The sequence below is a fragment of the Jaculus jaculus genome, unplaced genomic scaffold, assembly GCF_020740685.1.
Source record: "Jaculus jaculus isolate mJacJac1 unplaced genomic scaffold, mJacJac1.mat.Y.cur mat_scaffold_34_1_3701052_arrow_ctg1, whole genome shotgun sequence".
Classification (NCBI taxonomy): domain Eukaryota; kingdom Metazoa; phylum Chordata; class Mammalia; order Rodentia; family Dipodidae; genus Jaculus; species Jaculus jaculus.
Window position 1 is genome coordinate 681,651 of NW_025423490.1, and position 72,089 is coordinate 753,739.

General features: G+C 41.5%; 1 protein-coding gene and 1 long non-coding RNA gene across 4 annotated transcripts; one reads left to right on the plus strand and one right to left on the minus strand.

Annotated features, from left to right (window-relative positions):
* Nucleotides 1-257: 257 nt before the first annotated feature.
* On the minus strand, nt 258-18,150 carry LOC123457268. The gene is made up of 3 exons (XR_006634960.1): nt 18,097-18,150; nt 9,738-9,784; nt 258-314 (listed from the first exon to the last, which is right to left on the minus strand). It is a non-coding gene; the product is annotated as an uncharacterized LOC123457268 (long non-coding RNA).
* Nucleotides 18,151-18,371: 221 nt separating this feature from the next.
* On the plus strand, nt 18,372-59,853 carry LOC123457284 (GDNF family receptor alpha-4-like). Of its 3 annotated transcripts, XM_045141247.1 has the most exons (6): nt 18,372-18,505; nt 27,352-27,687; nt 34,659-34,720; nt 37,982-38,053; nt 45,198-45,328; nt 45,789-46,339. In XM_045141247.1, the coding sequence occupies exons 2-6, from the start codon at nt 27,548-27,550 to the stop codon at nt 45,795-45,797; spliced, it is 414 nt and encodes a 137-aa protein (XP_044997182.1). In that variant the 5' UTR covers nt 18,372-18,505; nt 27,352-27,547; the 3' UTR covers nt 45,798-46,339. The 3 variants fall into 3 exon arrangements, 1 of the variants encoding a protein (XP_044997182.1); XR_006634962.1 differs by lacking the exons at nt 34,659-34,720; nt 37,982-38,053; nt 45,198-45,328; nt 45,789-46,339 and adding an exon at nt 59,490-59,853; XR_006634961.1 differs by lacking the exons at nt 34,659-34,720; nt 37,982-38,053; nt 45,198-45,328; nt 45,789-46,339 and adding an exon at nt 31,101-31,188.
* Nucleotides 59,854-72,089: the final 12,236 nt, after the last annotated feature.

Here is a 72,089-nt window from a genome sequence, read left to right on the forward strand (position 1 = left end):
TAAATGTCTCTGTATATCATGACCCAACATGTGGCTCTGAGTTTCTTTCCACCCCTCTTCCGCAAAATTACCCTGAGCCATGTTGAGTTCATTTTTCTTCTGCTTTAGTGATGAGGTGTTGGGGATCACTGGGGCTCTGGCTGTCTGATTTGGTAGGCATTGATTTTCTCTGTGTTGGTCTCCTTCCCCCTTGTGCTGGTATCCGGTTCATCAGGAAAACAGCACCCTTGCTTGTTTTGCCGATTTTCCTTAGTTGCAGCTGGGGCCCTTTTGAGGTATGATGGGGTGGCTCTCTCCTTAGGATCTGCATCTATCTGAAAAAGAGAAGCAGATTCTCCAACAGAGAGTAAGTTAGCGCCAGGACAAATGAAATAGCCCTTACTTGTGTTTTAGAGAGTTTACTAGGTGTAGGTCCTCTTGTAGCCCATGATTGATGGTATCTTGATTTTGGAGAGTGGTCTTATGTTTGGATATGGTTTTGACTTGTTTCCCAGCTCCAGCTATGGGTCTTGTACCACTGAGGGGATCAGTTAGCCAAATCAAGAGAAGTTGGTTTCCCACCATGGTTGTGTGCCACTTTTACACTTGTGTGGGCATCACAACAGGTTATTTGCTGCTAAGTAGGTTGGACCATGAGTTGCTTGGACAGATATTGGTCATTTCCCCCAGTTGCCCATGTAGCACCTTCTGGCACTAGACATGCTGACTGTCTAGGGACTGACTCTCTCCTGGCTTCCAGCCATGCTGTTCCATTTTACGTGTCAGCTGCATATGGTGTCTTCAGCAATAGGGTCTTACCACTAACCTTTGGTGGGTCATCAAGTACTCTGACAGAAATCTGTCATTCTTTTAGGAAACCTTGTAGGTTTCTCTGATCAAAAGCTCATTGTGGGTGATAGCCCCATCCTGGTACTGGGAGTTACATGTCAGTGTCCCCTAAGAAAATGAGGAAAAAAGTAACTAATATATAGGAGTTAGAGAGGAGAGAGAGAGGGAGAGAGGGAGGGAGGGAAGATGTAGAGGATTTAGGTTAGACTTGATCTTACCCTCTCCAGTGTCTTGTGGTTAAGGTGTTTCCTGTAAGGGCCTGGTGAAGGTTCAGCCATTTGGTCTGCCTTTTAGGAAGTAGAATTTTATGGTACCATTGCTGTTTGGGTCTAGATTGGTGTTTTCCACCCCTTCGATGCCCTCCCCTCCCTCCCCATCCCTCCTAGTGTCTAGCCCATGAGATGCTTGCTGGGTATGTAAGGTATCTTGGGTAGATTCAGGTTAGGTGCTGTAGATGAGTGAGAATATGTGGCGATTTTTTTTTTTTCTGTGATTGGGTAAGTTCACTGTTCCATGTTCAACCATTTTTCCTCAAATTTCATTGTGTCATTTTTTCTTCCTGCTGTACAGAATTCCATTGTGTAGATATACCCCATCTTAGTTATCCATTCTTCTAGTGATGGACATTTGGGTTGATTCCAGCTCTTAGCTGTTACGAATTGAGCTGCTATAAACATGGTTGAGCAAATATCCCTGGCCTGTGGCTTGAAGCTTTTAGGATAGATGGCCAGTAAGGGAATAACTGGGTCTGTTGGAAATGGCTTAGTGGTTAGGGTGTCGGACTCTGAATCCACTGATTTTCTAATATTTTTTAAATGTTTTGTTTACATTCAGTAAATTACACCCAGAAAATTTATTTCTAAGCCATGTATCCTATTTAAACATTAAAACTATGGCATCCATCAGAAGTATTTTAAGTATCTTCCAGGTTTTTGTATCACTATGAGAATTTGTTTATTTTTACTAGTCAAAAATCATCTTGTCTATTTGGCATGGAATACAGGTGTTAAGTCCTCTCATGAGATATGCTTATGAGTAAGTATCTTGCCTGAGAATGTGCATGCTCCAGGTTTATGTGATTAGTTTACAGGGTTAGTAGACAGATAAAAGGAAAATATTGGCTTGAACTGGAGATTATATAGAGTAGTTATTCACTGGTCTGAATTTTCAATATTCTCCTTTACCTTATGTACCATTGCTTTTAAAATTTATTTTATTTTATGTATTTGAAAGAGAGAAAAGGGCAGATAGAGAGACAATGGGTGCGCCATGGTCTCCAGCTGCTGCAAACCAACTACAGATGCATGAACCACCTTGTACATCTGGCTTATGTGTGTCCTGAGGAATCAAACTTTGGTTATTTGGCTTTGCAGCCAGGTTCCTTGACTGCTGAGTCGTCTCTCTGGCCTTTAAACAAGTCTTCTATAAAAGACATACGTAAATCATAATTTTAGCTTCTACTGCTTTTACTTCATGTTTATCTGCTTCATCTGCAGCCCTACATAAGTTACTGTATCCTCGGAGGAAGCACTCAGAGATCACCTACAAAACTTTATATAAAATACAGGTATTTAATGTGCCTCAATGTTATTAAAAGTGCATGTGCATTTTCCATTTAAAAAGCAATTGTGGGCTGTAGAGATGACTTAGCAGGTAAGGCATTTACCTGCAAAGCTGAAGGACCCAGGTTCAATTCCCCAGAACCAACATAAGCCAGATGCATAAAGTGTCTCATACATCTGGAGTTTGTTTTCAGTGGCCAAAGGCCTCAGTTTGCTCATTCTCACTCTCTGTCTATCTGCCTCTTTCTATTTAAAAAAAAAAGATAAAAGGAGTCTTTTTAAGACATGAGTAACAGTGGGGAATTTTATTTTTCATGGATATTTTAATGATGGAATGAAGTGAAATGCCAAATGTTACTATGTGTTACCAACCTTCAGCTGGAGGTGAAACTGAGAGTCACTAAATGAGCTGTTATGATTACCATGTGAAGATGTTCTTATATGCAAGAACCATAATAAGGAGAAAGAACTGAGAAAAGGAAATAATGAATGAGAAAGGGTGAATAGAGTGAAAGAAGGAGCAAAAACTCAAATGCATATTTTTGATGGTTAGAAAACCATGTAAGTTTCTAGAAAAAGGTCCAAAGTGGAGAGATGTGGAAGCAGACTTCCCAGAGAAGTTCCCTCTGAATAATTTTTAAAAAATTGTTTATTTTTGTTTATTTTAGAGCAACAGACAGACACAGAAAGAAAGAGGCAGACAGATAAAGAATCGGCACACCAGGGCCTATAGCTACTGCAAAGGAACTCCAGCTGCATGCGCTCCCTTGTGCATTTGGCTTACATGAATACTGGGGAATTGAGCCTTGAACCAAGGTCCTTAGGCTTCACAGGCAAGCACTTAACTGCTAAACCATCTCTCCAGCCCCTCCCTCTGAAAACTCACAGAAGTGTGGGGAGGGTGTTCACATACATAACATGATTCTTGAGCTGTGCACTTGCAGTAGTTATCAGGCAATTACAATCCCTCCACCACCCTCTGAGTAGCTAAATCCTATTTCCTGTTTGAGTAATAACAGATAAAAACGGCTCTTTGGGTCATCAGTCCTGACAAACAACATAGAGAAAGAAAGCATTCACTTCTGAGAATGTTTCTGGAGAGGATGGAAAGAAACAGTGAAAGAGACAGCAACCCTAACTGTGGACTGGGAGATGGCTCAGCAGGGAAAGGGGCTTGCTTGCAAGGCCTGCCATCCCTCCTCGTATGACTCACTCTCAAGCCAGGTGCACAAGCTGCTGCATCTCTGGATTTCCTTTGCAGTGACAAGAGGCCCTGGTGGTAGCATTTTCTTAACCTCTCTTTCTCTATTAAATGAATTAAAATTAAAGTTTTCATTTGCTTTTTCTTGCGGGGGGGCAGGCAGAAGATAGCCACACCATGGCCATCAGCATCTGTAAATGAATTCCAGATGCATGCACCATTTTGTGTACTTCATTTTCTGCGGGCACTGGGGAATTGAACCTGGGCTTTGCAATGAAGTGACTTCAACTACTAAGCTTTTTTCCCCAGTGACACAGAAACCTCCTTTCAAAACATATTATAGGTGTGAGATAATAAACTCAATAGTAAGAAATTCCGTATGGAAATAATCCATAAAGTCCACATAAATACGGAAACCACCAACATGGAGATTGCTTTTCTAAAGAAGAGGAATAGAGCAACTTTTAATTAAGAGAAGAGTCAGAAGAGGAATTATGATATACAGAAACTAGTCAAAAGGAAACTTCAGGGATCCCACTTTAGATGGCTTCAGTGAGCTTATACTTAAGTGAACATATATTTCATTTATATTGTCCTACAGATTAGTAAAACACCTGCAAACATTCTGACTAATAATTTTGTAAGCTGAGAATGAGAATTAATTCCATTGTAACAACTTTTCTCTGTATGGAGTATTGTATGGTGTGTGCAAGTGTGTATCTGGGTTCATGTATGTGAGGACACAGGCATATGGACATGCACATGGATTGTAGAGGTCAGTGTTGAATGGTTTCCCCACTAACTTTGCATGCTGTATTTTGAGACAGGAATCTGACACTCCCTGTAGCTCAGTGCTGCTTGGATTATCTATTGCTAGCACCACAATGCTGGGGCTAAAGCCCTGTGCCAGTCTATCTATATTTTGTGTGGGTGCTGAGAATCTGAACTCATGCCCTTATGTTTGTGAGGCCAGCCTTTACCACCCAATCCATCTGTCTCACTGGCCCCTATTATGATTTTTACAAGGAATTGCATGTTTAGTGTTGTATTTAGAAGGAAATTATAATGTTTTCTTTTGCTTTTGGGAACAAGTACAGAAATAAACTGATGCAAACGTAATAACTTTATCCTGAATTATTATGTATGCCTCGTGTGACATATGCAGCAAATAAGTGTCCTGCTACACAACCCATCCAGGCTGCCATTGAAGAGAAGGTACCTGTTTCAAGTGATGCACAAGAAAGGACTGAGGCACAAGAATTGGTAAAGTTTGCCTTAAAAATCTCTTTGAACAGAAATACAATAAAGTTTAAAATGATAGCTGTCATCCCATGCCGAATTCTGATTACCTCCAACCAAACATTATGGTCAAGGGTTGATGTATAAAACGCAAATAGCGCAGTTGGGATGTATCATATAAAATGCTATTATCCAACACACAATAATATTTTCCATCATGTAACATTCAAGCTAGGCATTTCTAATTTAATGTTTCAGTACCCAAACCAAACATTATAGAATATCAGTACTTGAGGATTTATGAAGTTCAACTGTAGAACTCATGTCATCTTTCCTAAGACTATAAAGAGGTTCTGGAAAGTTTGAGTCTAATGCAGCATGACGGTAATTCTCCACCCACTGAAACAAGCTACAGATTCATTTATAACAGCTTTGTTGTTGGTGTTATTTATTTAAGGTAGGGTCTCTTGGCAACGCTGAGCTGGGACTCGCTCTGTAGACTCCAGCTGTCCTAAAACTAACAGAAATTCTCTTATCTTAGTCTTCCAAGTGCTATGATTAAAGTCTGCACCACCTTGGCTGGCTGTTTCGGGGGGCAGGTGAGGAAGGGTCTCACTGTAAGACAGGATGACGTGTAACTTATACTGTAGCTCCAGACTAGTCTCTAACCCAGCTTTCCTTCTATCCCAGACTTCTGATTGATGAGACTAAAGGAATATACAACCAGGCCTTACCTCATTTAAAACCCTTGAAGCTGTTATCTGACCTTATTCTTGCTCCTGGGCACATTTCTTCACCATCCTCCATAGTGCCTCTTCTACTTCATACCTCTTATGCACATGTAAGTCTAGAATCCACATAAGGAAAACGAATGTTTGTGGTTTTGCTCAAGCTGACTTATTGTGCTTTATAAAAATTCTTCAAATAAAACAAGTTATGTGGGCTGGAGAGATGGCTTAGCAGTTAAAGCACTTTCTGCAAAGCATAAGGACCCAGGTTTCATTCCCCAGTACCCACATCAGCCAGATGTACAATGTGGCACATACATTTGGAGTTTGTTTGCAGGGGCTTGAGACCATGGCATGCCTATTCTCTCTCTCCTCCCCCCTCACACCTCTCTCTCTCTCTCTCCACATATATATAAAATCTTTCTCTTTAGAATAAATAAAATAAAATATTACAAAAAATTTTAGATGATGTACCAACCTAGTCTAAAATGGGAAACAACAAAGCATGCTTTATTTTATTGGTGCCAATATTCTTAATTCTAGTAATACTCCCATGATGTAAAAAATATTTTATATTTATTTATTTCTTTGTTTCAGAGAAAGGCAGGTAGAATGAGAGAAAATGGGCATGCCAAGGCCTATCGTCACTGCAAACAAACTCCAGACATATGCACCACCTTGTGCATCTGGCTTTCATGGGTCATGGGGAATTGAATCTGGGTCCCTTGGCTTTGCAGGCAAGCACCTTAACTGCTAAACCATCTCTTCAGCCGTACCCTGATTTTTTAAAAATACTTTATTTTATTTTACTTATTTATTTGAGAGAGAGATCGAGAGAGAGAGTGTGTGCATGCCTCTAGCCACTGCAATGAAACTTTAGATGCATGTGCCACTTTGAGCATCTGGCTTACATGGGTCCTGGGGGGAATCAAACATGGATCCTCTGGCTTTGTGGGCAAATGCTTTAAATATTAAGCCATATCTCTAGCTCTCTCCTTATTTTTCATCAGTATATTTTTCATCTGTGTAGTCATGTTGTTAGCCAGACCCATAAAAGCCTGCAAACATCTGAAACTGAAAGGAATAATGTTGTGAACTAATAAAAAGAACTAATTCCATCTGAACTTATATTGTGTTTGCCTGTGAGTGGATGATGTAATTCTGTTCATGCTCCAATGGCTGGGAAATATGCATATGAAACAGCATCTTCATGTCAATACGAATAACTTCTTCATCTACTTCCAAATTTACACTTAAGATATATTTGTGTCCCTATGCATGTGTGTGTGTGTGGGGGAGTATGTATCTTGAGAACTGACCATGGGCCAACAGATTTTACAAGAAAGCACACTTAAACTAAGCAATCTTCTGAGATGAGAAAGGTTTTCTCAGCTCTGAGAAAGGTTTACTTGATGGAGCTTCAGGCTCACTGATTTGATTGAGCTAGTTAGCCAGAAAGCAGATTTAAAGTACCTGCTTTCAAATCCCCAGGGTCATGGCTAAAGGCTTGTGCCATTCATCCTGACAATCACGTAGGGGCTGGGGAGCTAAACACAGGCCCTAATGCTTGATGACACTTTGCTGACTGAACCTCCTTTCTCACTAGAGCCAAGTTTAAGTCATGATTAGTGTAGTATTTTTATGGAAATGATTTTATTCTGCTTTGTTTTTTAGGACAGCATGAAAGACTGCTTACTGGAGAGGTAATACTTCTACATGTTTGCATTTAGTTATTAACTATGCCATGTGTATCATATGAGACTATCTTACTATATGCTTCAAAATCCATCCAGTCTGCCATTGAGGAGAATCACTTTTATATGAAGCAATAGGCAGGGCACAGGTAGCAGAATTCATCCTGGGTAGCTTTTGTGTACAAATCATATCGAATAGAAAACACAAGTCATGCTGTAACATTGTAACGTGTGAGATGTTTGCTGTCCTGCTACTCCTACCTTGCTTCTCCTACAGTTTGGTCAACACTGGGTCATAAGTAAATTACTTGTTAGAGATTATTTTGTTCCAGTGATTAAGAAAGTAAAGTTTGGCCTGGAGACATATCTTAGCATATAGGGTGCTTGCTTGCAAAGCCTAAGGACCCAGGTTCAATGCCCCAGCACCATGTAAGCCAAATGCACAGGGTGGTACATGCATCTGGAGTTTGTTTGCCATGGATAGAGGCCCTGGAATACCATTCTCTGTCTCTCTGTCTCTCTCTCTCCACCTCTTTCTCTCACTCTCTCAAATGAATAAATAATAAAAACATAAAGGAAGTCAGTTAAATGTACTTAACAGTTTGACAATATTTTTGAGATATTTCCTACAGCTTTGTGTAATTTCAGATGTACTTGAAAGTGTAAATTTATATTTTTACATTTAGAGCTCCCACAATACTGTTTTCAAAACTGACACTAGAGAATCACATAAGTTAATTAGCATGGCAGCTCTGAAACTTTCCATTACCAAAGTAAGCTCTAACAATGACCTCATATACCAATTCTGAGGGAAATGATAGGTTTCTATTTCCTCATTAGGCTTATAAAGTTATTTCTCTTTCCAGTTTTGTTTATTTTTGCCATTTTCTAGAAAGTCCCCATTGCAAATATTCTCACAGGCCATACATTTTAAAAGAAAACAGTTTTATATGAAAGTAATGGATATCAACAAAACGAGGTCATAGTTAGTACTTATATTTGATTCATCAAGTTGGTAAAGTTGGAAATATATGAGTTATTAATTTTCTTGTCAAAATCATGTAGGCAACCAAAGAGAAAGAACCTCCACTTCTGAGTGAAGTATCATCAGGGAAGAATATGAGATGACAGGAGAAAGGTATAGTAGTCACAACACTTTCACCTTCCCACTTAGGAATACATATGTGCATTTGTCAGGGCTTTTATTAATCATCATTTTTTATCCATTGCTGTATACACTGTGTGAGAACAGTAGTTATTGAAAATCACAAGTATTTTATACTCAAAGTTTGATGTTATGAAATCTAATAATATTGATATCAGATTTGAAAGTTACTATTAAAAATTAGGATACTTGAACTTTTCAATTTTTTTCATGCAGAGATATTTTATTCAAGTATGTGTATGTAATATGATAATCTCCACACTAAACCTAGAATTAACTCTGTGGTCAATAACATGTTATATTCTTATATATTAGAGATTATTTTTCCCCAATGATTAAGAATATCACAGTGGTATCTCCACTGCATACGTTACACAATCAAGTAAATCTGAAATCTTGATTCCACTTCAAGTATAAATTATTATTATTTGATATCCATCACTAGAGTCCAAAAACAAAAGTGGAAATTATTAAATATGTATAACAATGAAATAGTCTGTTTGCATTTCATTCAGGATTCTTACATGAAGTTATGATAGTAGCTCAATTTGACAATGATTACAAACAAACACACACACACACACACACACACACATATGTATATGTATATATATGAATATGTATATATATATGTTCTCACAGAATAGTTCAATGTAGTAATGTAGAATTTACATTATACATAGCTTTGGCTGTGTGCTCAATATCACTACTTCATTTTTTACTGGGAATTATATTTTATCAAAACTTAACTATAGGACAGTGTTGTGTATGAATCAAACTTGGTAATAATTGTGAGACAGTTGCTATTACTTTGAATTTCTGGAGTACTTGAAACTGTAGATTTATGTATTTCAGGAGCAGTTTACTATGAATTTTCTTAAAGCAGAAAATACAATCACATCAATTAGATAAAATAGCAGCACTGACATTTTCCATTACCAAAGTGAGGTAGGACCGTGACCATGATTACATATACCATTTCTGAGTGAGATGGCAAGAGATTGTTTCATCATTATGCATATTTATACATATCAACAACACAGGGTAATAATTTATACTCATCTTTGATTCATTGAGCTGATAAAGGTCATAAAACCACAAGGATTATTGTCTTTCTCAAAATCATATAGGCTACCCCAAAAAGATAGCATACTCTTGTGATGGAAGCATCATCCAATGTGGAATGCAAGACAACTCTAGACAGGTACAGTGGCCACAACAGTTTCAACTGCACCCTTAAGAATTCATATGGTAATTATTCAGTGATTTATTCTCATTTATCTATCCATGTATGTGAACAATGTGTGACAAAATGAATACCTCGGAACTTCTGCCCAAGATGGTGACCGCTTGGCTGTGCCACAGATCTGGGGAAAGAAAGGCAAGACATTAAGGGTTCACTGTGTCTTTCTGGGGAGAGCAATATCCAATAGACTGCCAGTGGGAGGGCACAGAGGGGGAAAAACAGGGAATCACTGATTCTCTCAGGGGTGGGCAACCCACACCTCCCCCCAAGTAGCCGCTGTATCCATGGCACCACACTGATCAATCCATGCCTCTGGAAGCTTAAATTGCGCTGCCCACTCACTCACTTACTGCTCTGGCCACCGCACGTTCAGCAAGCCCAGGCCCACAGCAACTGCCACACAAGCTCAGGATGTGTCTGTCGCTTGCGCCAGCTCAGGTGCCATCCCCTACCTGTCTGCTGCACTGGCAGTCCGCCATTGTCTTGTTGCAGGGGAGCACAGACTGCTTCTGGGTACCAGTGTTCTCCTGCCAGAATTTGGGCAGCTTTAGTGCTTTGTGCCTTACTGTCCCTCCTAGTGTGAGCACAGGCAGCTTTGGCGCATTACTGATTCAGAGCTCAGGCAACTTTGGTGACCCAGCCAGGCAGTAGATCAGACGGCTTTGGCAAGTGAGAGCCAAAGCCCAGGCTGTTTGGAAACTGCCTCGGGCTGCCTCAGATTCCCACTGTGCTTGAGCCCAGGCTGACCCACCCACCTACGTGCCCATACACTGTGATGGACAGACAAGAGTGCAAAAGAAAAATCAAATGCAAGAAAACTCAGTTAGATCTACCAGACCTATACTGAACATTTCTAATCAAAACATAGAAGAGTCATTAGGATCAGAACACCAAAATAAAGCTATGAGTGATGCAACCCTGACCAAGCTACTGGTATAACTTGCAGAAAAGCAACAAAGGACTGATCACCAGGTGAATGCTGCCATCACTAGACTAGACCTAATAGATAAGAAAATGGAAGGAGTTCAAAGACAGTTGAGAGATATGAAAGAGACTGAAAAAAAAAGTGGACCTCAAAAATCAGCTGGTGATGCTAAATGAAGACATAAAGGAATGCAAGGATGAATTCCAAGGATCAACAAGAAAATCAGAAAATGATGTGAAAAGGGAGCTTGACAGAGGGATAGAAATTATACATAGAAAAGTAGTAGAAAATGTAAACCTAAGTAAACAAGTCCAAAACTCTCTAGAAGCTCTCAAGACTAGTCAGCCATGTGGTGGATAGAAACTCTGATCTGGAAGACAAAATGGAAGAAACAGCTCAAGAGTTCAAAAATTTCAGTAAGTTCAAAAGTTTCTGTGAACAGAGTATGAGGGAATTGTGGGATACAAGAAGGGAACAGTATTCCAAACAGACTGGACCAAAGGAGAAACTCTTCAAGACCTATTGTCATTAAGACTCTAAACACTGACACCAAAGAGAAAATCCTAAAAGCAGCTAGGGAAAAACAGCACACCACTTTTAAAGGTAACCCCATTAGAATTACTCCAGACTTCTCAATGGAAACCCTGAAAGCTAAAAGGGCCTGGAATGAAACACTGCAAAGCAAGAAAAATCCAACCCAAAGAGCTCCAGAAGGAAAGAAATAATTAAAGTCACAGCAGAAATTAATGAACTGGAAACCAATGAAACAATTAAGACAATTAACAAAACAAAGAGATGGTATTTTGGAAAAAATAAACAAGATTGACAAACCCCTGGCCAATTTGATCAAGCAAAAAAAAAAAAAAAAAAAAAAAAAAAAGAGATGCTTCAAATTAACAAAATTCAAAATGAAAAAAAGATCACAACAGACATAAGTGAAATTGGGAGAATCATCAGGACTGATTTCAAAAACCTCTACTCCACAAAACTGGATAATGGGGAGGAAATGGTTAAATTCCTGGATGCATACCATCTATCAAAGCTAAACTCAGAGCAGATTAATCTCCTCAATGAACCCATCACACTCACGAAGAGTGAAAAAGTAATAAAAAACCTCCCCAAAAAGAAGAGTCCAGGACAGATGGCTTCTCTGCCGAATTCTATCAAACCTTCATGGAAGAACTCAAACCAATCTTCCTAAAACTGTGCCACACAATTGGAGAATTGGGAAAGCTATCCAACTCTTTTATGAAGCAGGTTATCACCCTAATTCCAAAACCAGGCAGAGATGCCACAAGGAAAAAAAAAAAATTACTGGCCTATTTCCCTGATGAACTTAGATGCAAAGATCCTGAACAAAATCCTCGCAAACTGAATCCAAGAAAACATCAGAAGCATTATCCACCTTGACCAAGTGGGATTCATCCCAGGAACACAAGGGTGGTTCAACATACGGAAATCTATCAATGTAAAATACCACATAAACAAGGTTAAACATTAAAACCATATGATCATTTTGATAGATACAGAAAAGGCCTTTGCCAAGATACAACATAACTTCATGATCGAAACATTGGAGAGAATTGATATGGTTGGTTCATATCTTAACATAATAAAGGCAATATACAAAGCTCCTAAGGCCCAAATAATACTTAATAGAGAGACACTGGAGGAATTCCCATTAAGATCAGGAAAAAGATAGGCTTTTCCACTCTCACCTCTGCTCTTCAATCTAGTACTGGAAGTCCTAGCTCAAGCAATAAGACAGGAGAAGGAAATAAAAGGATACAATTTGGAAAGGAAGAAGTTAAGTTAGCTTTATTCGCTGATGACATGATTGTATATGTAAGAGACCCAAGAGACTCCATCCCAAAACTCATGAACGTGATTAACTCCTATAGCAAAGTATCATGATACAAAATCAGTGCACAAAAATCATTAGCCCTTCTATATGCAAATGACAAAGATACAGAGAGAAAAAAAAAGGGACATGGTCCCATTTTCAATAGCAACAACAACAACAAAAAATACCTTGGAATAACATTAACCCAGGAAGTGAAAGATCTATATAATGAAAACATAAAAACACTCAAAAAATAAATTGAGGAGGTGATGAGAAAATGAAAAGACCTCCCCTGGTCTTGGATAGGCAGAATTAACATTGTGAAGATGGCAACCCTACAAAAGGCAACATATAGATTTTATGCAATTCCAATTAAAATCCCTACAGTGTTCTTCACAGAGATAGAAAAAAAATGATCTCAAATTTCATATGGAAAGGCAGAAGCCCTTGCATATCCAAACATATCCTCAGCAAAAGAAATACCTCTGGAAGCATCACGATACCTGATTGAAAGCTATATTACAAAGCCATAGTAATAAAAACAGCATGGTATTGGGATATAAACAGGAGTAGAGTCCAGTGGAATAGACTTGAGGACCCGGACTTTGGGTCAAGCAACTATAGCTACTTGATATTCAACAAAGGCCCTAACAATATAGGCTGGAAAAAAGACAATATCTTCAACAAATGGTGCTGGACAAACTGGATAACCATGTGCAGGAAACTGAAACTTGATCCACACATTTCACCATGCACTACACTCAAGTGCAAATGGATCAACGACCTCAACATAAGACGAGAAACTCAACTAGTACTGGAAGAAAATTTAGGAAGTACTTTCCATGCTATAGGAATGGAAAAAGACTTCCTGAACAAAACCCCAGTAGCTCATGATCTTAAACAGTCGCTCAACCAATGGGATCATATGAAGGTGAAGAGTTTCTTTACAGACAAGCATACAATAAGCAAATCCAATAGATGACCCACAGAATGGGAGAAAGTATTTGTGGCTTATTCAACTGACAGAGGTCTAATTTCTAGAATCTACAAAGAACTCAAAAATCTAAACAGTAAAAAGTCAAACACCCCATTCACAAAATGGGGCAAAGAGCTGAATAGGCAGTTCACAGAGGCAGAAATACAAATGGGAAACACACACTTAAGAAAATGTTCATCATCCCTAATCATCAGAGAAATCCAAATTAAAACAACTATGAGATTCCACCTTACCACAATAAGGACAGCAAACATCAAAAAATCAAATGAAAATAAATGCTGGCCAGAATGTGGAGAACTAGGAACACTTATCTACTGTGGGTGGGAATGTAAGATGCTACAACTACTGTGGAGAGCAATATGGAGACTCCTGAAAAAGCTGACTATAGAGATACCAACAGACCCAGTTATTCCCTTACTGGGCATCTATCCTAAAACCTTCAAACTACAAGCCAGAGAGATTTTCTCAACCATGTTTGTAGCGGCTCAATTCATAATAGCTAAGAGCTGGAATCAACCCAGATGTCTATCACTGGAAGAATGGATAACTAAGATGTGGTATCTCTACACAATGGAATTCTATACAGCAGTAAGAAAAAATGACACAAAGAAATTTGAGGAAAAATGGTTGAACCTGGAACAGATCATTCTCAGTGAACTTACCCAATCACAGAAAAAAAAAAAAAGCCACATAGTCTCACTCATCTACAACACCTAACCTGAATCTACCCAAGATACCTTACATACCCAGCAAGCATCTCGTGGACTAGACAATAGGATGGGTGTGGAGGGAGGGGAGGGCTTTGAAGGGGTGGGAAACACTAATCTAGACCCAAATGGCAATGGTACCATAAAATTCTACTTCCTAAAAAGCAGACCAAATGGCTTAACCTTCACCAGGCCCTTAGAGGGAATATCTGAACCACAAGATTCTGGAGAGGGTATGATGAAGACTGACCTTAGTCTTCTACAGCTTCTCTCCCTCCCTCCCTCCCTTTCCCCCTCTCTCTCTTTCTCTTCTATCTTGTATATTAGTTATCTTTTTCTTCCTTTTCTTAGTGGGCATTGACCTGTAACTCCCAGTACCAGCATATGGCTATCATCCACAATGAGCTTTTGATCAGAGAGACCTACAACTTTTCCTAAATCTAAGACATATTTCTGTCCAAGGACTTGATGACTCACCAAAGGTTAGTGTTAAGACCCTACTGCTAAAGACACCTTATGCGGCTGACACGTAAAATGGAATGGTATGGCTGGAACCTGGAAGAGTGTCAGTCCCCAGACATAAAAAATTAATTAAAAAATTATACTGGCAATTAAAAAAATGAATACCTCAAAGTAATACTGTATAGTGAATGTTTGACCCTTTTGTGCAATGTAAAATTCATGTTTGCAAAATTTTAAACTAAAACATTATAATTACAACACATAAAAACTCCTCTTGCTGGGCGTGGTGGTGCATGTCTTTAATCCCAGCACTTGGGAGGCAGAGGTAGGAGGATTGCAGTGAGTTCACACCAACCGTGAGACTACATAGTGAATTCCAGGTCAGCCTGAGCTAGTGTGAGACCCTACGTTGAAAAAAAGTTTTAAAAAACCTTCTCTCTCTTTCCCTCTCTCCCTCCCTCTCTCTCTCTCTTTCTCTCTCTCTCTCTCTCTCTCTCACACACACACACACACACACACACACACACACTCTCTCTCTCTCTCTCTCTCACACACACACCTTTCTGATATCTCTCATTCAGGTATGTCTTTTTAGCTATGCAGTGTTTTATGTGTGGAGTCTTGCTGTGACTATTTGGTGAACACTGAGTCCTGAGTTCACTCTTTATTAGGGACAATGTTGCTCCAGTAGTTAAGAAAGTAACATACAATTTACATTTTGGTAGTATTTTCAAAATATTTCAAGGATACTTTAAAGTATAAATTTGAGTTTTGACATGTACAGTTATATTTTTTCAAAGCAGACATTACACCATCTCATAAGATATCCTAAAACCACCTTACCTTTTCTACTTGTCAAATTGAGCTATGATCATGATTTTCTGTACAATTTCCAAGTAAAATGGCAACAGACTATGTCATCATTATGCACATTCAATCAATTTTTTTTGATTTTTAAACAATAAATTGAAATTCCCAACAACAAATTGGAAACATTTTTATCCTCTACATTTCACAGTCTCAACAATCCAGATTTAATGACTTCAAAAGTGTCAATTACACATTAAAGTTAACATACATAAAAATATTTAGGGAGGCTGGAAAGATGGCTTAGCACTTAAGGTGTTTGTTCGTGAAGCCTAAGGACTGAGGTTCAATTCACCAGAATTGAAGCCAGACACACATGATGCTGTATGTGTATGGAGTTCGTTTACAGCAACTCTATGCCATGTAATGCCCAGTCTCTATCTCTCTCCCTCTCTCATTCATAAATAAATAAACATTTAGGGTCTGGAGTGATGGTTCAGCAATTAAGGCACTTGCCTGATAACCCCAATGACCTGAGTTCAATTCCCCAGTTCCCACATAAAGTCAGATTCATAAAATGGCACATGCATCTGGAATTTGTTTGCATTGGTTGGATGTCCTGGATAATTTCATATATCATTTCAAGATGAAATGGTGAGACTATTGTATCATTTTATTTTCTTTCCATTTTTAGAAGAACCTCATGGATATCAACAACAGAAGGTAATATTTTGTATTCATCTATGAATCACTAAGCTGGTGATTTCAGAAAAATACATGCATTATTAATTTTCTACTCAAAATAATTTAGGTAACCAAGGAAACAGAACACACCCTTCAGAGGAAGCACACATGATGACTTGGAGATTTCTCAAGATAGGTAATGGTGTCACCACCATTTTGCCTGCACACTTATTAATACACTTGTGATTTGGCAGTGCTTTCATTTCTGTGGAAAGTGTGTGAGGACAATAAAAATACCCAGATAACAAATGTTTTATACTTGATACTTGAATGTTTTATGCAATGTAAAAATCATGCTTTAAAATGTGTAAGCTAAGGCCAGGCATGGTGATGCATGCCTGTAATCCCAGCACACAGATGGCAGAGGTAGGAGAATCTCCATGAGTTTGAGGCCACCCTGAGACAACATAAGGAATTCCAAGTAAGGCAGGGCTAGAGCAAGACCCTACCTTGAAATACAAAAACAAATATTGTAAGCTAAATCATGCAATTAAAATACATGAAAACTCATTTTAACATACAAATAGCTATTACACAGATATGTATTTTTAGCTATGTAAGGCTGTCTGTGGAATCTTGCTGTGAAATTTGGTAAATATTATGCTATGACTTTATTATTTTATTAGGGATTTATTACTTAATGATTAATAAAGTCATAGATAAGTTAGTTTCCAGTTTGACTATGTTTGTGAAATAATTCCTATGGCTTTAATTTCCAGTGTACCTGCAAGTATAGATTTATGGTTTTACATTTAGTTTTTCATATCGTTTTTAAAACAGATACTGCAGAACAACATAAATTAACTATCATGGCAAAAGTGAACTTTTCCTTTGTTAAAAAGAAATCTGATCATGATCTCATATATTAGAACTGAGGAAAATGGTGTGAAAGCATTTCTTCATTATGCATATATGATTTTTTTCTCTTTTCAGTTTTACATGAAATAGATGGAATATCAACAACATGAGGCAACATACAATAAAACGTACAATAGTTATTACTTGTCTCTTCAAATCCTGGTAGGAAAACAAGGACAGAGACTCTATCAGTAGGCAAGAAGCACCACTGGTGAGGCCTGTGGGACAACAAGAGAAAGGTGTACTAGTCAGGACACTTACACTGTGACGACAACGCATACCTACTACCCCAATGGAACCAATGTTTCATACTTCACGTTTGACAGTTGTATGCCATGTAACAGTGATGATTTCCAAAAATGAAAACATGATAATGAAAACATAAAAATGTGTCAATATTTTGCTGTACTGAGCTCTATCATCCCGGTTTTATTATTTAGGACTGTAAGCCTTTTCATCAAATGTTGCATTGACAGTTTGATCAACACTGTGACATGATTTTATTGTTTATTAGAGATTATTTAACTCTGATTCAGAAAGTCACAGTGATGGGGCGTGGTGAAAAACACTATTAATCACAGCACTCAGGAAACAGACATAGGAGTTTTGCTGTGACAATGAGGCCACCCTGAGACTAGATAAGAATTCCAGTTCACTGTGGGTTTGAGCAAGACACTACCTCAAAAACAAAATCAAAACAAACAAAATAAAGTCATAGATATACTGACTTTCCTGTTGTGTACGATCTGTTTGATACGTATGTCTGTTTCAGTAAATGTCAGTCGGCCTCACAAGTATAGATTTGCATTTTGTCATGTAGAGTTCTACTATTGTGTTTTGAAGCAATCATTGCACAATCACATAAATTAGATACCCAGGAAACACCTTAAATATTTTTCATTACTAAATTGTGCTATGACCATAATTTCCTACATTGATTCTGAGTTAAGTGATAACACACAACCTCATCATCATGCATATTCAAACAGTTCTATTTATAATTTTAGGATTTCATGTTGGACATCAAAAACACGAGGTCATACTTCTTACTCAACTTTGAGTCACGAAGCTGGTAAAGCTGGAACCGTACCTGGGTGGTTGGGCTTTGGGGCAAGTGTCTTTACCACTGAGTCGTCAATCCAGCCCCAACATTCTCAAAAGAAAAAAAGGTTGAAGAAGAAAAGTGCACCGCGCATGCTCGGAGCAGGGCGGGTGTTGGCTGGGGGCGGGGCATAGGCGGCCGCACATGCGCACAGCGCCCTGCGTGCACTATGACGTCAGCCCGGGGCGGCGCGGCGGCTCCGCGTCTGTCGTCGCCGTGGAGACGGAGGCTCCGCCCCGGGGGATGGGCGCCCGCGGACCGGACCTGAGCCGGCGGCAGCGCCCGGGGCCGCGGGAGGCCGAGCCGTGGACCGCGCGGTGTCGGCTGCCTCAGCCCTCAGGCGACGGCGGACGGACGCGTGGACCGACCTGGACCGCGGAGCTTCAGCTCCTCACAGGTGCGCGCGGCGCCCAGGGCTGGACGGCTCGGCCCCGCGTCCCGACCGCGGGCGTCCCGACCTCCAGGCCGGCGCCTGGCGAAGACCCCGGTTCTCTGCAGACCCGAGGGGGCCGAGCCCAGGTCTGCGTCCTGCTGCGTCCAGCCGGTGCCTGGGAAGTGAGGGCCAGGCCGAGGCTTCTAGAAGCAGAGGCTCCGGTCGCGCGGAGGATGTCGATCCAGTTGGGCGTTGTTAGAGCTGGTTTGGGGCCGCGTCCTAAGGAGCTTAATGGTCCCAAGTTGTCACTGTGCAATAATTAGGGCCGTGCGACTTCCTGATGAGTATGCACTCAGGGACTTGAAGAAGTCGGAATGCTACAGACACAAGGATAATTGATAATATAAGATTAGTTAATAGTACTATTATGAGACTTTTCTGTCACCCTGTCAATGGTTGAAATCTACCCACTGATAAAATTAATGAAGTGATTACTATAATTCCTGATTTATTGCATATGTGGGAGGGAGACACAATAGTAAAGGTGAAATTAATGTTAAGTATAAAAATTACTGGCGTTAATATAAAGAAGTCAATGAGTATAATAGATTCTAAAGTGATGGCTATTATTTGTTGTATGTGAACTTTAGATGCATAAACTAGGTTTTTTTGTGATTGTGTTTGATTTAGCCCTCCTCAGCCACCAAAAAGTTTAGATCAATGGTAGGGTTTAGAGGGTATTAGTTTCAGTGATGCTGACAATAGTTTTACAGATGTTAATGATACCTCTTGAGTACTTCTGGTTTTCAGAAGTGGAATGGGGACAGGCCTCTTTTCATTACTAGTGGTAATGTTAGGAGCAAGCGTGCAATTTCATTGTCTGATTTATGTAAACGTCCATGGCCTTGAATATATAAAGTTGATTCAAATGGTTGATAAGAGAAGGATTGAGGTGGCTGCTTACTTATGTGGAGTGGGAATTTGCTGTTTCAATTAGGATTGGATAATTACTAAGCTGTGTATTTCAAGGCCTGCTCATATAACTAAAGCATGAGACCGAAAGATGGTGATTACGGATCCTGAGATTACTGTTACTATAATAAATATTACTCCAAACTTTTTTTTTTGTACAGGAAGGATATAAACCAACATTTTCAGTGGATGGACCTCCCAGCTTAATTATCTTATTTTACTTATGATATTGAGTTAATGCTAGGGGTATATATTTCATAATAAGTTTCTTAATCATACTGAAATCATGGGTATGATGCTGAAATTCATAAAAATAGAAATGGCAAGATTAATGTTTTAATTATGAAATAGAAGATTAATCAATTTTGAATAAGGGAGTTATAAAAGTACCTAAGAAGATAGTAGTAGTTAGGACATTTATAAGAATAATATTTATATATTCAGCTATAAAAATACTGTTAATGGGCCTGAAATACATTCTACATCAAAACCAAACACTACTTCAGACATCCCTCAGATCAGATAGGGCATGGTTGTTTTCTGTTAATAATATTATAGCTTAGGGTCTGGTGGGTAAACTCAGTCACGTTTATTCTTGTGTTTGAGTTGGTGAGGACCGAGTAAATGACCATGAAACAGGAGAACTGAGAGTACGGTGATCGCTGCTGACACCTCACGTGAGATTGACAGGGCTACAGCTGAAGTGCTTCAGTGAGTGCAGTTCAGAGTTTGATGCTGATAGGATGTAATGTACTGATAGACTTCACAGAGCCAAGGTGGATGCAATTCCTCGACCTATGTCTGAAAGTGGCTGGGGCATAGGTAGTGGGATCCATAAACTAAGTCTAGAATTGAAGCTAGGGTTGTGGCTACTATACATAGGGGACTAAATAGGGAGTTTGGGTGAAGGAGTTCTTTAATAAATAAGTTACAGCATAAGAATATGGTTGGAGAAGCCATATGGTTTGACAACATTTGACCCTTTTTGCTAGTTGTATATTTTCAGTAGTTTATGTTGGTGATTGAGATAAATAGTACTATGGTATTAATCAGATGTATTCATGTTAATGAGAAGAATTGAACCACTGAAAATTAAACTTTAAAGGTTATGTAATTGCCATTTCTACCACCTTAACAAGTCAAGTTCTTGAACAGGTTTGTTGTGGTTACATTCTTATTCCTGGGACAGAACACCTGACCACAAGCAGCTGATGTGAGGACAATTTTTTTTTTTTTGAGGTAGGGTCTCACTCTGGTCCATGCTGACCTAGAATTCACTGTGTAGTCTTAGGATGGCCTCGAACTCACAGTGATCCTCTTACCTCTGTAGTGTTTTGGGGGCATCAGGGACCTGGCCACCAACTCAATAGAAGGTATCCCATCCCTGGCACTGAAAATTTTCTAGTAGCAATCTATGTCTCCTGAGTGTTCCATTGTCTAAAAATATAGGTTTCCATCTAACTTATTGCCTGGCTTTTATCCTTGTAGATTTTGATTAGCCCTTCCTCCACCTTTCCTTACTCAGTCTCTTCCCCTGACCTCACTTAGGCCTTATCACCCCCATGAATTGTTGTTCTACTTACATATATACATACATGCTATTAAATCACCCTCCCTCCCTTTCTATTCCCTTTAAATCTCCTTTCTATTTTACTGGCCTCTGGTACTGAATTTTATTCCTACTCACATAAAAGTCCAATAATTTGTAGCTATGAGAGAAAACTTGTGACATTTGGATTGCTGGGCCCGGGTTAACTCACTAAGCATAATCCTTTCCAGATCCATTCACTTTCCTGCAAATTTCACAACTTCATTTTTCTTTACCACTGATTAGAACTCCATTGGGTAAGTGGGCCACATCTTCATTTTCTACTCATCAGTTGAGGGACATATAGGCTGGTTCTATTTAACAGCTATTAGGAATAGAGTGACAATAAACATAGTTGAGCAAGTTTCTCTAAGGTAGTGAGATGAGTTCTTAGGATATATGCCTAGGAGCTGGGTCACATGGTAGATCTATTTTTAGCTGTCTCAGGAACCTCCACAATGGTTGGTCTAGATTGCATTCCCACCAACAGTGTAGAAGGGTTCATCTTTCTCCACATCTTTGCCAGCATTTGTGGTCATTTTTCATGATAGTAGCCAATCTGACAAGACTAAGATGGAGTCTCATTGTAGTTTTAATCTCCATTTTCTTGATGACTAGGGATGTAGAACATTTTTTTAGATGTTTATATGCCATCTGTATTTCTTCTTTTAAGAACTCTCTATTTACTTCCATAGCTCATTTTTAATTGGGTTGTTTGATTTCTCATTATTTAATTTTTTGAGTTCTTTTTATATCCTAGATATTAATGCTCTAGCAGATGTATAGCTGGCAAAGATTTTCTCCCATTCTGTAGGTGGCCTCTTTATTCTATTCACAGTGTCCTTTGCTATACAAAAGCTTTGTAATTTTATGACATCCCAGCAGTTGAACTGTGGTTTTATTTTCTGAGTAATTGGCGTTATATTCACAAAATCTTTGTCAATACCAATATGCTGAAGGGTTTCCCCTACTTTTTCCTCTAGTGGTTTCAGAGTTTCAGGTCTGATAATAAGGTCTTTGAACCACTTGGACTTAATTCTTGTGCATGGGGAGACATAAGGATCTATTTGCATCCTTCTACAGATATGTATTCAGTTTTGCAAGCATCATATGCAGAGGAGTCTGGTTTTTTTTTTTTTTTTCTATTTCTATGAAGAATGCCATTGGAATTTTGATGGATATTGCATTAAATGTGTATGTTGCTTTTGGTAAGATTGCCATTTTTACAATATTGATTCTCCCAATCCAAGAACAAGTGATGTCTCATTTCCTAGTGTCTTCTGCAGTTTTGCACTTGAGTGTTTTAAAGTTTTCATTGTAGATATCCTTCACTTCCTTGGTTAGGTTTATTCCAAGATACCTTATTTATTTATATTTTTGATCCAATTGTGAATGGGAATCATTCTTTGATTTCATCCTCTGTGTGTTTGTTGTTAGCATATAGGAATGCTGCTGATTTATTTGTATTGATTTTGTATCCTGCAACATGGCTATAGGTGTTTATCACCTCTAACAATTTGTTGGTATAGTCTTTAGGGTCTTTTATGTATAGAATCATGTCATCTGCAAATAATGATAACTTGATCCCTTCCTTTCCAATTTGATCCCTTTTTTGTATGTCTCTTGACTTATTGCTATGGGTAAGACTTCCAGGACTATATTAAATGAAAGTAGAGACAGTGGACATCCTTGTCTTGTTCCTGATTTTAGCTGAAAAACTTCACACTTTTCTCCATGTAGTATTATGTTGGCTGTAAGTTTGTCATGAATAGCCTTTATTCTGTTGAGATATATTCCTCTGACAAAAGAAAGAGAGGAGACATAAATTAATGAAATGAGAAATAAAACAGGCACCATAACAAGGGATACCAGAGAAACTCACAAGATCATAGGAACATAGTATAAGAACATATACTCCAGTAAGTTGGAAAATCTGAAAGAAATGGATGATTTCCTTGATTTATATGTCTTATCTAAATTAAACTAAGGTGAAATTAACCACTTAAATAGACCTATAACAAGTATGGAGATCCAAGTAGTTATCAAAAATCTCTGAACCAAAAAATATCCAGGCCCAGATGGATTCACTTGTGAATTTTACCAAACTGTTATGGAAGAAAACACCATTGCTTCTTAAACTTTTCCATAAGATAGGAAAAAAAAAAAAAAAAGGAATCCTACTAAACTCCTACAAAGCCAGCATCACCCTGATACCAAAACTAGACGAACTTAGAATAAAAAAAGAAAATTACAGACCAATCTCCCTCATGAACATAGATGCAAAAATTCTCAATAAAATATTGGCAAACCGAATACAAGAATATATCAGAAAGATCATTCACCCTGACCAAGTAGGCTTTATCCCAGAGATGCAGGATTGATTAAACACGTGCGAATAGATAAATGTAATACATTATATAAATAGACTGATGGGCAAAATCACATGATCATCTCATTAGATGCACAAAAAGCATTTGACACAAAGATCACAGATCTTTGTCTTAAAGGTGAATCATTATTTGTCATGGGGAAATTTTCATTGCTTTAATTTCTGAATCACTGAGTACATTTTTAAAGATTCACAGCAGTAGTTAATTCCTGGATATTTCTACATTAAATCTGAGAAATAACTATAAATGTAGACCAAGTATTTCTTTTATTAATGAGCAAACTCAGGAAGTTAAGTATTTCGTGATAATTCTCTAAATAAAACTTTGATCACAACCAATAATTATTTCTGACTTATGTGGTATTTGTGCGTTTCTCTTATAATTACATAAAGCTATACAGATATTTAAAATACATTATATTTGTTTACTTGAAAGCAGAGGAGAGGGAGAGTTGGAAGGAAGCAGGGAGGGTGAGAGAGAGGGAATGAACATGACAGGGTCTCCTGACAGTGCAAATGAACTCCAGATGCATTTCCACTTTGTGCATGTGGTTTACCTGGGTACTGTTGATTTGAACTTGAAGTACCAGGCTTTGCAAGCCAGCATCTTTAAGTTTTGAGCAATTTCTCCTGTTCCCACTATATGTTTTCTATAAGATTATTTTGTGTAGCAAATAGATAACATAGTTGTAGGGGATATGTTTTTGATATAAATTGATAGTTGTGTACACAGGAGATGGGTTATGTTTTAAGGCTACTCAACTAAGCATTTATGTGCAAATAGCTTAAGTTGTAGCTAGAGTTTTAACCTCATTAATTTTCTTGTACTTTAAGAAAAATTTATGCGTGTTATTTATTTATTATTTATATATGTAGGAGAAGATTGGGTTCAGAAGGTCTCTTGTTGCTCTAAACAAATGTGAGATTTCATTTTGTCAGTGTTTGCATCTGCTTATACATGTGTGACTTGAGAATTAAACATGGTTTGTAGTCAAGCACCTTTAATGGCTTGCCATCTTCCCAACCCCCTTTTGCACCTTTTCAAAAGTTTCTTGAAATTTTTCATGTAGATCCATAATGTACTTTGATCCTAATTCCCTCTTGTTCCATCTTTAATCCTCTCTTCTCCATTGTCCTTCCACTGAACCACTTGTTTATTCAGCTTATCCCTCTTCTATTTTTAGGTGTTTTTTGACCTCCTTCATCATCCACCTGGAAAGGTTGATGTGTCCAACATTGTGTAGGTCTTGTGCAAGTAATGACACCTGCTGTGAGGTCATGGATACAAAGGACATGCCCATGCTGTTCCCTAACCTTGATCCCCGCTTCTTTCACCTAGCCTTGTCTCCCTCTAGGTCTGCATTTCCTTCCCCCTTGCCTTCTTCATCAGCTTTTTCTGCCTTGTCTGCTCTTGCCCTGCCCTTGTCTTTCTGCTCATCCTGAGCTTCAGATTCCATCCAGGATGTCACTGGTGCTGCAGAACTGAATCTAAGCAGCAGGTTTTGCAAACAAATGCATTTCATTTTCCCAGCCTCTGCTTGTTTACTACAGGATCTTAATTTGTAGGTCAAGTTGACAGGTAACTCATGGTGCAGGCTAGACTAGCCTCCCACCTGCAGGAATATTCACAGCTCAGGCTCCTTTGTCATGGGTTTACAAGCACAATTTCCCTGCTCCATTTACTCTATCTTTTGGTCCTTTGTGTGTAAGAATAAAACTTGAGATTTTCACTTGATGGTAACATGATTTTGTTATCTTCTGGGTCTCTTGGAGTCATGTAGCAATGCCTGTCATTATTTTTGGTTGTGTCACCTTGCTGCGGGAGTCTCTGTTTGGTGCCTTGTAAGAAGTCAGGATGCTACCAATTTGATCCTTTTCTGTGCAGCACAATCAAGAAGAAAGTATTACAGAGACCAAAATACTAGCACTGATGTGACCGAGAAGGGCAAGTGGAAACCTTAAAAGCACCTTATGTGGGATGATGAAAAATATAAAATAATAACTATTGGAAATTTGTTAGAAAATTAATCAGAATACAGATTAGCCTGATGTAAATTGGTTGATGACCTGAATGTTTTTCACATTTTAAAACATGTAAATTTCATGTAGTAAAAGACAGTGTAAGATTTCTGTATTATACCATTTGTTGACACTAATTTACATTTTAATTTTTTAATGCTACTTTGTGTGTATTTATTCTGGCTGTGTTTTATAACTTTCTTTTTAACAATTAACTCTTAAAATTTTTCCCCTTTCTCATTTTCCATTTAAGTCTCTAGAGCCGTAAGAGTTAAGTTATCAAAGAATACCAAAGAATCTATTTTTTGTTATTCTGACACTAAACTCAACTCTACAATATTTTTCTTTTTCATAGCCTGTATGCTGTATTTGTTTTTGAATATCCACTCTTTCATCTGTCAGGCTACTCAGTATTTCTTTATAGGTTGTAAAAAATAACATTCACATTTTAGAAAAATGTTCTGGGTATGCAAACAAAAAATGTTTACCTCATATTCATTCTGAAAGATTTCATGATTTTTCCCAGAAAGTCGTGAGTTAACAAAGTGAAATCAAATGGAATCGTGTGATTATTTAACTCAAGAAGTGGCCCTATGCTCATTTGCAGTTTTGCTTTAGCAGTACCATGTTAATCATCCACCACACACCATCCACCTCTTTTTGACACCAGGTCTCTATTTGCACCAGAGCTCACCAACTCACCTAGTAGGATGGCTAGTCAGGGAGCGCCAGAGTTCCCGGTGTCTCCTTGTACCTGAAGGTCACATTAAAGCTCTTCTTCACGCTTCCTATGCACATCCACAGAAATGCATGTACTGCTGAAAATGTGCACTCATGCATGCATACACACACACACACACACACACACACACACACTGAAGCACACTTCATACATACATATTGCTCTTTCTCTTGGCCCTCCTGTGGGACATGATCTTCCTACTCTTTTCCTGTTTCTCTTCCTACCATCCTCCCTTTTCTGTTCCTTCTCCTGATCCTCCTCCTCCTTTTCTCCCTCCTCATGCTTCTTCGCTTTCTATCCTTCCACCACCCTTCTTTCTCCTTCTGCTGAGGCTGCAGGCCTGAGTCCCCTTGTCCCCCTTTTCAACAACAGCCTCATCCCCAACACTGCCACATCCATAGCTCTCCTCCGTATCTCCTGGGAAGCGTGTGATCAACCTGTCCTCTCTTCCCTCTCTCAGCCTGCACTGCCTTCGGGACTTCCTCTTGGGTCCACATTGCCTATGATTCTAATACATTGCACACCACCTACATCCAGCCCTGTTTCACTTACTGTGAGGTCACAGTGGCCCAACCCTGGTAACGGTAGTTTGCAGACGTTTATATGATGTATTCTGTTTTGTTTCAAATAGCCTGTGGGTTGAAAAATGACATAATATTTTGTCTTCTGGCCTCAAGTAGCCATGTAACTACTCTATTATCAATACAATAATTATTTATTATAAGTATTTATTACATCATTATATTCATGGAGGATTTCATGTCAGTTTTACTTCATTCAGTTTATCTTTTATATACGGTATCATGAAGTATTTGACTTGTTGCTCTTTACTTTGATACTAATTTAAGTTTACAGTGCAGTGTTGGAAACATTCTTCGGTGGCCAGGTGCCTGATTTCCCATAGCCAGGCTGCATTGCTACTACTTACATAGCTAAGGACATACCAGGGCCTTGGCCTACTGTAGACTCCAAGTGTTTACATCCTAACACTTGCTCCTTTTGAATCGTCAGGAAGTTAGCTCCAAGATTCCTTGAATTCTGCAGGTATGAGTGTGGTCTGCGGAATGGCAAGATCTCAGTGCAGATGACTAGGAGGAGGCAGGCAGGAGTGCAGGAGCACACACTGTGACTGACTGTGTCTGTCCTTCTCTGCTTTGCAGTTGAGCACATTTCCAAAGGAACGGTTGCTTGTGTGCGACCAATGCCTTCATCCTGGATGACACCTGCAGAACGTACAAGATGGCCTATGTCATCCTGTGCATCCCCAGCATGTCTTAGGACATCCGCAATCACCACAAATGCTACAAGATCCTGAGGCAGCTCTTTGACCAGGTTCCTGCCAAGCTCAGGTGTGAAATGCTCTTCTGCTCCGGCCAGGACATCGACTGCATGGAGTGGCAACAACAGACCATTGTGCCTGCATACTCCTATGAAGAGTGGATGAAACCCAACTGCTTGACTTTACAGGACTCCTGCAAGAGGGATTTTATCTGCAGGTAAGTGCTGGCAGTGGGTGAAGTTCAGGGGATCCATTGCCTGCTGCTCAAGCTGCTAGGCTGCATGTTTCTGTGTGCTCTCAGGGCCAGCAAGGCCAGCACTGGTTCTGGAATGACTTGATGACAGCCTGACCTCTGCATCTGCAACATGGCCTTTCCTAGCTGTTAAGGTGTTCACCCTAGGGATGGTCCTCTCTTTAACTGGTTAATGCTTTGAGGCCATTGTTGGATGGAGAAAATCCTATGACATAAGCTAGGGTGGTACTTGATTGAGGCAGGTTTGTAGACATGAGCATATTCTTTAAGTATTGGGGGCTGCCAAGCCAGGCATGAACTAGGAAGAGATAAGGAGGCTTTTGATATTCAGAAAAATTGAAGAGTTGGTCAGTGGGTGTGCACTGTAATCAGCACAGAGGAGGACCACTTTGAGAATGCTGAGGTCTGTTCTGGACAGTTCTATAGCCCTTCTTCCAGACCTCAACCTTCATCAGAAATCCTGCTGAGTGTGAGTGTTGTTGAAATCATTTGCTCCCTTGTCATTTTTGTCCAATCATTGATTTATTTTAATGTTTAAAAGAGTCCACAAGCACATTCTCTGTGTTTAAAAAAAATCACAGGAACAGAGATATAGAATTGGTTTGAATAAGGGAGCCTTTTTCAGTCTACTCCTGCCCAGCTAGTTCCCCAGGAACCACTGGCATTGACAAGCATGCTTCCAGAACTTAGTACAGAATTCTGCTGCTCCTGGAATCAAGTCGATGCCGCTAGGCAGAGACCAAGTCTGCACACTCACACTCTGCTGTGCTTCTTCAGAAATGTGGGGTGGATCCCAGCTTGGAGTTTCAGATCTTATTGCCAAACACCTACACTTTCTACCCAGGGCAGTGGCAGGAGACTTCAGTGGCATCTGTGATAGAGTCCTGCTTGCTCAGCAGGTGTGTGGCAGGTGGACAAGTAGTGCATGTGACTGGGTGCTTGTTTTCTTAGAGATCCTTTGTTTCTGAAGGCCAGAGAGCAGGAACCACGTGGGACATGTCAGCTGAGGTTCTGCTCGGTTTGTCTTATCCTGGTGACACGAGACTCCATTCTTTATTTAAACCAGAGAAAAGTGAATGTTCTTATTATTGTATAGCCCTCTCATGTTGAAGATTTTCAGAGAGTAATTTCTTTCCAATTTGCTTTTAAGTTAGAAGTAGCTGATCTGTTTTATAAGGAGAATTCCAATGATCAAACACCATAGGGACAGCTTGTGTTTTGGGAGGAGTCAGGTTTTCTCAAAGTGTAACTCCAAAGACTCTTCCCTGCTACCTTACTCCTAGTCCATTGGGGCCCTCTTTGCTGTGGGTTAGGCTTTAGGTCCTTCTGGGAAAGGCAGGCTGAACAGGATAGAAGTGGAGCAGTGGAGCAGCCTCTATCCATTGTGCTAATTGGAGATGGGAAAGAAGGTTTACCCTTCTCTGTCCAGAGGTGTGTCTTACAATGTGACTTTTACAGAAGGTCTTTGACCCACCTACATGGAATGGAAACTCATCTTGAGTTGCAGACTTGCATTCTCAGGGCTGCTCATAGGTCAGTTTCTGTGAATTCGTTATATCACACTGAATTCCTGCTCATCTTGGAGTTTGAGGATATGAGTTTGAGGTCCTGGAGGAGGAGGCAGAAGGAACCTGGAAATTACAGGATTGTTTGCCTGCTCCCACGGAGCTCAGACTTGATCCCAGGAATTGGGACATACTCCCTATAGCATGGGACAGATGCACGTGGGGGGTAGGTAAGAAATGAATAAGGGGCCCAGGACAGCTTTTGCTTAATCACTGAGTGCCTCCACACTGCCCGGGTCAGGGTGGTGTGCACAGCAACGTCCATGCAGTGTGGTGGGGGCTCCCCAGGCCAGGGGACCATTGGTGTTCATGTTTGCAGTGCTGCCATGTTGGCCTGGGTAGAATTCAGAAGCTATTCTGAGAGTCCAGAGGGAGGCTTGCCAGGGAGCTTTGCAATGATAAATTTGTCACAGCATAACTGATGGGTTTTGTACCCTGTCTTGAGTCTTTCCAGGGAAGATGAATCAGGGATTTCCCCTGGTGTTGCCCATTGTAAAGTTACTTATTCCATAATTTCCCTCCAGTGTCTGGGCTTCCTACCATGATTGCCCACTCCTTGTCTAATGTGGTATTTGAGCAGCTTAGGATGGCTTTCAGCATTTTCTTCATCACATTTTTATTATTCTTGCCTTGAATTTTATGCCCTTTATTTTCTCCCTTTTCAGTCCATCTTGTCATTGCCTAACTACCCAGGGCAGGAGCTGGTAGTGACAGGAGCCTGGAGTTTCCTTTAATTTCTCTACAATCCCAGGCTTGACTCCGCTGCTATTACTTCATGGCTCATGTGTCTATCCCCAGAGGGAAAGAATGGACCATTGTACGTTAAACACCACCCCTGTAAAACTCAAACTTTTAAATATATCATTTTGGCCCTTAGTCCAGTGCGCATCAGATGTGACCAAGTTATTTAAAATTTCCCGGAATGTAATGTTTTCCTAACTTCAGCCTTTGCTTCTTCCATGTGCCTGTGCACAAAATTGGACTCTTCTGCCTCGTACCCTCTAACAGATGTGAAGTAAGTTGGGCTTTTCCTTTTGCCTTCGTTTTCTTTTCTACTCTTTTCTAGTAGGGAAGTTGACTGGCTCCTTTCCTCTTTGGATGGTTGCGAAAGGACTGAGCTTGCATGTTTGGGCCTCCAAGCTTATCTTCAGCATAGCACACAGCAAGGTGTTATAAGACACCATAATGGCATCTCAACTACAGGAACTCCTCCCTGGAGCACAGCACCTCCTTGCCAGCTCCTTGCAGCTTAACTTCCCTTACTGCCTACAAAGGTGTCAGTCCTGAGTGTGTCCAATAGGAGGCATTCTTTATTCCTGATACAAATTGTTTTATATACGAAATTTAAATTCATACCTTGTCTTCTCTTTCCTAAATTGTGACATTCAAAGTATGCTCAGCACTTGCACACTGACTCAGAATGTCATAAATATTTCCTGTCTCTCTTCTTTTTCTAATTAACCACTGACATGCCTTGGCTAGCTCATTGGCAAGATGCCTAGCATCCTCCTTTTGAGCATGACCCCCGTATTTTCATGTAAGTATAACAGAAGTATTTTCATGCTCAGTTTTAGGGCCAAACAGGGCACCTGGACACCAAGCAGCCCACCTGCCTTGTGGCATTCACTGACACCACATGCTGCCACTGTTGATAATAGCCCTGTACTTGCTTGAGGGCTATAGGGGGCTGTGGTCTCTTGGTCAATCTGTATGTGCACAAGAGACACTGCATCCTTGGGTGTCACGTGCTACTCAGAGCATACTCAGTCATGGAACCATTGTTTGCCAAAGCATGCTTTTTTTTTCTTTAAGGGGGAAGTCCTAAGGGGCTCCATCCAGAGTAAACTGGCCACCTCAGCAGTCACCCAGCCTCTTCCACTCCTGGCAGTGTGCTCCTGGAGGGGGGGTGAGTATTGTATAGGTACTTAGCACAGGTGAATCATAATTTTCCATTTCCTTCTATACGATGTTGGTAATGTTGTACCTCAGAAGGGAAGGAATGAGGGTCCCTGCTCTAGAACGTCTCTCCACAAAGCTTCCATGGCCACATGGATATATACTTTTGCTCCCAGGTTCCCATAGTGAGTCCCTATAGACTTCTTCCACAGACTCAACATATGATAATTATATCCCAGAAACCTTGAGGATTTGTATCAGAACCAAGAAGGTAACCATCTCTTGTTTCAGTTCTAAAAGATCAGTGCATGCAATTTATAAGCTTCCAAGCAAACCAGTGCCTCATTTTCCATACTGGATTGACCTTGTTGTACAGAATGGAAGTGTATTATTGTCCCTTTGTCAGCTGGGACATTTGGGGAAGCATGTCACAAAACAATGGAGTGAAGTATCTGCTGCAATGACTTTCTTAGTCTTAACAGTGGTAGAGTACATTTTTTTAAAATTAATTAATTATTTATTTATTTGAGAGCGACAGACACAGAGAGAAAGACAGAGGGAGAGAGAGAGAATGGGCGCGCCAGGGCTTCCAGCCTCTGCAAATGAGCTCCAGACGCGTGCGCCCCCTTGTGCATCTGGCTAACGTGGGACCTGGGGAACCGAGCCTCGAACCGGGTTCCTTAGGCTTCACAGGCAAGCGCTTAACCGCTAAGCCATCTCTCCAGCCCGTAGAGTACATTTTTAAAGTAAGAGAGAAATGTTTTATTTGCCTGGAATTAGACTCTCTTCTCATAGGAACTGTGAATGTTAATACATCCAGGGAATCTTTCAGTTCTTGGGTTTAAGATCCTAGACAAAATCTGTTCTAGGGTTAGGGATATAGATCAATTGGTAGAGTGCCTGCATAGCACTCATGAAGCCCTGTGTTAAAATTCCCAGTACTGTTTAAATTGGTTGGATGGTGGTGTACACCTGTAATCTTAGTACTTGCAAGGTGGAGGTAAGAGAATATGAAATCCAATGTTATCTTTTAATACATTGTGAATTTGAGGCCAGCCTGGACTACCTGAGAAACTGTTCAAGGGAAAATACCTGAAATATTCATTATCTGCATCTATCTTTGTTCTTTTGCATTTTAAACTTTATTGACAACATTCATGAATGCAAGCAGTATACCATCATTGTAATCATTTCCCACCAGTCTTCTAAATATCCCATTCATTAAGGCCCTTCTTTTTTCTAACCTGACTTTTATCTTGATATCATTTTTCCTGTGCCTCTTTTCTGTGTTCTCTCTTTGCAAATAAATGAAAATATTTTAAGAATGTGGTAGGAATTTTTTTCACCAGGGGAGTGGGTGACAAGAGAAATGGTCCAAAGACTGAACCTTGGGAACCTCAGGTTTATAATGAAAATATCTAAATAGGCCTTAGGTAGGAAGCTCGAGAATCAAATAAAGACACTTGTACCAATGAAGGCAAGGGTATTTTTTAAAAATATCTTTAATTGACAACTTCCATACTGATAAACAATATCCCATGGTAACTTTCTCCCTCCCCCCACTTTCCCACTTTGAAACTCCACTCTCCATCATACCCTCTCCCTCACAATCAGTCTCTCTTTTATTTTGATGTCATGATGTTCTCATGAAGAATAGTGGTCATTAGTGTCAAATATTTAGGACAGAAAAGATCAAGGGTATATTGGATTTGAACTTTTGTCTCCACGTCTCCAGTCCCATTTCTTCTTCTAAAAATATATATGTGGGGCTGGAGAGATGGCTTATGATTAAGGTACTTACTTCTGAATCCTAAGGACCCATGTTCTACTCTCTAGAACCCACATTTGCCAGACACACAAAGGTGATGCAAATGCAAGATTGCACGTGCCCACTAGGCAGTGCAAGTGTCTAGAGTTCGATTTCAGTGTCTGATGCCCTGATGCGCCAATTCTCTATCTCTTCTTTTGCTTGCTTACTGTAAAAAAAAATTTTAAAAATGTGTATGTGTGTGTGTTCATGTGTGTGCACCTCAGCATGCATTGTGGATGCAAGAGCACAACTCTGAAGTGTCTGTGCTCCAGTTTCTTTGACACAGGGTCTCTTGCTATTAGAAATGAATGGCCAACCTGCAAATGAATGTCTGACTAGCTGGTCTGTGAGCTTCAGATCCGTTTGTCCCCACCTCCCATTGTTTAAGTCTTAGTCTTAGTGTGCTATCAAAAATGCATATGTGGGGCTGGAGAGATGGCTTAGCGGTTAAGCTCTTGCCTGTGAAGCCTAAGGACCACAGTTCGAGGCTCGATTCCCCAGGACCCACGTTAGCCAGATGCACAAGGGGGCGCACGCGTCTGGAGTTCATTTGCAGTGGCTGGAAGCCCTGGCACGCCCATTCTCTATCTGTCTCTTTCCCTCTCTCTCTGTCACTCTCAAGTAAATAAATAAAAAAATGAACAAAAAAAATGCATATGTGAATTTATATCTCACTTTCCATGGATGCTAGGGACTTGAACTTAGGCGAGGAGGCTTTGAAATCAAGTGCCTTTAACCACTGGGTCATTTACCCAGGCATCTTTTTTGCTTCCTAATTATGTAATTATATATAGGTAGATAGATATAAATAGATATACCATGAATAATACACACACATATATACATACATACATATAAATATATATATATATGTGTGTGTGTATATATATATATATATATAATGTATATGTGTATATGATTTTAACATATTTATATCATTGAATGAGGGAAAACTTAACATTTGTTTTTCAGAGTCTGGATTGTCTTTCTTTTTTTTTTTTTTTTTTTTTAAGTCTTTGCTCACTTACACGTGTGTGAGAATGATCGTACCAGATCGTTTTGTCCCTGTCTCTGCGGATGAATTTTTTTTTTAAATTTTTTTTGTCATTATTTATTTATTTGAGAGCAACAGACACAGAGAGAAAGACAGAGGGAGAGAGAGAGAGAATGGGCGCGCCAGGGCTTCCAGCCACTGCAAACGAACTCCAGAAGCGTGCGCCCCCTTGTGCATCTGGCTAACGTGGGACCTGGGGAACCGAGCCTTGAACCGGGGTCCTTAGGCTTCACAGGCAAGCGCTTAACCACTAAGCCATCTCTCCAGCCCGTGGATTGTCTTTCTTAATATCATAATTACCAATTATATCAGTTTTTGACAAAGGATATAATTTCACATTTTGTTATGGCTAAAGAAAACACCATCATGTATTTGTGTAAATATTTTATCTGTTGACAAACACCTAAGCCAATTCCCTAATTTGTCTGTTGTGTATATTGCAGCAATAGGTATGAACAAGTGTGCAAGTTTATCTGTAGTGTGCTGACTTATATTTTTTTCCCTTTATACTTTGGAAGTAGTATTGCTGGGATATATAATGGAGCTAGTGCTCTTATTTAAGACAGAGCTTTATGTATCTCAAGCTGATCTAAAACTTACAACCTATCAGTTCCAGGAAGGAAATGGAACTGACAATACTTCTGTCTCACTTCCTGAGGACTGGCATTGCAGGTATGTGCAAATACACATAGTTTTACAAGGTTGGGGTTGATCCTAGGGATTCCTCCATGGTAAGCACTCTAATACAGAGCTGTGTATTCAGCTCATATTTGCTTACAGAACTGCAGCTAAATGTATCACACATATACTCACATTTCAATAATTAGTTTAGCACCATTCACAATAGAAACTTAGAGAACTGACCTAACTGTCAACAATAGATGGGTAATACGATATATATATATATATATAGATATAGATATAGATATAGATATAGATATAGATATAGATAGATAGATAGATAGATAGATAGATATATGATACACACACACACACAGTAGAATTGTTTACAGACATAAAGGTACAAAGTTATATTGTTTATAGGAAAAACGTGTCAAATAAAGAGAGTAAATTTAAATCACTCTTAGACAGATAACCATGTATTCCCTCATATGTAGTTCCTATAATTTACATATATACAAAAAGTTGTGTATGTATGTGTAACGTGAAAGTATGAAAGAAAATGTCTAGGGGACCAAAGAGAATTCACAAGAAAGGAGAAAGGTAGAAAAAGGTGGGTATGAGAGACTGAGCAGATATGCTTAATGATCAATATATACTTGTTTTAAAGTGTCTTTATATAATATCATGTACCATGATGATGTATATTATGATCATGAATGTTAACAATAATAATAATTTAAGAACAAATATAATGAATTTTGCTGTTTTGTAATTTAAAAACATATTTTATTAATTAGTTTGGTACTCAGTGAATACAGTCAGTTTGGCTCATCCTTGACCTACCCCCTCCCCTTGGCCCCTCCTTGGTGAGCTGTATGGGTCATGCATTCTGGAGTTAGCACTTAGTTATGGGTAGGATAAATGTCTCTGCATATCATGACCCAACATGTGGCTCTGACATTCTTTCCTCCCTCTCTTCTGCAGAATTTCCCTGAGCCATATTGGGTTCATTTTTGGCCTGCTTCAGTGATGAGGTGTTGAGGGCCTCTGGGTCTCTATTTGGTAGGGGTGGATTTTTCTCTGTGTCGATCTCCTTCACACTTGTGTTGGTACCCTGTTCACCAAGAAAACAGCACCCTTGCTTGTTTCACCAATTTTTCTTAGTTTCAGCCAGAGCCCTTTTGAGGTATGATGGTGTGGCTCCCTCCTTAGGATCTACATCTATCTGAAAAAGAGAAGTACATTCTGCAACGGAGAATAAGTTAGCACCAGGACAAATGAGATAACCCTTACTATATTTATAGAGTGTATACTAGGTGTAGGCCCTCTTGTACCCCAGGATTGATGGTAGCTTGATATTGGAGAGTGGGCTTATGTTTGGATATGGTTCTGACTTGTTTCCCAGCTCCAGCTATGGGTCCTGTACCACTGAGGGGAACAGTTAGCCAAATCAAGAGCAGTTGGTTCCCCACCATGGCTGGGTGCCACTATTGCACTTGTGTTGCACTTGATTCCATATCATTGCTATAAGGAATTGTGCAGCTACAAACATGGTTGAGCAAATCTCTCTGGCCTGTGGTTTGAAGGTTTTAGGGTAGATGCCCAGTAAGGGATTCCGAGGTAGGGTCTCACTCTAGCTCAGGCTGACCTTGAACTCACTCTGTAGTCCCAGGCAGGCCTCAAACTCACAACAGCCCTCTTATCTCTGCCCCTTGAGTCCTAGTACTAAAGATGTGCACCACCATGACCAGCTAGGTCCAATTTTTATTTGCATAACCACATTGAGATGTGTGTACATGGTAGAAAGAAATGGAGTTTAAGAAAAAAAGGGGCCATTTCTATCTTCTGTTTCATGAAAACTTGTTACTTCTAAGGATGATATGATACCCATTTCAGTATCATTCAATGCATGAAAAATTTCTGTGTATTTATTTTTTCTTAGAATTTTAAACTGTTTTTCTAACAAACAGCCTTTTTAAGGGCTAGATACAGGGAATGGAAGAGGAACAATGTTTAGTTTGGAAATACTTACTCTCTCAAGGAATTTTCGATTCTGGGGGTTGGAGAAAGCCACTGGGGAGATCTTAAGCACATGTGTATGACATTTTGTAAATTATTATTTCTCATTGAAAGTATTCTAAGTCATATTCTCCTCTTTAAAAGATGATTAGAATTGCTGGGCGTGGTGGCATATGCCTTTGCTCCCAGCACTCAGGAGGTAGAGACAGGAGGATCGCCATGAGTTTGAGGCCACCCTGAGACTACATAGTGAATTCCAGGTCAGCCTGGGCTAGAGTGAGACCCTACCTTGAAAGATAAATAAACAAGCAAAAAGATGGTTAGAATCATCTTGAAGATCAGCATACCAATATACCAATTGTGGCTCAGGTGTCACTCCACTGGACAATACTAACATAGATTATTCTTCAGTTACTGTTTTTCTAGATTCCATAGTAACTACCATTTCTATTCAAAATCATCATGGCAACCAGATTCTTCATCCTGCCACATTATTGTTTTCCAAGACTGTACATTATTTAACATTGAAGTATTAAGTCAGTGCTATGTAGTGACATCTAGAAAGATATGAAAGTCACATTTACAGCATCTCCACACTGCACTGTGGTTATGTAGTCCTGATTAAATACTTTTTAGTGGGGACAGAGCAGACAGTTGGTTGAGGGTCAATAACTGAAAAATTATATCTTAGGAGACAAGATGATCGTAGCCCAAACTATTCCACTAAGCTGTTATTAAATGAAGGTGGCTACACAGAACAGGTAAAATAATGGGTGTGACTGTATTACAATAAAATGTTTTAAACCAAATAGAGGGGTCCTGCCTCATAATTGGTGGTCCCTGCTTTGTGAGGCCCAGAGGACACTCTTTCTTATCCTTTCCTAACTCTCTCCTTTGTCCTAAATATTGATGTGATGATTAAACTTTGAAATTGGATTCCATTCTCCCTTCAGAGGCCCAGGAATTCTTAGAGAAGTGACTTGTTTGAGGTGGATACTAGGAGATTACTTTTGGGCTTGGAACACTGAACTGTGTCAGAAAGTGAGGAACTTCTCAAGTTATTATGGAATGTCGATGACACACCAACAGCCAAGTGAAATCCTCCTGAAACAGTTGGTTCCTCCTGGCCCTTACTGGGACAGTTTTAGTATGAAAAAGATGATGCGTTATAACATTACAACCCTTCAAATAAAGCAACAATAGCAATAATAGTAATAGTAATAATAGTAAATACCATTAGAGTTCAAAATGACATTTACACAAGCATTCAAATATTTTCACACTTTTTAGGAAGAAGAGAAATTTATCCAATAGGAACTAAACAGTCTGATGGTGACTTTTTGTGCTCTGGCTGCAACATTTGTAAGTTTACATATTCACTGCTACAGATTTGAATTTTCAATCTGATGTATGGATTTGTAAATGGCATCTCATGATAGTTTCCTAATTTTAATATATTATAGTTAATGTCTGGTAGCAAATCAAAGATTAACTTAGATTTTTATCATCGACAGCATTGGAACAAGATTTGCCCATGTCAAGGGACTAATGTGATCATGATTACTAAATGTGGTAATACTCCTGTAACTGATTGGAAAAGGTTGTATCATGTCATTTAATATATAATTTTCTGACCTCCATTGACATTGTATCAATATATATCAAGCCCAGGGTGTTATGTATGCTGAATGCATGTTCTACTATTGAACTATGTACCCAGCTCCTGTATTTATGAGATTGATGTGCTGCCTACTGTACATTAGTACTGAGAGGGCGTACTGTTAGGGTGACATGACCCTCGGAAGTAAAAAGGCAGGAAAATCTACATTTGCTAGAAATCTAAGATGATCTGACTTCTTTTCTCTTGTCTAATTCACCAGACATTTTTTTTTTTCCAAAACAACCAGGCTCCTTCCTGAGAGGGAGGTCTTTCATAGAATTTAAACATTGTGGTTGGTCAAGATCAGACATCACAATGGCTGTATTAAGAGCCCAGACCAGGTGTTCTCACAGTAGATTGCATCACAATGGTTCTAGTGACATGTCTGGCCCTATCTCCTCATAATTCATGGAATCACAGTGGTTCTAGTAAGAGCCCAGGGCATGTCTCCTCACACTGAATGGCATCACAGTGGTTCTAGTGAGAGTGCAGGCTGTGTTTCCTCACAGTGGATGACATCACAGTGGCTCTAGTATGAGCCCAGGCCGTGTCTCCTCAAAGTGGATGGAGTCGCAGTGGCTCTATTGAGAGCCCTGGTGGTGTGTCCTCACGTTGGTTGACATCACAGCTGTTCTAATAAGAGACAGGGCCCTGTCACCTCACAGTGCATATCGTCACAGTGGTATTAGTGAGAGCCCAGTCAGTGTATCCTCACAATGATGGCATGACAGTGGATCTAGTGAGGATGCAGGCAATATCTCCTCAGAGTGCATGACATCACAATGGCTCTATTGAGAGCCCAGGCCTTGTCTCCTCACAGTTGATGGCATCACAGTTGTTCTAATTAGGGGCACAGCCCTATCGCCTTACAGTGCATAACATCACAGAGTTTGTAATGAGGGCCCAGGCCATGTCTCCTCACACTAAATGGCATCACAGTTGTTCTAGTGACAGGCCCAACTCTGTCTCCTGGTTCTAGTGAGAGCCTGGGCCATGTGTCCTCACAGTGCATGGGATCACAGTGGTACTAGTGAGAGTCCAGCCCATGTCTCCTCACAGTCGCTGGCATCACAATGGTTCTACTGACAGTATCGGCCCTGTTTCTTTTAAGTTCCTAGCATCACATTGTTTCTAGTGAGAGCCCAGTCCATATCTCTTCACAGTGAATAGCATCACAATGGATCTAGTGAAAGGTCTGGCCCTTTATCCTCATAGTGCATTGCATCACAGTGGTTGTAGTGACAGGCCCGGCCCTGTCTCCTCATAGTGCATGGCATGAGAATGTTTCTACTGAGAGCCAAGGCTGTTTCCTTATGGTAAATGACATCACAGTGGTTCTCTTGACAGACCTGGCCCTGTCTCCTCACAATGCATTGTATCACAGTCATCTTTTTTGAGAGTCTAGGCTATGTCTCCTCACAGTGGATGTCATCACAGTGGCTCTAGTGAGAGCCCAGGCTATTTCTCTGCACAGTGAATGACATCACCGTGTTTCTAGGGCCAGTCCCTGCCCTGTCCCTCCTAGTGCATGGAATCACAGTGGTTCTAGTGAGAGCCCAGGCCATGTCTGCTATCAGTGGATAGCATCGCAGTGGTTCTACTGTGAGCATAGCCCTTGTCTCCTCACAGTGGTTCGATTGACAAGCCTGACCCTGTCTGCTCACACTGCATTGAATCACTGTGCTACTAGAGATAAACCAGTCCATGTCTCCTCACAGTAAATGGCATGACAGTAGTTCTAGTGAAGAACGAGGCCATGTCTCCTCACAATTGTTGAGATCACAATGGGTGCAGTGAGAGCCTGAGCTGTATCTCCTCAAAGTGGATTGCATCACAGTGGTTTTAGTGAGAACCCAGCCTGTCTCAACACAGTGAAAGGTATCACAGTAGTTGTAGTGAGAGACTAGGCCATGTCTCCACAGAGTGGATGACATCACAGTAGTTCTATTGAGAGTCTGGGGCCTGTCTCCTTGAGGCACTGATTTACAGTGGTATAGTCAGTGTCTCAGAGTGATGGTATGACAGTGGATGTAGTGAGAACCCAGGCAATGTCTCCTCAGAGTGTATGACATCACAATGGTTCTATGGACAACCCAGGACATGTGTACTCACAATGGATCACATCACAATGGTTCTCTTGACAGGCATGGGCCTGTATCCTCACAGTGGATGGCTTCACAGTGGCTCTGTTCAGAGTCCAGGTGGTGTGTCCTCACAGTGGATGACATCACAGCAGTATTAATGAGAGACAGGTCCCTGTCACCTCACAGTGCATTGCTTTATAGTGGTATTAGTGAGAGCCCAGTCTGTGTGTCCTCACAGTGATGGCATAACAGTGGATCTAGTGAGGTTATAGCCAATGTCTCGTCAGAGTACATGACATCACAATGGCTCTATTGAGATCCCAGGCCATGTGTCCTCACAGTGGATGGCATCACAGTGGTTCTAGTGAGAGCCTAGACTGTGTCTCCTCACAGTGAATGGATCACAGTGTTTCTTGGGACAGTCCCGGCCCTGTCACCTCACAGTGCATTGTATGACCGTGGATGTAGTGAGAACCCAGGCAATGTTTCCTCAGAGCGCATTACATCACAATGGCTCTCTTGAGAAGCCAGGACATGTGTCCTCATAGTGAATTGCATCACAATGTTTCTAGTGGCAAGGCTGGCCCTTTCTCTCACAGTGCAGGGCTTTACAGTGGTTCTAGTTAGAGCCCAGGCAGTGTCTCCTCACAGTGGATGGCATTTCAGTCATTCTTATGAGAGCACAGGCCATGTCTCTTCACAGTGGAAGGCATCACAGTGTTTCTAGTAAGATCCCAGGCCATGTCCCCTAACAGTGAATGGCATCACAGTGGTTATAGTGACAGGGCCAGCTCTGCCATCTCACAGTACATGCCATCACAGTGGTTCTAGTGAGAGCCCAGGCCATATCTCCTCACAGTGAGTGGCATCACAGTGGTTGGAGTGATAGGCCCAGCAAAGTCTACTCACAGTGCATGGGAACACAGTGGTTCTAATGAAAGTCCCAGGTCTTTCTCCTCACACTGCATGTCATAACAGTGGGTCGAGTGATGGGTCAGGCTCTGTCTCCTCACAGTGCATGGCATCACAGTGATACTAGAGATATCCCAGCCCATCTCTCCTCACACTGAATGGCATGACAGTGGTTCTAGTGAGGACTGAGGTCATGTCTCCTCACAGTGGGTGACATCACAGTGGTTACAGTGATAGCCCACATTGCATCTCCTAAAAGTGGATTGCATCCCAGTGGTTTTAGTGAGAACCCAGGCCATGTCTCTTCACAGTGAATGGCATCACAATAGTTTTAGTGAGAGACTAGGCCATGTCTTCTCACAGTGGATGACATCACAGTAGTTCCAGTGAGAGACCAGTCCCTGTCTCCTGACAGTGCACTGCTTTACAGTGGTATTAGTGAGAACCCAGTCACTGTCTCCTCACAGTGATGGCATGACAGTTGATCTAGTGAGAACCCATGTGATCTCTACTCAGATTGCATGACATGACAGTGGCTCTATTGAGAACCTGGCCATGTGTTCTCATAGTGGATTGCATCACAGTGGTTCCAGTGACAGGCTCTGCCCTGTATCCTCACAGTGCATGGCATCACACTGCTCCTAGTGAGAGCCCAGGCCATGCCTCCTCACAGTGAGTGGCATCACAGTGTTGCTAGTGAGAGAGCTGGCCATGTATCCTCACAGTCCGTGGCATCACAGTGGTTCTAGTGAGAGCCCAACATGTGCCTCCTCATAATGGATGACATCTAGTGCTACTAGGGAGGACCCAGGCTATGTCTCTTCACAGTGGATAATTTCACAGTCATTCAAGGGAGGACCCAGGCTGTGTCTCCTAACAGTTGATGGCATCACCTGTGGTTCTGGTGAAAGCCCAGGCTGTCTTCTCATAGTGGATAATAGCACAGTGGTTCTAATGAGAGCTTAGACCTTGTCTCATCATAGAGGATGACATCATAGTGGCAGCCTTGGTTCTTATGAGAGTACAGGATGTGTCTCCTCACAATGGATAGCATCGCAATGGTTCTACTGAGAGCCTAGTCCATGTCTCCTCACAGTGGATGACATCAAAGTGGTTGCCTTGGGTGCCCAGGCTGTATGTCCTCAAAGTGGATGGCATCACAGTGATTCTTATGAGAACCCAAGCCATGTATCCTCACAGTGAATGGCGTCACAGTTGTTTTAGTGAGAGACTAGCACATTCTGGCACTAAACATGCTGACTACATGGGGACTGACTCTCTCCTGGCTTCCAGCCATGCCATTCCATTTTATGTGTCAGCTGCATATGGAGTCTTCAGCAATAGGGTCTTACCACTGACCTTTGGTGGGCCATCAAGTACTCTGACAGAAATCTGTCATTCCTTTAGGAAACCTTGTAGGTTTCTATGATCAAAAGCTCCTTATTTGTGATAGCTCCATGCTGGCACTGGGAGTTACAGGTCAGTGCCCACTAAGAAAATGAGGAAAAAGATAATTAATATACAAGAGTTAGAGAGGAGAGAGAGAAAGAGAAGGAGGGGGAGAGGGAGGGAAGGAAGATGTAGAAGATTTAGGTTAGACTTGATACTACCTTCTCCAGTGTCTTGTGGTTCAGTTGTTTCCTGTAAGGGCCTGGTGATGGTTCAGCCATTTGGTCTGCCTTTTAGGAAGTAGAATTTTATGGTATCATTGCCGTTTGGGTCTAGATTAGTGTTTCCCACCCCTTCAAAGCCCTCCCCTCTCTCCCCCTCCATCCTAGTGTCTAGTGCATGAAATGCTTGCTGGGTATGTAAGGTATCTTAGGTTGATTAATGTTAGGTGCTGTAGATGAGTGAGAATATGTGGCCATTTTTTTTTTTTTTTCTGTGATTGGGTAAGTTCACTGAGAATGATCTGTTCTAGGCTCAACCATTTTTCCTCAAATTTCTTTGTGCCATTTTTTCTGTCTAGAATTCCATTGTATAGATATACCACATCTCAGTTATCCATTCTTCTAGTGATGGACATCTGGACTGATTCCAGCTCTTAGCTATCACGAATTGAGTAGGTACAAACATGGTTGAGCAAATCTCTCTAGCCTGTGGTTTGAATGTTTTAGGGTAGATGCCCAGTGAGGGAATAAGTGGGTCTGTTGGTATCTCTATAGTCAGCTTTTTCAGGAGTCTCCATATTGCTTTCCAAAGTGGTTGTACCATCCTACGTTCCCACCAACAGTGGATGAGTGTTCCTAGTTCTCCATATCCTTGCCAGCATTTATTTTTGTTTGATTTTTTGATGTTTGCTATCCTTATTCTGATAAGGTGGAATCTCATAGTTGTTTAAATTTCCATTTCTGTGATGATTAGGGATGATGAACATTTTCTTATGCATGTGTTTGCCATTTGTGTTTCTTCCTCTGTGAACTGTCTGTTCAGCTCTTTGCCCCATTTTGTGTGGGGGGTGTTTGACTTCTTACTGTTTAGATTTTTGAGTTCTTTGTAGATTCTAGAGATTAGGCCTCTATCAGTTGGATAACCCACAAATATTTTCTCCCATTCTGTGGGTAATCTATTGGATTTGCTGATGGTATGCTTGTCTGTAAAGAAACTCTTCAGTTTCATGTGATCCCATTGGTTGAGTGACTGTTTAAGATTGTGAGCTACTAGGGTTTTGTTCAGGAAGTCTTTTTCTATGCCTGTATCATGGAAAGTACTTCCTAAATTTTCTTCCAGTAGTATTTGTGTTTCTGGTCTTATATTGAGGTCTTTGATCCATATGGATTTGAGTGTAGTGTATGGGGAAATGTGTGGATCAAGGTTCAGTTTCCTGCATGTGGTTATCCAGTTTGTCCAGCACCATTTATTGAAGATGCCATCTTTTTTCCAGCTTATATTGTTAGGGCCTTTGTGGAATATCAAGTAGCTATAGTTGCTTGACCCAGAGTCCAGGTCCTCAAGTCTATTCCATTGGTCTATACTCCTGTTTTTATGCCAGTACCATGCTGTTTTTATTACTATGGCTTTGTAATATAGCTTTAGTTCAGGTATGGTGATGCCACCAGAGGTATTTCTTTTGCTGAGGATATGTTTGGACATGCGAGGCCTTCTGCCTTTCCATATGAAGTTTGAGATCATTTTTTCTATCTCTGTGAAGAACACTGTAGGGATTTTAATTGGAATCACGTCAAATGTATATATCCCCTTTGGTAGGATTGTCATCTTCACCAATGTTAATTATGCCTATACAGGAGCATGGGAGGTCTTTTCATTTTTTCAAGTCCTCCTCAATTTATTTTTTGAGTGTTATTATGTTTTTGTTGTATAGATCTTTCACTTCCTTGGTTAGCATTATTCCAAGGTATTTTATTTTTGTGTGTGTGTGTGTTGCTATTGAAAATGGGACTATGTCCCTTATTTCTTTCTCTGTATCTTTGTCATTTGCATATAGAAACGCTACCGATTTTTGTACATTGATTTTGTATCCTGTTACTTTGGTAAAAGAGTTAATCACCTTCAGGAGCTTTGGGATGGAGTCTCTTGGGTCTCTTACATATACAGTCAGCAAATAGAGCTAACTTAACTTTTTCCTTTCCAAATTGTATGCCTTTTATTTCCTTCTCTTGTCTTATTGCTTGAGCTAGGACTTCCAGTACTATATTGAAGAGCAGAGGTGAGAGTGGACAACCCTGTCTAGTTCCTGATCTTAATGGGAATTCCTCCAGTGTCTCTGTATTAAGTATTATTTGGGCCTTAGGAGCTTAGTGCAATGGGAATCTGAGGCAGCCTGGGCAGTTGCCAAGCAGCCTGGGCTTTGGTTCTCTCTTACCAAAGCCACCTATCTACTTCCTGACAGGGCCGCCAGAGTTGCCTGAATTCTCAAGCAGTAAAGCTGCCAAAGCTGCCTGCATTGGAGTTTGGAGGGGGACTGAGGTACCAAGCCCTGAAGGTGCACAAACTGGCTTGGAACACTGGCACCCGGAAACAGTATGTGCTCCCCTGCCACAGTGCGGTGGGGGATGGCGGTGGGGGGGGCGGGGGGGGGGAAAGACAGGTAGTGGATGGCACCTGAGCTCCCCCTAGTGAGAGACTCAATCTGGGCTTGTGTGTCCCTTGCTGTGTGACTGGACCTGCTGAATGTGTGATTGGAGTGCAGAGGCACCTTTGGCGTTGGGCACGAGGTCGGAGTACAGCAGCGGCGGGCTGGTGGGTGCACAATCAGAGCACAGCGTGGTGGGCCGGGAGGCACGCAGTCAGAGCACAGCAGTTGCTGGCCCAGCAGCGTGCGCAACGGGAGCTCAGTGGTGGCTGTTTGGAGGAAGGGAGGTGGTGTACCTGCCCAAGAGGGGATCAACGATTCCCTGTTTTTCCCCCTTTGGCCCTCCCACTGACAAGAAGACCCAGAAAACCCTTAATGTCTTGCCTTTCTTTCCCCGGTATTTTGCAGGGCAGCTAGGTGGTCGCCATCTTGGCTGGAAGTCCCCAGCTTTGAACTCTTGATCTGATTGTCTGTTCTGCCCAAGGATGTGATTATAAATGCTTCCCTGGAGAGAATATGTCCTCCTGAACAGGAGACTAAATTTGAAACACTGTAGGAAAAATTTTAGTGGCAGCAGGGTATTAGAGGACACATCTATGCACACAGTGTTAGTTTTCCACACCACTGTTTTTTTTCCACTTTTTCTGTTGACACAGTCACTCTCAAAAATTCTCTATACACATGCCCCTTAAACCTCTATACTGTAGAGAGACCAGAGCCGCCTCAATCTGTTATCTTCATGTGTCAGATTAAAAACACAATGTGAGGGCTGGAGAGATTGCTGAGTGGTTGAGGTGCCTGCCTGCAAATCCTAACACCCTGGGTTTGATTCCTCTGTACTCATGTAAATCTAGATGTACAAAGTGGAGTATGCATCTGGAATTCATTTCCATGGGCTAGCAGCCCTGGAGATCTATGCACGTTTTCTCTCTCTCTCTCTCTCTCTCTCTGTGTCTATTTCTCCACTTCCAAATAAATAAATACTGTGTTTTTAAAAACTGTGAATGAGTAAATAATGTATAAAATGTGACAAACATAGTGTACATGAAAGCCTGAACTGGAGGTAGGACTCCAGATTTCTAATATGTTACTCATTACTTTGTGTTGTTTTTCCCCATTAGTGGCTTGTATGATGACAATTAATGATTTCTTTCCTTATCTGACTTAGAGAAGTGGTTACATCACTCCATCATAACAGGGATTTTCATACAGTACTTGGACTTTTCTGAGTACCTGAAATCACTGATCTCTGTGTCCTGTAAGATGGACACTGTTAGCTGGTCACTGGGCACTTCCAATGATACAAATTTGTCTACATGGAGCTCCATGGAAATCCCAAGGTTCTACCAGATGATGATAGATTTAGGGGAAGAATGATGTCATAAGCAGGTAGGGGCAAATAGAAAGCCCAGATTCCTAGCAAAAATATAGGATTGGTTGGGGAGAATGGGAGAATGACTAATAGCCCTAAGTTGCTGAAACTTTGGCAGGTGAAAGCCCATAAAATAGACATGGAAGCCCTTCTTTCCCCCGGATCTTAAGTTAGGGAAAATATGTTCATGAGGAAAGCTGCTTAAATTTGCACAGGACATTTCTCCTTCCAGCAGATTGTCATTGTTAGTCTGTGTTATAAGTACAGGTCTAATCCTTGTGGAGGAAGGAAAGAGACATCCAGGTTGAGGAAATACAGTTGTTCTGAAATGATTTCTGTTGACCTTTCTGGTGATTGTTGGCAGCCCTGATAGGGAAAGGATGGATATAAGGGTGTTTTTCCTTACTGGCTTAAAGAATATGGTGAAGGTCATTGTGTGCACCTCACAAGGATGATGTGGTGCAAGGTTCATTTTTTCCCCTTCACTTCTCCCTTCGCTGAGCAGGTCTATACCACTTTGGACTCACCTCTTTCTTCTGCTCTTCCTTTACCCCTTGATTGTTGAAATTATGCACAATCTTTGAGTTTTCATTCTTACACTTACAAATATTCATTTTTTGCCATCCAGAAGAAGAGGCCTTTATTCCAGTGCCCTGATCTTTTCAGAAATGGATTCTGAGCATCACATCCTTTTTTGACCTTTGAAACAGGGTCACACTCTATAACTTATGGTGGCATGGAACTTCTTCAGTCCATGTTGAACTGAGCAGTTTTATTTCCCTTGCTTCCCAAGTGATAGGATCACACACATGAACCACTGTGAGTAAGACCCGACTGGCAGTTGCTGCAGCTTCCTCCCTCTTGCAACCACCTCTATGGAATCTGGGCCTCTAACATTCTCTGCAATGGTGAATTGTGACACCAAACAAATGGAGAGGAGAAGAGATGGGTTGGAGTTAAAGAACAAGTCACTGGAAGTGTGGGTACAGGGTAGCCACGTTTATGCATTTTGGAAAATGCATTTGTGCTTACTGTGTCTTAACAGTACAGACAACGGGATAATCATTTTGCTGCTATGTATTTCTCACCCTGAGGGCAAAACTTCCAAATAAATTTTCTTACTGTGTTTTCTCTCATGTGTCTTGTGCATAACAATTAGTATATTTGTAGAGTATATATTATTCTTCATGGTTCATACTTTCCTGACTCACCAACCAGTAACAATATTAGTAATTTCTGGATTTTATTTTCCTGAAAATCAATGATCAAGCTAATTACTTGGGCAATTAATCAGCAGTTTTAGGTACTGGAATCTATCCCAGGGAATGTAAACAAACAAGTGCTTGAATGCATATACACCCAACCAAATTTCACACACACACATACACACGTAAATTCTGGGGTTGGAGAGATGACTTAGTAGTTAAGGTGCTTGCGTGCTTGCCTACAAAGCCAATGGATCCAGGTTCGATTCCTCAGGAGCCACGTGAACATGATGAATAAGATGGCACATGTGTCTGGAGTGCATTTCCAGTGGCTGGAACATGGATGTCCAAGTATCTCTGTGGAAAGATACAGAGTCCTTTGGGTATATGCCTTAAAGGGAGTTTCCTACTCTTCAAAGACAGGCTTTAATCTCCTATATTAACAAATGTCAGCATTGCTCACCTAGTACTAGTTTTGGACATAATGTCAGATGCACAGTGCAATTGGATTGCAACATGGTTCTGAATATTGCCGGTGAGGTTGGGCGATGTGAGACCATTGAAATTGCTGCATACAGGTCATGAGGAGGCCATGGCATGGAGTTGTGAAGAGGAACCATGAGTTCTCATGGAGACTCCAGGATATTGGAAATGCCAGGAATATGAGAGTTGCTAAGGGCAGCTTTGGCTCGGGGGCATTCTGCCTTAGAAGCAAGAAGCACAGCTGGAGGGGTGAAGTGTTCCAACCCATTTGGAGCCCAGAGACTTCCATCATGAATCCTGGTCCATGACATGGGGCTGCAGGATTTGATGTTGGCCCTGCTGATTTCTTTCTTTTTTCTTTAATTTTAATTTTTATTAACATTTTCCATGATTATAAAATATATCCCATGGTAATTCCCTCCCTCCCCACCCCCACACTTTCCCATTTGAAATTCCATTCTCCATCATATTACCTCCCCATTATATTCATTATAATTACATATGTACAATATCAACCTATTAAGTATCCTCCTCCCTTCCTTTCTCTACCCTTTATGTCTCCTTTTTACCTTACTGGCCTCTGCTACTAAGTATTTTCATTCTCACGCAGAAGCCCAATCATCTGTAGCTAGGATCCACATATGAGAGAGAACATGTGGCGCTTGGCTTTCTGGGCCTGGGTTACCTCACTTAGTATAATACTTTCCAGGTCCATCCATTTTTCCGCAAATTTCATAACTTCATTTTTCTTTACCGCTGAGTAGAACTCCATTGTATAAATGTGCCACATCTTCATTATCCACTCATCTGTTGAGGGACATCTAGGCTGGTTCCATTTCCCAGCTGTTATAAATTGAGCAGCAATAAACATGGTTGAGCACGTACTTCTAAGGAAATGAGATGAGTCCTTTGGATATATGCCTAGGAGTGCTATAGCTGCGTCATATGGTAGATCAATCTCTAGCAGTTTTAGGACCCTCCACACTGTTTTCCACAATGGCTGGACCAGATTGCATTCCCACCAGCAGTGTAGAAGGGTTCCTTTTTATCCACATCCCCGCCAACATTTATGATCATTTGTTTTCATGATGGTGGCCAATCTGACAGGAGTGAGATGGAATCGCAATGTAGATTTAATCTGCATTTCCCTGATGACTAGTGACGTAGAACATTTTTTTAGATGCTTATATGCCATTCGTATTTCTTCCTTTGAGAACTCGCTATTTAGCTCCATAGACCATTTTTTGATTGGCTTGTTTGATTCCTTATTATTTAACTTTTTGAGTTCTTTGTATATCCTAGATATTAATCCTCTATCAGATATATAGCTGGCGAAGATTTTTTCCCATTCTGTAGGTTGCCTCTTTGCTTTTTTCACTGTATCCTTTGCGGTGCAAAATCTTTGTAATTTCGTTAGGTCCCAGTGGTTAATCTGTGGTTTTCTTGCCTGAGCAATTGGGGTTTTGTATTCAGAAAGTCCTTGCCAAGACCAATATTTTGAAGTGTTTCCCCTACTTTTTCCTCTAGCAGTTTCAGAGTTTCAGGTCTGATGTTAAGGTCTTTAATCCATTTGGACTTAATTCTTGTGCATGGCGAGAGAGAAGAATCTATTTTCATCCTTCTGCAGATATATATCCAGTTTTCAAAACACCATTTGCTGAAGAGGCTGTCTCTTCTCCAATGAGTATTTTTGGCATTTTTATCGAATATCAGGTGGCTATAGCTACTTGGGCTTACATCTGGGTCCTCTATTCTGTTCCACTGATCTACATGTCTGTTTTTGTGCCAGTACCATGCTGTTTTTGTTACTATGGCTCTGTAGTATAGGTTAAAATCAGGTATGGTGATACCACCAGCCTCTTTTTTGTTGCTCAGTATTATTTTAGATATTTGAGGTTTTTTGTGATTCCAAATGAATTTTTGGATTGTTTTTTCTATTTCCATGAAGAAAGCCTTTGGAATTTTGATAGGGATTGCATTAAATGTGTAGATTGCTTTAGGTAAGATTGCCATTTTCACAATATTGATTCTTCCAATCCAGGAACAAGGGATGTTTCTCCACTTTCTAGTGTCTTCTGCAATTTCTCGCTTGAGTGTTTTAAAGTTCTCATTGTATAGATTCTTTACTTCCTTGGTTAGGTTTATTCCAAGGTACTTTATTTATTTTTTTGATGCAATTGTGAATGGGAGTGATTCTCTGATTTCATCCTCTGTGTGTTTGTTGTTAGCATATATGAAGGCTACTGATTTCTGTGTATTTATTTTGTATCCTGCTACATTGCTGTAGGTTTTGATCAGCTCTAACAGCTTGCTAGTAGAGTCTTTAGGGTCCCTTATGTATAGAATCATGTCATTTGCAAATAATGATAACTTGATTTCTTCCTTTCCAATTTGTCTCCCTTTTATGTGTGTCTCTTTCCTTATTGCTATGGCTAAGACTTCCAAAACTGTATTAAATAAAAGTGGGGACAGTGGACACCCTTGTCTTGTTCCTGATTTTAGTGGAAAAGCTTCTAGTTTTTCCCCATTTAGTAATATGTTGGCTGTAGGCTTGTCATAAATAGCCTTTATTATATTGAGATATGTTCCTTCTATTCCCAGTCTCTGTAGGACTTTCATCATGAAGGGATGTTGGATTTTGTCAAATGCTTTCTCTGCGTCTAATGAGATGATCATGTGATTTTTGTCCTTCAACCCGTTTATGTAATGTATTACATTTATAGATTTGCATATGTTGAACCATCCCTGCATCTCTGGGATAAAGCCTACTTGGTCAGGGTGAATGATCTTTTTGATATACTCTTGTATTCTGTTTGCCAATATTTTGTTGAGAATTTTTGCATCTATGTTCATGAGGGAGATTGGTCTGTAATTTTCTTTTTTTGTTCTATCTTTGCCTGGTTTTGGTATCAGGGTGATGCTGGCCTCATAGAAGGAGTTTGGTAGAATTCCTTCTTTTTCTATTTCTTGGAAAAGCTTAAGAAGCAATGGTGTTAGCTCTTCCTTAAAAGTCTGGTAAAATTCAGCAGTGAATCCATCCGGGCCTGGGCTTTTTTTAGTTGGGAGATTATTGATAACTGTTCAGATCTCCATGTTTGTTATAGGTCTATTTAAGTGATTAATCTCATTTTGATTTAATTTAGGTAGGTCATATAGATCAAGGAAATCATCCATTTCTTTCAGATTTTCATACTTTGTGGAATATATGCTTTTATAGTATGTCCCTATGATTTTTTGAATTTCTCTGGAATCTGTTGTGATGTTACCTTGTTCATCTCTGATTTTATTAATTTGTGTCTCTTCTCTCTTTCTTTTGTTCAGATTTGCTAAGGGTTTATCAATCTTGTTTATCCTTTCAACGAACCAACTCTTTGTTTCATTAATTCTTTGGATTGTTCTTTTTGTTTCTATTTCATTAATTTCTGCCCTAATCTTTATTATTTCTTCCCCTCTACTGATTTTTGGTTTGCCTTGTTCTTCTTTTTCCAAGGCTTTAAGGCAAAGCATTAGGTCGTTTACTTGCGTCCTTTCTAATTTCTTAATATAGGCACTTAAGGCTATAAGTTTACCTCTTACAACTGCCTTCATTGTGTCCCAGAGATTTTGGTATGTTGTATTCTCATTATCATTTGACTCTATAAATTTTTTGATTTCCTTTTTGATTTCTTCATTGACCCATTCATCATTTAGTAGTGTATTGTTTAGTTTCCATGATTTTGTGTATGCTCTATAGCCTTTCTTGCTACTGATTTGTAGTTTAATTCCATTGTGGTCAGATAGAATGCAAGGAATTATTTCAATTTTCCTGAATTTGTTAAGATTTGCTTTGTGTCCTAATATATGGTCTATTTTAGAGAATGTTCCATGTGCTGCTGAAAAGAATGTATATTCTGCAGCCTTTGGATGAAATGTCCTGTATATATCTGTTAAGTCCATTCCTTCTATGACCTCATTTAGTCCAGATGCCTCTCTGTTTATTTTATCCTGGGATGACCTGTCAATTGATGAGAGTGGGGTGTTAAAGTCACCCACAACCACTGTTTTTGGTGTTATCTGTGACCTTAGTTCTAATAGTGTTTGTTTGATGAATTTGGGAGCCCCCATGTTAGGTGCATATATGTTTAGGATTGTAATGTCCTCCTGTTGGAGTGTGCCCTTAATCAATATAAAGTGACCTTCCTTATCTTTCTTGACTAACGTCGGACTAAAGTCTATCCTGTCTGATATTAGGATAGCAACCCCTGCTTGTTTTCTAGGCCCATTTGCTTGAAACACCGTCTTCCAACCTTTCACCCTAAGATAATGTCTATCCTTTGTAGAAAGGTGAGTTTCTTGGAGACAACAAATTGTAGGATCCTGCTTTTTAACCCAGTCTGCAAATCTATGTCTTTTCATTGGGGCATTGAGGCCGTTGATATTAAGAGATATTATTGAAAGGTGTGTATTTATGTTTGCCATATTTGTGTGTGTGTGTTACTGGTTCTATCTGTGCTCTCTTCTGTTAACTGGTATTTGAATATTGCTTGTTTTTTCTAGGTTCCTTATATGTGTGCTTTTCCTTTTCTTCAGCATGGAGAATTCTATCAAGTATTTTCTGTAGAGCTGGTTTTGTCTTCAAGTACTCCTTTAACCTGCTTTTGTTATGGAATGTCTTTATTTCTCCATCTATTAGAATGGATAACTTTGCAGGATAAAGTAACCTTGGTTGACAGTTGTTATCTTTCAGAACTTGGAATATATCACTCCAAGCCCTTCTGGCTTTAAAAGTTTGTGTTGAATAATCTGCTGTAATCCTGATGGGCTTGCTTTTGTAGGTAACTTGATTTTTCTCTCTAACTGCTTTCAATATTTTTTCTTTGTTGTGTGTGTTTGGAAGTTTGATTATAATATGGCGAGGAGAGGTTCTTTCTGGGTGTTGTCTGGCTGGGGTTCTAAAGGCTTCCTGTATCTGCATTGGCACCTCTTTCCCAATTTGGGGGAAATTTTCTTCTATGATTTTGTTGAAGACGCCTACTATGCCTTTGGATTGGAGTTCTTCTCCTTCTACTATGCCCTGAATTCTTATATTGGATCTTTTCATAGTGTCCCTAATATCTTGAAATTCCCACTCATACTTTTCTATAAGTTTGTCTTTCTCTTTGTTGGACTGTATTAGGTCTGCCACCTGGTCTTCAAGCTTAGATATTCTGTCCTCTCCCTCATCCATCCTACTGGTGAGATTTTCTACAGAGTTTTTTATTTCATTAACTGTGTTCTTCATTGCTAGTAATTCTGACTGGTTTTTCTTTATTATTTCTATTTCCTTATTTATGTCTTGTATTGCCTTCTTTATTTCATTAAATTGGTGTCCTGCATCTTCTTTGATTCCTTTTTGATTGTTTTCATGTGTTCTAGACCTCTTTGAACATATTTATAATCATTCTTTTGAACTCTTTCTCAGGTATTTCCTCTAACTCTTTCTCACTGGAGGACATTTCTGATGCATGAATACTTTTAGGTGGATTTATATCGTCTTGATTTTTAGTGTTTCTTGTGTTATAATGTATATATTTTTGCATCTTGGATTAAGTTAATGTTTGGATTTTCTAGCTAGCTGTGTATTCTTAGCTGTATCAATTGATTTGATGTAATATATTTTCAGTGTAGACCTTAAGGTGTAAGGTGTGGCTCTTAAGACTCTCAGATTATCTACAAAGATGTTCTTAGGGGTTGAGTTTCCCTGCTATAGGGGTATTCAAGCAGGCTAAGTGGAATAAAATACAGGTAGATTCTAAAATTTTTTTTTTAATTTAATTTATTAGTTTTCTTTTCAGTAAATACAGGCAGTTTGGTACCATTATTTAGGCTCATCTGTGATCTAAAATTTAACTAAACACTGTACACATTCAATCAAAAACAGCCCCGAGTATGTATGCAAGAGTAGTTATTATAACGACCAGATCCTCTATCAACAAAAAGGTTAAGATTTCTGGTCTGTTGAGGGATCCAAGTCAGCTTGCGACCAAGTGAGACCCTTCCTTGGTGCAATCCCAGTTACCTTGGATGATTTTGGTCTCAGTCAAGTTGCTGCCTGGGTCGTCGGGCTGCTGTTCTGATTTCTGGAGCTGGGCACTTGATTTTCCTATGGGGCCAACCAAGCCTGGCAAGTGTGGCCCTGCAGATTAGCTCCCCTGCTGCTGGAACTGCTGCTGCTCAAGCTGCCCCTGCTGGGCTGTAGCCACTGCTGCTGAAGGTGTTGCTGCTGGACCCACCGCTGCTTCTGCCTCTGCTGCTGCTGTAGCTGCCACTGCTGGAGCCACCACTGCTGCTGAAGCTGCTGCTGCTGTGTCCACTACCGCTGCTGCTGCCGAGTCTGCTGCTGCTGCCACTCCTGGGTCTGCTGCTGCTGGGGCCACTGTTACTGGTGCTGGAGTCGCTGATGTTGCTGCGGAACTCTGCTCCTGCTTGGGTCCCGCTGTCAGCCCAAGTTGGCGTGGCCGGGTCCCGGGCCGCTGCTGTGTTCGCCGGAGCTGGGCTCAGGCGGTGGGGGAGGGGAGGGAGCCACAGCTGCTCTGGTTCTCTCGCTGCTCCACGTGTGCTTCTACCTCGCGGTCTGCTCCTCCGTTGCTCGCTGCCGCTCTCCCCTCACGTTTCCCGAGTTGTGGAGAGCGCGGTGTGAGGGAAAGCTCCCGCACCTGGCTTTTCCTGCGGTTCGAACCGAGTCTGGCGGCTTTCTGGTGCACTGCGCCACGGCAGTTGGCCGAGCTGCTGGAGCCACTTTTCCCGCCTGTGCAGGCTCTGGATGCTCTATAACTCTTCTACTTCTCCGCTGCCGCTTCAATTTCCTATACACCTCACTTTTTAGTAAAAGTGTGTATTTTGCTGAGTTTTTTTTGGTCTTTTTTGCCTCCTAGGCTGCTTTGGCATGGTACCTACGCCACCATCTTAACCGGAAGTCCCCTGATTTATTTCTTACAGATGTTTTTCTTTATGTGCCCTGATTTGTTCTTTTAGGAATGAGGATGTTTGCTTTGTCTCACTATATGTTGGAAGTGTGTAAAATGTGTTTTGATTTTACAGGGATCATAGTTTAGACACTGCTTTGAGTTTCAGATGAGACTTTGGTCTTTTCAACAGCATTGGGATGGGCAATTGCTTTTTTTTTTTTTTTCCCGAGGTAGAGTTTCACTCTGACCTGGATTCACTATGTAGTTTCAGGGTGGCTTCAAAGTCATGGTGATCCTCCTACCTCTGCCTCTTGAGTGCTGGGATTAAAGTTGTGCGCCACCACACCTGGCCCGAGACTTGAACTTTTCAATGGCATTGGGATGGGCAAATGATTTTGGGATTTTCAGAGTTGTACTAAATGCATTTTGCACACCATGAGATGGCCAGGAATATAAGGGCTGGGGAGGAACCTGGTGGCTTGAGTGTAGAATACCTCCCATAGCATCATGTGTTTGTGACTGAGCCTCATACTTAGCCCCCAGCTAGCAGAGTCTTTGGGAGATGGAGCCTTGCTTGGAGGAGGTGTATCACTCAGGGCAGATTTACGATTTTCTAGTTCAGCCCTGTCCTATTGCCAGCTAGCTTTCCTCCTAGCTAATGTGAGGAGTTGTGAGCCAGCTTCCTGATCTTGCCATGCTCTTCTTGCCATGATGGCATGTCCTCTTCAAACTGCATGTCGACATAAACACTTACCATCATAAGCTGCTTCCAGTGGGTGTGGTAACCCAGAAGTGAGAAGGGAACTGCTACAGATGAAATTTCAAAGTGGTTTCAATTTGCCTTTCCCTGATGTGAAAAGATGTGGGACATTGTTAATATCAGTTGATCATTTGTGTTTCTTCTTTTGAGAACTGTCTGTTCATTAGTTCAGACATTGATTGGCATAGTCTTTGGTCTTTACCTTTTGCAATTCTTGTTATATTCTATATTTAACTTTTTGGCAAAGATCCCACTTTGCTGATGGTTTTTTTTGTATGCAGAAACTTTGATTTCTTTCACTTATCCCCATTTGTTTATATTTGGGACTATTTCCTGTACTATTGGAGTCCTGTTAAGAAAGTTCTTACCAATAGATCTTTTTCCAGTATTTTCCTCTCGTAATTTCAGTGTTTCTGGTCTTAAATTACAGTCTTTGTTGTATTTTGAATTGATCTTTGTGCATGGTGTGAGATGTGCTCTCACTTGATTCTTCTGCACAAGGAGATCCAGTTTCATTAGTCCCACATGGTGAGTATGCTATCTTTATTTCCAGAGTTTTTTATAAAAATTTTTTAATTTTTTTATTCACTATGTAGTCTCAGATTGACCTTTATCTCATGGTGATCTCCTACCTCTGCCTCCCCAGTGCTTGGATGAAAGGTGAGTGCCTCCACGCATTGCTACTTTTTATTTTATTTTATTTTATTTTTTAAATTTTTATTAACATTTTCCATGATTATAAAATATATCCCATGGTAATTACCTCCCTCCCCACCCCCAAAATTTCCCATTTGAAATTCCATTCTCCATCATATTACCTCCCCATTACATTCATTGTAATTACATATGTACAATATCAACCTATTAAGTATCCTCCTCCCTTCCTTTCTCTACCCTTTATGTCTCCTTTTTACCTTACTGGCCTCTGCTACTAAGTATTTTCATTCTCACGCAGAAGCCCAATCATCTGTAGCTAGGATCCACATATGAGAGAGAACATGTGGCGCTTGGCTTTCTGGGCCTGGGTTACCTCACTTAGTATAATACTTTCCAGGTCCATCCATTTTTCTGCAAATTTCATAACTTCATTTTTCTTTACCGCTGAGTAGAACTCCATTGTATAAATGTGCCACATCTTCATTATCCACTCATCTGTTGGGGGACATCTAGGCTGGTTCCATTTCCCAGCTATTATAAATTGAGCAGCAATAAACATGGTTGAGCACGTACTTCTAAGGAAATGAGATGAGTCCTTTGGATATATGCCTAGGAGTGCTATAGCTGCGTCATATGGTAGATCAATCTCTAGCAGTTTTAGGACCCTCCACACTGTTTTCCACAATGGCTGGACCAGATTGCATTCCCACCAGCAGTGTAGAAGGGTTCCTTTTTTTCCACATCCCGCCAACATTTATGATCATTTGTTTTCATGATGGTGGCCAATCTGACAGGAGTGAGATGGAATCGCAATGTAGTTTTAATCTGCATTTCCCTGATGACTAGTGATGTAGAACATTTTTTTAGATGCTTATATGCCATTCGTATTTCTTCCTTTAAGAACTTGCTATTTAGCTCCATAGACCATTTTTTGATTGGCTTGTTTGATTCCTTATTATTTAACTTTGCATTGCTACTTTTTTTTTTTTTTTTTTGGTTTTTCGAGGTAGGGTCTCACTCTGGCTCAGGCTGACCTGGAATTCACTATGTAGTCTCAGGGTGGCCTTGAACTCATGGTGATCCTCCTACCTCTGCCTCCCGAGTGCTGGGATTAAAGGCGTGCGCCACCACGCCTGGCTGCATTGCTACTTTTTAAATCCAAGACTTTATTGTAATGCGGGAGAGGGAGAAAGTGTGAGAGAGAAAGGCAGGGGGAAGAATGCCAAGGGAGTATGCACACACAAGGTTTAGGGAGAGAATAGATGGGTAAAGGCTGCTTACACATCTAGAGCAGGAAGATTGAAAGAGTCCAGTGAATGTTTTATGCCTTTGTTGAAATCAGGTGACTAAACAAGTGTGTTGTAATTTCTGGGTTCTTTATTTTGTTACACTGAACCATGTGATTTTTGCCAATAACATGCTATCATAGTCCACCTGTCTCAAGCATAATTTACATCACGAATTATGATAGCTCTAGAAGTATTCTTTCTGCCTAGGCTTGCTTTGCCTATGCAGACTTGATATGAATTGCTGAAGTTTTTCTTTGAAACTTTGATTTGAATTGCATTTGTATAATACTTTTAATAATGCAACTCATGGTCTAACTTACTTAGCAGCAAATAACCTGTTGTGATGCCCATGCAAGTGCAATAGTGGCACACAGCCATGGTGGGGAACCAACTGCTCTTGATTTGGCTAACTGATCCCCTCAGTGGTACGAGACCCATAGCTGGAGCTGGGAAACAAGTCAGAACCATATCCAAACATAAGCCCACTCTCCAATATCAAGCTACCATCAATCATGGGCTACAAGAGGGCCTACACCTATTAAATTCTCTATTAAAAAAGTTATCTCATTTGTCCTGGTGCTAACTTACTCTCTGTTGGAGAATCTGCTTCTCTTTTTCAAATAGATGTAGATCCTAAGGAGAAAGCCACCTTATCATACCTCAAAAGGGCCCTGGCTGAAACTAAGAAATTGACTAAACAAGCAAGGGTGCTGTTTTCCTGATGAACTGGATACCAACACAAGGGTGAAGGAGAACAACACAGAGAAAAATCAACACCAACCAAATCAGAGAGCCAGAGCCCCAGAGGCCCCCAACACCTCATCACTGAAGCAGACCAAGAAATGAACCCAACATGGCTCAGGGAAATTTTGTGGAAGAGGGGCCAGAAAGTATGTCAGAGCCACATGTTGGGTCATGATATGCAGAGACATTTATCGTACCAATAACTGTGGACTAACTCCACAATGCACGACCCATATACATCAACAAGGAGGGGCCATTGGGGTGGGGTTAGGTCACGGATGAGCTTAATAATGGTACCAAACTGCCTGTACTTGCAGAATAGAAAACTAATAAAAGAAAAGATATTATGAGGGAGAGTATTTGGGAAAAGATAAAGGTCTAGCAGGAAGAAAGGGATAGAAAAGGTAATGGAGTGGGAAAGAATACTCAAAGTATACAATATTCTTGAATGAAAAGTATCAAATCTGTCACTTTGTACAATGAACATAAGCAAATAAAATTTTTAAAAGATTCTTTAAAAAACTGCATTTGTATCCCAATCACTTCCTCACATTCTTATGTTTTTCTATTGTTTTTTAAAAATAGTTACTGTGTTTAGAAACTGGTAATGACAATACCTAGTGCTTTGTGTGACCTACAATACCAATCATGTTTTCTCTCCCCCAATCCTCAGTAGGTCTGAGAATCCTAACTGGAAAAAAGCACACATGTAAAAATTTGATGGATTGGAATATTATTGTAAAAAGAATTCGAAGAATAATCAGTGAAATCTGTGAGGAGCTGAGACAGTCGCCATTACAAGATGGCGCTTACTTCCTGCCAAGGGGCAGGACAATCAACTCCTTACTTGGTCATGTCTTAGCGGCAGTTGTGCTTGTTGCTGCGCATGTGCATGATGTAATGCACCCTGGGCCTATCCCATGGCCCTGGGTAGTGGGTGAACAGGTGGCAGCCAATCCGTAGGTGCCTCGTAGTGCTACACCCTATAAAAGCAGCTACACTCCCGCGCCCCGGCCCCTCGCCATCAGCTTTCCTGTTAACCAAGAGGCTCTCCAATAAAGTGTGATCAAGAAGGATCTTCGTTTGCTGGTCGTTCTTCTCCTGCTGGTCAGGGGGTTCGCCGCAAAGTGGTGCCGAAACCCGGGACGCCGGGTGCCTTGTAGGCATCGGGCGAGGGGCCGAAGAGGATCCAGAACTTGACACATGGAGAGGAAGACCGCGGTAAGTTACCCCAGTCATGCTAGACCCGTATTTGATTCTTGCCATTTTTATTCCTGTGTGGTTCATTTTTCTTGTTGTCTGCTGCTCTTGGTGCCGTTGTGACGAACCTGGAAGGGAGTGCCGCTGTTTTGAAGAGGATTAGCCTCGCGGTACGAATCAAAAGTAAAAGACCTTGGTAGATAACAGGGTTTTTCGATCTGTCGCACGCTGCCTTGCCCTCTTCTTCTGGCCGGTAAATTCGCTGGTAGATAACAGCATATGCCATGGGCAATTCCCAGAGCACGAGCTTTGCACCCGACAGCTTTGTCCAACCCATAAAGGAACTGCTTAAACAGAGAGACATTAAGGTCTCGTCCGTGACCATTAAAAAGATTGTTAAAGACCTGGATGAGATTGCACCGTGGTTTGCGGTGTCAGGTGATCTTTCACTCCTTACGTGGGAAAAATTGGGTCGAGATTTGGAGCGGGCAAAGAAAGAAGATAGAATAGGCAAAGGCACATTGCCGTTCTGGCGCCTTATTCATTCTTGTTTGAGTAAAGGGAACCACATAGAGATCATTAAAAAAGGGCGGGAGGCTCTAGCAAAGCATCAGGATAGTCTTTCTGAGTCTGATTCAAATGGGGAGTCAAAAGTTAGGCCTAAGAAAAAGGGAGATATAAAGAAGGAGAAACATATACAAGATAAAGATAAAAGCCTGCAGGAGGAGCTTGAAGAGATGGGGGAAATGAGTCATCGCTTGCCTGAGAAAGGGACTAAAGGGACCTTTACCAGGCTGTATCCCCCTATTGAAGAGCTTGCACGTTGAAGTGTATTTGAGACAGAAAGGGAAGAGACAGATGAGGAAATCACCTCCAACTCAGACCTGGAGGAGGGGGAGGAGGAAGAACTATTACAAAAAGGGGGGGGAAGGAAATAAGGAAGTTATAAGAGGGCACCTTTTACCTCTGTCTAGACGCCCCCTACTGACAAAAGGAAAACAGGCCCAAGGGGATGGATCTCCACAATAGAGCCTTCTGCACCTCCCCCCTATAACTCTGCTAGAGACACATGCCACTTCATAAAACCAAAAACATGGTCGCGGCTAGTCTCAGTTTTCCCTGTATTTGAGGATCCAGTAACCCAGCAGAGGAGGTATGATCCAATTTCTTACAAACAATTAAAAGACCTAGTTCAAGCGGCAAAAGATTTTGGGCCAGCTGCAGATTATTCTATAGCGCTGCTGCGCAGAATTATTACAGATCCTTTAACTCCTACAGATTGGACAGAATTGGGTAAAGCTTGCCTCTCAAAAGGCCAGTTTCTAGAGTGGAAGGCCCTAGTTACGGACAATGCTCAGGCACAGGCCAGGCGAAACATTCAGAGTGGCCATCCAGGATGGATGGTTGATATGCTCTTGGGGCTTGGCCCTCATATGGCTGACCAAGTTAACTTTCCTTTGGAAGTTTATCAACAGATTAATGATATTCACTATCGGGCCTGGAGGGAAGTCCCTAATAAGGGAGAAGTAGCTGGTAACCTGACAAAGATTATACAAGGCCCGACAGAGCCCTTTGCAGATTTTGCCGCCAGGCTGATGGAAGCTGCAGAAAAAACCATTGGAGCTGCAGATCATACTCTGCCTTTTGTACTACAATTAATTTATGAACAGAGCACAAAAGAATGTCAGCGAGCTATAAACCCAGTTCAGAAACAGGGACTAGAAGCCTGGATTAAAGCCTGTCGAGAAATTGGGGGGCCACTCTCTAATGCTGGGCTGGCTGCCGCGGTCCTAGCGGCTACTAAGTCTCCACAAGCTCAGAAAAATAAAGGGTGCTTTAAATGTGGGCAGCTAGGACACTTTAGACGCCAATGCCCCAGAGCTGAACAATCCGCCCGGCCGGTAAAGGAGGGGTGGAAGCAGAGGCTGCCGGGTACTTGCCCGAGATGTAAGAAGGGTAAACACTGGGCAAATGAGTGCAGGTCAGTAAGAGATATTAATGGTCTACCTGTACCCCCCCCTTCAATCTACTCAGGACCAAAAAAACGGGGTGAAGGGCCCCCGTCCCCAGGGCCCTCAAATTTATGGGGCACTTCAAACCCCAGCCCCGGCGCTGGGCCTGCCTCCGCCCTCTCATGTAGGAGAGCCATGTCAGGCTCTGCAGGGCTGGACCTCTGTGCCGCCTCCGGATTGGTCCTAACCCCTGAGATGGGGATCCAAGCCTTGGAGACCGACGTTTGTGGTCCTTTACATAAAGATACTGTGGGGCTTCTTCTGGGGTGGTCGTCATCAACCTTGAAGGGGTTAATTGTCTTTCCTGGAGTCATTGACCCTGACTTTACAGGTGTCATTAAAGTCCTCTGCCACTCCCCTTTTGGGACGATCTCCATTGCACCGGGGGATCGTATTGCTCAGTTGTTGGCTTTGCCCTCCACTCATTCACAATTCCCTGCTGAACAGAGGGAAAGGGGGACAGGATGTCTTGGGTCCACAGGGGTGGACCTGGCCTGCTTGTCATTGGAATTAGATCAGAGGCCTCTCTTACAGTTAATCATTGAAGGCAGGATGTTCTCAGGCTTAGTCGATACAGGTGTGGACAGGAGCATTATAAAGCTGGACTCCTGGCCAAAGTCTTGGCCCCTTCAAAGATCCTCTCAGACCCTTCAAGGTTTGGGGTATGCAGAGACACCCCAGATCAGTGCAAAAGAACTAACATGGTATACTGATGAGGGGCAAAAGGGAAGAATACAGCCTTTTGTATTAGCGGTCCCTATCAATTTGTGGGGAAGGGATGTTCAATCCCAGTTGCGCCTCCGCCTGACTAATGACTATTCGGAGGCTAGTAAAAATATGATGAAAATACAAGGCTTTGTCCCAGAACAGGGACTAGGAAAGTTCCTTCAGAGGCGCCCCGATCCAATCATTCCAAAAGAAAAGCTGGACCGCTGTGGATTGGGTTTTTCCTAGGGGTCGTTGAAAATGCCACTTCCGAGAGAGTCCAGGTGCCCATTCCTTGGTTAACTAACAAAGCCGTTTGGGTTCCTCAATGGCCCCTATCCCGAGAAAAATTGGAAGCAGCAAAACAACTGGTTCAGGAACAGGTGGATCTAGGTCATCTGGAGCCCTCTGTTTCTCCTTGGAATACCCCAATATTTGTGATCAAGAAACAGTCAGGTAAATGGAGGTTGCTCCATGATCTGAGAGCAGTTAATGCCCAAATGCAAATTTTAGGACCTGTGCAGAGAGGCCTGCCGGTGCTTTCTGCCTTGCCCAAGGGCTGGCCAATAATGGTCTTAGATATTAAGGATTGTTTCTTCTCCATACCGCTTTGCCCACAAGACAGGGAACGTTTTGCTTTCACTCTCCCCTCAGTCAATCATGAGAGGCCGGATGCTTGTTTCCAATGGCGTGTGTTGCCCCAGGGAATGGCTAATAGCCCTACTATGTGTCAGCTATTTGTGGACACCGCCTTGACCTCTGTCCGTCAAGAGTTCCCCTCTCTCCGTATGATTCATTATATGGATGATATTTTGTTAACAGCCCCTGAGTTGACTATTCTACATACCTCTTTCCAAAGAGTCGTTCAAGCATTGGAGAATCATGGCTTAATGATAGCTCCTGAGAAGGTTCAACAGACAGACTCTGTTACTTTTCTGGGGACGGTCATTGGCCCTCGCTCTGTGGGACCACAGAAGATGTGCATCCGCACCTCTCATTTGCATACTCTTAATGATTTTCAAAAGTTGCTGGGAGATATTAATTGGCTGAGGGGTTTTCTCCATGTGCCTCACTCGGAGTTGCTGCCACTCTTTTCTATTCTTGAAGGCAACCCCGATGTCCTGTCTCCTCGCACTCTCACGCAGCCTGCCCGTGAAGCGCTTAATAAGATTGAAGAGGCACTTACTAAAGCACAGCTTGATAGATTTGATCCGTCTAAACCATTACTTTTATGCATCCTAAAAACTAAGGATGTCCCTACAGGAGTGCTCTGGCAGGAGGGGCCTCTATTGTGGCTTCATGGGCACTCTTTAGGAGCTCTCACTCTCCAATATTTCCCACAGCTGGTCGCTCGACAAGCTTGCTTGGGGCTTAAATATTGTTTAATACATTTTGCAAAGCTGCCTGACAGGCTTATCATTCCCTATACTAAGGAACAAGTAGAAGTTTTGTCTGGCACTGTGGATGATTGGAGCATTCTCATGTGTGCTTTCCCAAATGTCATAGATAATCATTACCCAAAGAGCCCTATTTTGTCTTTTGTTGAAAACAATCTGGTTTACTTTCCTAAAATCACTGTTCAGGAGCCTATTACATCAGCCCCTGCCATCTTTACTGATGGCTCAAAGTCTGGTCGTGGGGCCTACCTGGTACAGGGATCGGAGCCTATAGTAAGAATGTTCAGACCTGACTCTCCTCAGATTGTTGAATGCTTAATAGTCTTGGAGGTATTTCAGACATTCCCCACTTCCTTTAATTTGTTTACAGATTCCTTGTATGTGGCCAATGCAGTGGCTAATTTAGAGATCGCTGCTTCGGTTCGCTCTACTAGTCTAGTGTCTAATATTCTTTTACAACTTCAATCTTTAATTTTGCAGCAAACTTGCCCTTTTTATGTTTCTCATATTCGAGCTCATTCACTACTGCCTGGCCCCTTGTCACAGGCTAATGACCTTGTGGATCGGGCCGCTAGGCTAGCCCTGATCTCCTTGGATGATCCAAAGACTTCGGCAACAGAATTCCATAGACTATATCATGTCCCTGCAAATACTTTAAGACTAAAATTTCCTATTTCCAGAAATGAAGCGCGGGATATTGTAAAATCTTGCCAATCTTGTGTCACCTTTTTGCCTTCCCCACATGTGGGTGTTAATCCCCGAGGCCTACGTCCTAGAGACCTTTGGCAAATGGATGTGACACATCTTCCAGAGTTTGGAAGATTAAAATACCTACATGTCTCAGTGGACACCTGTTCAGGCGTTATTTTCGCCTCTCCATTGGCAGGTGAAAAGGTCTCTCATGTCAAGACTCACTGTTTAGAGGCCTGAGCGGCTTGGGGAAAGCCACGCCATTTAAAAACTGATAATGGCCCAGCATACACATCTGCTGGTTTTCGAGCCTTTTGTGCACAAATGCAGGTAGCTCATGCCACTGGCCTTCCTTACAACCCACAGGGCCAAGGTATAGTAGAAAGAGCAAATAAAGCCCTAAAAACCCTCTTATTTAAACAAAAAAGGGGGATAGCAGAGGATGCAACCCCTAAGGAGAGAGTTTCTTTAGCCCTCTTCACTCTTAATTTTTTGATTTTGGATCCATATGGTAAAAGTACAGCGGAAAGACACAGTCAATCTAAGATTCCCATGCCCAGTGAAATGGTGATGTGGAAGGATGTCTTAGATAATAAATGGAAAGGACCAGATCTTGTGATGTTAAGATCCAGGGGAGCTGTTTGTGTTTTTCCACAGGACCAAGATTCTCCACATTGGGTTCCGGCTCGCTTGGTGAAAACAATTATCCGACCCCAACAGGAGGCTCCTGGAGACGGAGATGCCTACCAGGATGGAGAGAAGGATGGAGAAAAGGAGAGCCTTATTGATGATCCTCATCCTGTGCCTGGAATGTAGTGGAGAACAGCGTTGGGGCATTATGTCTGCATTTCCCAAACCCATGCCAGTATATCACTCCGCTGTGGTTTTTCCCCGTTTCTTTACAACAGAGAAGGAACTGGGTCTTCCCATGGTGAAGAAAGACACCTTTTCCGTTTCTATTGGAGAACAGCGGAGTTTCCAGGCATCGGGGACATTGTGCTTTACGCTTGATCCAACTTATGAGGACTGTATGGTCTTAAAGAAACAAGCCTTTGCTTGGTTCCATGGGGACATGATTTGGGAAAGAAATGACCAACAGAGACGTAATGATTGGTATGGTCCAGAGAATAAGACTTCCCAATATAAATTTGGTAACTATACCTATACTGAATTGGCAATCTGGCTTAATGGAACATTTCTGGTTGGTGTAAACATATCAGACAAAGCATACCAACCACGACTTGCTCCTCATTGTTGGGGAAGTGATGAAGGGAAAACCTGGCTGTGGTCTGACTGTCAGTCTACTGGTGTTGGCTGGACTAGTAAGGGAAAACTCTCTAATTTCTCCCCGGACATGAGGGGTCCCCATCCCTATCCAGCCTATGGACTGGGGGATTTTTCAGACAAGATAGAAGGTATAATCCATTTTCAAAGTGGATTTTGTGTGGAACAAATGGAAGCTGTACTGATTTCACACCTTTTGTGTTATTACAGGGAGGACAAGTTGCTTGTAATAATGTGACTGCAGTCTTTAGTGAGAAGGAGCAGGTGGTGGAGGAAGCTGATGAGAACTGGGGTGCTTTATACAAAACTCTCAACTCCACAGGGGGAATTATGAGCATTGGACATGGGTGCCAAACTAACGCAAGAAATGCTACTTTCTCCCCGGCACCAGTTTGCGTTCACCCACCGTTTATGTTTGTCCTCAGTAATTCCTCCTTTAGTAGTTGCTCCAATACCTCCTGCCTCTTGTCCCAATGCTGGGATGCTCCAAAGTTTAAGAATGCTATGGTCCTTAGGGTCCCTTGCTGGGTCCCTGTGCCTGTGGAAGCTCCCAGCACGCTGACTTTATTTAGGAATAAAAGGGATTTTGGCATCACAGCAGCAGTTATAGCAGCCGTGGCTGCGATAGCTACTGCCGCTACTGCGGCGGGTGTGGCCATAGCTTCCTCAGTACAGACGGCTGAGACGCTGAATGATTTGGCTACTTCTACCTCTGAGGCTTTGGACACTCAGACAGCTTTAAATTCTCACTTGAAGGGTGGTATCCAAATTTTAAACCAAAGAATAGATTTAGTCCAAGAACAGGTTGATATCCTTTGGCAGCTAGCTCAGCTGGGATGTGAATGGAAGTATAATGCATTGTGTGTTACTAGTGTCCCTTATGAAAACTTCACCAGAGCTGCTAATCTGTCTCGTAGTTTGTCGCTAGCCCTCTCGCAAAATTGGTCTAAGGAATTTGATAGGGAATTGGAGGAATTAAGACAAGCTATAGTACATATTAACTCCACACGAGTGGATCTTAGCTTGGCAAAAGGCTTTACTTCTTGGATATCATCTGCATTCTCCTATTTCAAGGAATGGGTAGGAACTGGAATGTTTCTGGTGTGCTGCCTAGGAGGGTGTGTGCTGTGCCTATGGTTGGTCTGTTGCCTGCGAACCCAAACTAAGAAGGATAAAATGGTCATCTCACAAGCGCTCGCTGCCTTAGAATGTGGCTCCTCTCCCCAAATCTGGCTGGCAGCCTTAAAGGGCAAATAGCTCCTCTGGCCCTTGCACCCTCAGGGTCTCAGGATACCCATTGCACGAGGAAGGGCAGGGATTTGGTAAGTTTTGTTTGACCGCCACCTTTGCACTCTCAGGGGATCAGTCCCATCACACTGAGGAAGGGGAGGTTGAACTTCTTCCCTTGATCGGTAAACACATCATGAGGTGAGAACCTTATCGGGAAAGAGCTATCCTCCTGAGCTTGCCCAGTAAACAAAAAAGGGGGAACTGTGAGGAGCTGAGACAGTCGCCATTACAAGATGGCGCTTACTTCCTGCCAAGGGGCAGGACAATCAACTCCTTACTTGGTCATGTCTTAGCGGCAGTCGTGCTTGATGCTGCGCATGTGCGTGATGTAATGCACCCTGGGCCTATCCCGTGGCCCTGGGTAGTGGGTGAACAGGTGGCAGCCAATCCGTAGGTGCCTCGTAGTGCTACACCCTATAAAATCAGCTACACTCCCGCGCCCCGGCCCCTCGCCATCAGCTTTCCTGTTAACCAAGAGGCTCTCCAATAAAGTGTGATCAAGAAGGATCTTCGTTTGCTGGTCGTTCTTCTCCTGCTGGTCAGGGGGTTCGCCGAAGAAATCCATATCCCCATGCTTCCTACCCCAGCCAAGAAGCCCTGCATATGTTTACATTAGGAATAAGGACACAATAGAAAAGACTACATTGAGACGATGATTCAAAAGAAGACAAAGAACACTTGGTCCACAGCTGGTGGAGCTGTTTTGATAGACATATTAGTATATTAGTTATTTTTCCCACTGCTGTGACCTGATAGGAAGCAACTTAAGGAGGGAGGAGTTGACTTTGCTCAGAGTCAGAGGGGATACACTCCACCATGGTGGGAACGCATGGTGCCAGGAGCAGAAGGCAGCTGGTTAGATTATGTCTGGAATTAAGAAGCAGGGAGGGATGAGGACTGGTGCCTCTCTTTCTTATTTCCCCTGAGGTACTGTCTCCCTCTAGCCCAGGCTGATCTGGAATTCACTATGTAGCCTCAGGGTGGCCCTGAACTCACAGAAATCCTCCTACCTCTGCCTGCCAAGTGCTGTAATTAAAGGAACACATCACTGTGCCCAGTCCACCTCATTCTTTGCATATCCTTTTTATTCAGTACTGGACTTCCATCCATGGGATGGTGCCACCCACATCCAGCGTGGATCTTCCCACTCAGTTATAACCCTCTGGAAACATTCTCTCTCTCTCTCTCTCTCTCTCTTTCTCTCTCTTTCTCTCTCTCTCTCTCTCTGTGTGTGTGTGTGTGTGTCCTTGAAATTAAATAAAAAAGCTTTCCAAACAAAAAACATGTGGTCGGAGAGATGGTTAAGGTAATTGCTTACAAAGCCTAAAGACCCACGTTTGATTCCCCAGTATGCATGTAAAGCCAGATGCACAGAGTGGTGCATGACTCTGGAGTTCTTTTGCAGTGGTAGAAGAACATGGAATGTCCATAATCATTCATTCATTCATTCTTTCTGTGTGTCCTTGCAAAAAGAAAAAAAAAAACAACTCATCAAAAAAAGAAAAAAACAAACAAAAAAACAAAAACAAAACAAACAAACAAACAAAAAAAACAGAAACACCTCTCTGGAAAATTTCTCACAGAAACATGCCCAGACCATGTCTCTTAGGTGATTCTAAACCCAGCCAGTGAACTCTGATACAGCTGGTAAAAGTGATCACTTTAGGGGCAGGATTTTAAGGTCCTGTCCCATTCTGGTTCCAGCTGCACTTTCTCCCTCCTGGTCTAGAACATGTGAACAGTCTGGCACAGGCTCCCGTTGCAATGAGGGTGGCTCCACCACACTTTCTGCACCATGATGGACTAACCTTCTGACCACTCGGAGTGACAATAAATCTTTCCTCCCTTGATGTGTTTCTGTCAGGTATCTTGTCATCAGGATGATAAAGTCACAGGAAGCAGCCACCCAAACAACAAACAGTTCACAAGTAGTAGTAAGAAGGATCATCACAGGTCCCTACCCTGCCTCCTCCTGGCTTCACATTGTGGGCTTTACTTTCTCATCCATTCTGGGGGTGACATAGCAGGACATAGCCTGGGATTTCTGGTCTGGGAAATGGGCCAGATTGATGGACTTTCTAAGATGAAATGAGATAACATGTGTCCATTGTTGAGCACTGATTCCTGGCAGGTGGGAAACCCGTGGTAAGGGTGCATTTCTTGTAGTGTGTGAAGGTCCCAGGACACAGCACATGTGATATTCTCTTCACTCCTTTCTCTCCCTCCCAACCTTTTCCTTCTTGCGAGCTCACTTAGAATATCTGCACCTATCGCTTTGTCCAAGGATGACAGTTATCATAAGAGGTCAAAGTGAACTAAGGCCTCATTGTGAGCTCAGTGGGTAAGTACTTCTTGTGTTAGCATGTGTAAAATGTCAGCTGTGGGGGTGCACACCTGTAATCCCAATGCTAAGGAGGCTGGGCCAGGGAATTCATACTACTCATCAATAGAATCAGTGGCTCTGAGCTCAGCAAGAGATTGTGTGTCAGGACTGGAGAGGGCTCAGTAGATAAAGGTGTTTTATTCCAGGGTTTCATTCCCCAGTATCCATTCAAGCGAGGTGTACAAAGTGGCACATGCATCTGGAGTTCATTTGCCTTGGGAGGAGGCCTTGGCAGAAGATGTTGACATGCCCATTCTCACTCTCTCTCTCTCTCTCTCTCTCTCCACCTCTCTCTAAAAAATAAGTAATATCTTAAAAAATAAAAGAAGGAAACCACAGGGGATGGAGAGATGGTTAGGTGGTTAAGGCACTTGCCTGAAAATCCAAATGACTTGGGTCCAATTCCACAATACCAATATAAAATCAAATGTGCCACATGTGTCTGGATTTTTTTTTTTTTGGCAAACTAGAGACTCTGGCACAACCATTCTCTCCCTCCCTCTCCCTCTCCCTCTCCCTCTCCCTCCCTCTCTCTCTCTCTCTCTGTGTGTGTGTGTGTGTGTGTGTGTGTGTCTGTGTGTGTGTGGGGGGGTATCTCTCCTCTCTATGTCTCTCTGTACTTACAAATAAATAATAAAATAAAATAATAACAAAACCATATCTCAGAGAATAAGATGGAGAGTGACTGAGAAAAGCCTGCAACACTGACCCCTGGCCATATGTGTACATGCACCCACACATATACATATACACATGTACACACATACACACTAAAGAAAGAAAGGAAAGAGGAGGCACTTTGCAAACACTTGGGAATGCAGACTCTTCCTGTCTGCCCACCTCTGTCATCATTGCCCTCCTCACTCTCGACATGTCCAAGCAGTCCAGGGCAATTTTTGGATATTGAATGTATCTCTTCCATATGTCCCTTCAATTGCCCAGGTGCATCCTGAGCACATGTCTTCAGAACAGTTCAAGGGTGCCTGGTGACCTCAATACCTGGATGGGGTTCCTTGGGGACAGAACTGGGGATTATGTCTGTCAGGTTGAAGTTGGATTCAGATGGAGATGACTAAATAGAATCTAGGCTTGGTCAGACCCCTTTCCAATATCTTTGTAAGCAGAGATGGATTCCAGAATGGAACTGGTCCCCCACTAAGTGCTGAATCCTGAATACCTCCCTTTGCAGACAACATAGCCAGACTGAGCCCAGTAAATCCAGGCCTGGGGAACCAGATGTTGTATAGCAAGATCATGGGGGAGGGCATGATAGGCTGGTTTCATGGCGCTCAGCCACAAAGCAATCTCACTGTAGGCTTGTTCAGCACTCCCTTACTTAGGGTAACACGCATTACAGAATATTTTTTATAGAAGTCATTAAAATGCAGGCAATTTAAGACATTTGATGGCCAACTTCTACAGCTTCCTAGACGCCCCCCCTGCCCTGGGTTCCTGTCGCCCCTACCCTTCCTGCAGTGCTTGAATTTCAGCTGATAATAACTGAATTACATTGCAAACAGGTGTGGCCTCTTCAGTTCTGTAAGGATTCCAAGGTATGTGATTCCTCAGCATGTAGTTTTTTCATTAAATACCTTCTGTAATGACCTTAGGAGTCAAGGAACTAGAACATTTGTTCTGATAATCAGATACTTTCCATGTCTCTGCACGTTCAGTGACAAAACAGAGGGTAATAAAGTATGTCACTGGGTTTGGATTAAAAGGGACATTACAAAGTGCCAAGGATATACTTGCACAGTAAACTGGCTTGCTCTTGAACATATTATTGGGTTAAAACCTTTCACAAGTTGACTCAACACTTGTACTCATTTTACATTTCTTTTCACCAAGCTTTGCTTAATATAATGCACACAAACACATTAAAGTAAAATGTGATTGGATTTAATTTTGTGTGCATGCTAGACAAACATTCTACCCATCACTGTGTTGTCAGCTTTGTTTTCACTTTTTTTTTTCCAATTGAGAGACAGAATCTAAATTGCCCAGGCTGGCCTCAGACTCTTCATCTTCTTCCTTCAGCCACCCATATAGCTGGGGTCACAGGGCTCTGCCACCAGGCATTGGAATCTAGAAATTTTAAGGAACTAACAGCTCTGACTTTAAGGAACTCGAGGTTCTGGTTCCATTGGTTATTGAAGCATGGTATCTTAAACCATCCCTTCCTCACCTGTGACCTCATTTGAAGTGATGTGGTGTTCCCTTGTGGATGGCCTCTATGAGAAATATGCAGTGTTTGACAGGTTCTCTGCAGAATGCTGAGTCATATGTCTATTGTAGATATGACAGTGAGGGAA

Coding starts and splice junctions, on each gene's coding strand:
- LOC123457284 (XM_045141247.1), top strand. CDS start 27,548: ATGCTCTTCTGCTCCGGCCAGGACATCGACTGCATGGAGTGGCAACAA. Junction 27,688..34,658: donor AAGAGGGATTTTATCTGCAG/GTAAGTGCTGGC, acceptor ACAACCTATCAG/TTCCAGGAAGGAAATGGAAC. Junction 34,721..37,981: donor CCTGAGGACTGGCATTGCAG/GTATGTGCAAAT, acceptor CACACTTTTTAG/GAAGAAGAGAAATTTATCCA.